General features: G+C 47.1%; 2 protein-coding genes across 2 annotated transcripts; one reads left to right on the forward strand and one right to left on the reverse strand.

The window, feature by feature from the left end:
* The first annotated feature begins 31,503 nt into the window (after window positions 1-31,503).
* LOC123159691 (uncharacterized) lies at window positions 31,504-33,870 on the forward strand. Its single transcript, XM_044577505.1, has 4 exons — window positions 31,504-31,610; window positions 31,687-32,065; window positions 32,610-32,818; window positions 32,935-33,870. Exons 2-4 carry the CDS (start codon window positions 31,693-31,695, stop codon window positions 33,613-33,615), a joined length of 1,263 nt encoding a protein of 420 aa, XP_044433440.1. The 5' UTR covers window positions 31,504-31,610; window positions 31,687-31,692; the 3' UTR covers window positions 33,616-33,870.
* A 1,932-nt stretch (window positions 33,871-35,802) lies between these two features.
* On the reverse strand, window positions 35,803-37,764 carry LOC123157307 (fruit protein pKIWI501). The gene is made up of 2 exons (XM_044575563.1): window positions 37,526-37,764; window positions 35,803-37,324 (listed from the first exon to the last, which is right to left on the reverse strand). Exons 1-2 carry the CDS (start codon window positions 37,538-37,540, stop codon window positions 36,374-36,376), a joined length of 966 nt encoding a protein of 321 aa, XP_044431498.1. The 5' UTR covers window positions 37,541-37,764; the 3' UTR covers window positions 35,803-36,373.
* Between the last annotated feature and the right edge of the window lie 34,325 nt (window positions 37,765-72,089).

The following is a 72,089-nucleotide window of genomic DNA, read 5'->3' on the forward strand; positions in this document are numbered from 1 at the left end:
TCTCATTGTCAAGGACAACATTACCTCTGAGGGAGCGCTGGATGTAGGCCAAACTCTCCGACTAGGTGGCTTCATCATGGCCGCCCGATCGGCTGCCACACCGACGATGACCTCTCGGGTCATCACGAATAGCCTCCACGTCAATTCGGAACTCGTCGAACAGATGGATCCAATAGATCTCTCTTCCCTTAATGAGCTCTTGGATCGCATCGCCTCTTTGGGAGTCGCTACAGACTATGACCAGATTGGGCTTAAACCCGACCAAAGGGATATTAAATCCCCACCGGTCACCCACGAGATAGCAGTAGTGGAAGAGCCACATATGGACCATCCCTCTATTCTGAGGACAAAATATGTTCGGAACACCGAGCTCTCTGAGCCGGATACCCGTTCGCGGGAGGACACAACCCAGACCCCGAACTTAGAATCGAGCGATGGGCTGGGGAAATCGGGCAACATCCCGGAGCTCGAGCTGTCAAGCCCGGAAGCTCCTCTGCCCCTGGGCGCTAGATCAGATCAGAATCCAGATTAAACTACGCCCACCCACCCAGACTTAAGCTGTCTCTCCCATATCAGACAAGAGCCACAAGAGACAGTACATCGCTACTGGGCCAGATTCCCCCTTGTGATAAACAAGGTCAAGGACTGTTGCGAGGAGGACGAATATCACTTTTTTGCAAAAATTGCACGAGCAAAGGGATCCTTAATGCTATAAGTCGTCGTGACATAGTACACTTTGCCGACTTAGCAGCCATAGTACAGAAGTACTATGCGATGGAAAGTACATGGAAAACCCAAAACAGACTTTTGGGATAATCCGGCTCTCACTAAACCTTCCCTCCGAGCTAAAAGGGCAAACTCTCCTAAGTTACCCGATCCAATTCCCAAAAAGTCAAAGCCCACTCTAGGACATGGAACCGTATTGGAAGAATGGCTCAATGGGCCATGCAAAATTCATAGCACGCCGGATAGTCAACCTACGCATAGCCTTAGAGCATGTTGGATACTCCGGCAGGTAGCAAAAAGCGGCGATCATCTTCTTGTAAATAAAGCAGAGCAACGTCTCGCCGAAGACAAAAATGCGGTATTGACAGTCTTCGAGACTTTTGCCTCAAATAATAGGCGCAAGCGAGCTCATCGAAATCTCGCTGAAATTTGCCACGTGGCAAAAATAAATCCGTAAAACGACACTGTTATAACTTTCAGTGCCAGTGACGAACCCCAATTCTAGACAGTCCGGGCACCTGCCGCATTGGTCCTTAGCCCAATCGTGGACGGCTTTCGGCTCACTAAAGTACTCATGGACGGCAGAAGTGGACTAAACTTGATCTATGAAGAAACACTCAGCAAGATGGAAATTGATAAAAGTCGCATTGAGCAGAGCGGCACAACCTTCAGGGAAATCATCCCTAGTCGGGAGGCACGGTGTGCGGGAAAAATCACACTCGATGTGGTATTCGGCACTCCAAAGAATTACAGGTCCGAATGAATCACATTCCAAGTGGCTCCTTTCAGCAGCAGATACCACGCCCTTGTAGGGCGGGATGCATTCTCAAGCTTTCATGTTATACCCCATTACGGGTACATGAAGCTTAAAATGCCCGGACCCAATGGAATCATCACTCTAGCCAGTGATCCGGATGACGCACTCCGCGCTGAAAATAAAACGGCAGCACTAGCCCTGGAAGCATTATCCGAAGCCCTAGCGGCTGAAGAACTAACAACGCTGCACGCCACAGTGGACAGGGACGACGTGATACTCGACAAATGACCCAAGTCCACATCATTTAAACTCACAGACGAGATAGTCAAATTCCAGGTCCATCCAACGGACCCCACGAAGATAGCTTCCATCGGAACACAGTTGAGCCCCACAATGGACACTGAACTACGAGAATTCCTATGCGAGAATTGGGTCATTTTTGCCTGGCATCCTTCAGACATGCCGGGCATCCCACACAAACTGGCCGAACACAGCCTCAACATACTGAAAGGATACAAGCCAGTCAAACAGACTCTTAGGCGCTTCTCAGAGCCTAAATGGCAAGCCATGGGAGAAGAGCTAGCCAAGCTACTTGAGGCCGGATTCATCAGAGATATCAAGCATCCGGATTGGCTGGCAAACCTGGTAATGGTACCAAAGAAGGACAAATCCTGGCGTCGTGGATTTCAAAGACCTTAACAAGGCTTGCCCCAAGGATCCCTTCCCCCTCCCTCGCATCGACCAAATCATAGACGCCACCGCAGGACACGATTCGCTATGTTTCCTCGACGCATACTCATGATACCATAAAATAAAGATGGCAGAGTCCGAACAAGTTGCAACAGCCTTCATAACGCCGTATGGCCCTTTCTGCTTCAACACTATGCCTTTCGGGCTTTAAAATATCGGCGCAACCTATCAATGCATGATTCAAACATGCATGGAGAAGCAAATCGGCAAAACAGTGGAGGCATATGTGGACGACGTGGTCATAAAAACAAGACATGTCAAAACCCTAATAGATGACTTGAGGCTTACATTCGATAACCTCCGAACATACGACAGCAAGCTAAACCCGGAAAAATGTGTTTTCGGCGTACCCTCCGGGAAGTTGCTCGGCTTCATTGTTTCTAATAGAGGAATTGAAGCAAATCCGGCAAAAATCTGAGCTCTGTCGCAGTTGGCTATCCCAACAGACCTCAAGCATATCCAGAAACTAGCTGGATGCGTGGCTGCCTTAAGCCGCTATATCTCCTGATTAGGAGAAAAGGCACTACCCCTTTACCGCCTTCTTCGACGCATCGAACACTTCGTGTGGACAGACGCAGCCGCGGCCGGACTGTACGAAATAAAGACCTTATTGGCCAGTAATCCAGTCCTGACAACACCAAATATTGGCAAACCTATGCTACTATACATAGCTGCGACACATCAGGTTGTCAGTGCAGTGCTCGGCGTCGAACAAGAAGCAGACAGATGCAAGTTCCCGCTTCAAAAGCCGGTATATTATGTGTCCACTGTCCTCACTCCATGCAAATCCCGATACCCACACTATCAAAAGATAGTGTATGCGGTCTTCATGGCATCCCAGAATCTACGACACACTTTCAAGAGTGTTCTATTACGGTGGCCTCCGAAGTACCACTCAACGACATAATAAACAACCGCGATGTTACGGGACGGATTGCTAAATGGGCCATTGAGCTCCTCCCGTTCGACATAACATACAAACCACGGCGGGCCATTAAGTCGCAAGTATTGGCCAACTTCGTCGCCGAGTGGATAGAAGCCGAACTCCTAAAGAGTATGGCGCGTACTCCAACTGGATCATGCACTTCGACGGCTCTAAAATGCTGGCTAGACTGGGAGCGGGTGTAGTCCTGACTTCCCCCACCGGAGACATGGTCCAGTATGTACTCCAAATATTATACACAAACTCCAACAATGCAGCCGAATACGAGGCTCTGTTGCATGGCCTTCGCATGGCAGTCTCTATGAGCATTCAACGCCTGGAGGTGCGCGGGGATTCAAACCTCGCAATATCACAAATAAACGGAGATTTTGATGCCAAGGATCCGAAAATGGTGGCCTACCATAATGATGTCCTCAAAATGTCAGCTCGGTTCGAGGGGCTCGAATACCACCACGTGGCTCGAGAAAAAAATCAAGCGGCGGATATCCTCGCCCGCATCGGCGCTAAACGCGACCCTGTCCCACCTAACATATTCCTGGAAAAGCTGTTCAAACCATCCGTGGTATGGGAGGGGGAGTCCGGCAACACTAGCCCGGATCCGAATACAACCCCAGATTCCGAACCATCTAACGTAATCGGAGGTTCCGCCACCGAAATAACAACTTCGGCCCACGAAATCATGGTTGTAATCGCCTCGTGGACCGAGCCTTTCTTGGCCTACCTAAATAGGCAGGAGCTTCCCGAGGACCAAAATGAAGCACGTTGTATTGTGCGATGCTCCAAGGCATACAAAGTCCATAAGGGAGAACTCTACAAGCAAAGTGCGACCGGAGTGCTCCAAAGATGCATCTCCGAACAGGAAGGGCGGGAGCTCTTGGCTGAAATCCATGTCGGACTCGGCGGACACCACGCTGCGGCCCGGGCACTTGTCAGCAAGGCCTTCCATACAGGTTTTTATTGGCCGACAGCCCGAGCAGACGCACAGGACCTTGTCCAGCACTGCGTCAGTTGCCAGCTTTTTGCCAATCAGAGCCATATGCCCCCTACCGCTCTCCAAATAATCCCCATCACTTGGCCCTTCGCGGTCTAGGGGCTGGATATGGTCGGACCCCTTAAAGGAGGAGGCCATAAGAAAAAATACTTATTGGTCATGGTGGACAAGTTCACCAAATGGATAGAAGCCAAACCAGTTAAAGCGGCTGAATCCGGACCAGTGATAGACTTCATCTCAGGGGTTGTGCACCGTTACGGCGTCCCTCACAGCATCATCACTGATAATGACTCAAACTTCACAGCCGATGAAGTGAAAACTTGGTGCGGCAACATGGGCATTAAGCTCGATCACGCCTCCGTCTACCATCCCCAAACAAACGATCAGGTCGAACGTGCAAATGGTCTCATTATGAGCGGCATCAAACCCAGACTAGTGTGGTCCTTGACAGAATTGGACATGCATTGGGTTGAGGAGCTCGACTCCGTACTCTGGGGGCTGCGGACCACGTGAATCGCACGACCGGATACACACCATTTTTTATGGTGTACGGCGCAGAAGCAGTACTACCCTGCGACATAATACAAGACTCACCTCGTGTGCGCCTGTACGAAGAGAAGGAAGCCGAGTTAGATCAGCAGGACAACTTGGATGCCCTGGAGGAGGAGCGCGATGTTGCTAAAGCCCGTTCCGCATTCTACCAGCAGCAGGCTCGATGATATCAAAGCAGAGAAGTGCGGGCCAAAACTTATAATATTGGCGAACTCGTTCTATGCCTACCGGAGAAGAAGAAGGACAAGCTCAAACCTAAGTGGGAGGTCCCTTCATTATTGATAAAGTTACCGGAGGAGCATATCGCCTGCGTAATGCATCCGATAACAGACTCGAGCCGAACCCATGGAACGTGGCCAGACTCCGGAGATTCTATGCCTAGTGCCGAACTCAGTGTTCTACTCCTTACCCCCGCTCTTTTAATTATGCTCCTCCCCCTCTCTTTTTCCTTTCTCACCCTTCTTCCCTTCTTCACACAAAGTACTCGATACAGTGTGGATGCTCGGATCACTCCGACCGCACTATGTGTGTAAACCATACCTGGGGGCTTCCTATACGGAAGCTAAATATAATTACTTTCATGGCTTCTTGCCTATCATATATGCGTTCTTTTTCCATATGTGACTTTTCTTAACCATTATATGCATCGATATGACTTAAGATGTGGCCATGCTGGGTTGCCTGGCTCTTGTGTTTATGCCCTACGTTCTCGTTAATTCGGCTAGGGCATAAGGGGAGCACCTCTACGATTGTTACTGCCGGTTCAGCCGGATGTGTACCTCAGACTGGGTGAAGCCGAAAGCTAGCGTTCCTAAGGGAATATTCGGTCAGTGAACAAGAGATGTTTCTTTCGTTTATTACAAACGTGGATCCCAGAAGTTTTGTATCTTGCGTTTCTGTTTGCAATCCGGACATGTACATCGATGCATGCATGCCCAGGGAAAGGAACCCCTAACGGAACTATTCTCCCTGGAAGATGTTTCTTATTACCCATGTAATATAACATAACTAGTTGGATACTTGTCTGTTCAAGCACTTATGACCCCGGCGCCTGGTTTCCACGCATACCCCGGTTCTTCATAACTGAGCAGGTATTCGGATACACCCCGGACTGTCGGATCCGGGGGCTGAAGAAAAACGGTCCGCCATGACAAATGATTTTTAATCCGGCTAGGGACTACATATGTCCATTGAATTACATAGTCACTTGGACTGACTATATTCTTCCTCTATACCTTCCAACATGCTATCTAGCTTGTAATCCTGTTGGGAATACTTTGTGGCTAACGCTACCTGGTCATACACCAGACTCACGGGAATTTCTTGCCCATCTGGCCCCGCCGGTCCGACTTCAGCCATATGGTTCGGGTCAAGCTTGGTGTAGCGCGTCTTCACCATGGCCCAGGCTTCCCTTGCACCTTGTCGACAGGATGACATCTTCCACAAACGGAAGTGCCGCCGTGCTCCTTGGAGCATATCCACGAGCTCCCCCATGCCTTTTGGCAGGGAAGTGGATGGCCACAAGGCCTGGGTAATACCCTGCATCACCTGCCGAGCTCGCTCGTGCAGCTGTGAGAGGTATTGCAGTAAATCACCTGCGGACGCGGGCATCTCCTCTTCAGGACAGCCCGTCAACATACCTACAGATATAAACTCTTTCAATATGCTTCCTCGCCGAGCTGTACTACAGTTCGTCTAGGCACTTATCATAAATGCCGCGACGAAGCCTTCTGTTCTCCTTCATGGAGTCCGCCAGCTGAGCGCGAACATCTCCTAATTCGACGCCCAGCTGGACATTGGCATCTTGAAGATTGTTCTTCTCCCGCCTAACTTGCGTAAGAACAGGCTCGCCAGCTTTTAGCTGCCTTTGGAGATATGACTCGCTATCTTTTACGATCTCCGGATTCTCCCTAGTATTGTGTGCAAAAATTTCTGTTAGACTTATCAAACAAGCCAATCACTAACTGGTACATTTCCATAAAATTTCATTATTACAAACGAATGTTACCAGGGGAAGCCTTTTTGGGATTCTTCTAGTTTGGCAACCGCGGCCCTCAATTGGGTCTTACACTCCTCCAGCTCTTGAAACAATTGGGTATTCTTCTCTACAAGGACATGTGCATAACATGATCCTTAAATCAGTTGTTCCAACCGTTTCAAGTCTCAGGGGCTACTGCTATACATGCTTATCAAATTTCCTTACCCGTATATCTTTTGTATACTGGTCTGTCGCTCGGGCGAGTCTGCCTTGAGCAGCCCGAATATATGCGTCTCCCGAATTGAAAGCATTAAATGCCTCTTCGGAAAAGATGTTATTCCGAAGTATGGCCCTTCAGCGCTGGTGATTCATGGCACTCTCCATTTTGGAATTTGTGGCGGAGAGCATATCCACATCCTATGTGAGAGGACAATTCGGCATCGGCCCTGCATTGGCCTCCTCTCTCAAAGCCGGTTCTGGAATCCGGCTAGTCGAGACATGATCGGCAGGTTCCCCGGATATAATCCAGCGGCTCCCCTTTCTGCCAAAATACGAAGGACGCGGTTACATTTCAAACACAATAATCACAAGCAGGTTTTTACCATACCTCTGTAACGGCGTTTCATCCCTGACCGCCTTCCTCTTGAGCCCGCCTGACCCGGATACCCTTTGCCGATGAGCCCCTAGGGGCTCGGCGCCGCGTTCTGATGGTCGTCTCTATAAGAATGCGATGTTTAATGCATAAGGAATGATATCGGATAGGAGTCCTCTTCAGAGGATAAGGTTTCGACTTTGCTTACACGCGATGCAGGTAGCAGTCCGGGATAGTCGGTGATAATAGCCACTAAGGCGCCATCGCAGCTGGCCTGATAAAATGACTTGTTGACTAGCTCCACAGTAATATCTGGGTCTTCTTTAAGTCCTGGATCGCAGGCCCTTCCGAGGTCCTCTGTCTACGGGGAGGGGCTGTCGAATCCTTCCACGGCCCTCCTCAGTTCCTGCTCAGAAATATCGAGGTTAATGATTTTGATGAAAAGCGCCGGAATGAATAGAGTGGGGGAAAGGGTGACGACTTACCCAGCTTGGGGGGTTGTACATGGAAAATCCATCCCGCGGTTTAATATGAAGGAATTCTTCTTCTTCTCCTTTGTACAAATCGGACAATATTTTCGTCAGAGCAGTGGCAGAGTCTGGACCTTTACGACCACAGAGGGTGGCATCATCGTCCCCATTGTAGTGCCACATGGGCTTCCCCCGATATTGGAGTGGCTGCACTCCCCGCATTATAAATATTGCCATAACTTCAACTATTGCCAGCCCTGATTTGGCCAGTATCTTTATCCTGCTCATCAGGAAGTGTACTTCTCTGGTATCCTCCTCTTGGGGGCCCTAAGGGCGCCAACTTCAGCGTACCTTCAGCGGAGCATTATCGAACTCAGGGAGGCCCGTCCGGAGTGGATCTAGAAGGGGAACGTCATCAACATAAAACCACTCCAAGGGCCAGTTTGCAGATGCCTTCTTGGGAGTGCCGGACAGGTATCCGGTTTCGGCGACGCGCCATATTTCGGCTCCGCCCACTTGACATATGGATTCCCCTGGTTGCGAGGGACGAGGCAGAACAACTTCTTCCATAACCCGAAGTGAGCCTCACAGCCCAGGAATAATTCAGAAAGGGTGATGTATCCTGCGATGTGTAGTACGGAGGCATGAGCGAAGTCGTGCAACTGGAGGCCGTAGAACTCCAGGAGCCCATGAAGGAATGGGTGGATTGGAAACCCGACTCCTCTTAGCAGATGCGGGATGAAGCATATTCGCTCCCCCTGGGATGGATAAGGAGATCTCTCCGCTTGCTCCCCGCCATTATAGGTGGCTAGTCCAGCTCGGACGGGGACCATGAACGCTGGTGGAAGAAACCCTTGGGTCTGCAACTCTATCAAACGGCTTTGGGGAACTGAACACTCTTCCCAGTCACCTGGCTTGGAGCGAAGAGAACGAGAAGAAGAGCTGCGGCGACCGGCCATGTTGGAATGGTTTTTTCCAGAGCACTCTGTTGGATGCTTGCTCAAGGGAAGAAGGTGAGGCTTGGATCTGAGGATCCCCGTCCCTTCAAATAGATGGTTTGCCTGCAGGGCCGGGGTGGCAAATGCAAAAATGCCTCGGCTCCTCGTATTCGCTCGACACATGGAGGTGGCCATTATTGTAGCACAAAAGCCGAGGAGGACAACATTGATGGGAAGCCGGATACTGTTCGTTACAATAGGAGCTTTGGAGTATTCGGAGATGGAACCCGCCTTGCAATGCCGAAGACAAACTGCGCGCTGGACTCATCGTCATTGAAGTCGGGTTTAGGGGCTACTGAGGGAGTCCTGGATTAGGGGGTATCCGGACAGCCGGACTATATACTTTGGCCGGACTATTGGACCATGGAGATGCAAGACTCAAGACTTCGTCCCGTGTCCGGATGGGAGTCTCCTTTGCGTGGAAGACAAGCTTGGCGATCCGGATATTAGATCTCCTTCTTTGTAGCTGACTCTGTGTAAACCCTAGCCCCCTCCGGTGTCTATATAAACCGGAGGGTTTGGTCCATATAGGGACAATCATAACAGTCATAATCATCATAGGCTAGCTTCTAGGGTTTAGCCTCTACGATCTCGTGGTAGATCAACTCTTGTAATACTCATATCATCAAGATCAATCAAGCAGGAAGTAGGGTTTTACCTCCATCGAGAGGGCCCGAACCTGGGTAAAACATTGTGTCCCTTGCCTCCTGTTGCCATTAGCCTTAGACGCACAGATCGGGACCCCCTACCCGAGATCTGCCGATTTTGACACAACAGAGGGAGCGGAGGAGAGGAAGGGGAGGCTGGACGCCTACCGGCGGCAGGGGGTTCGCTGGCCATAGGAACGAAGCTAGTGGCGCCAATGAGTCAATCGGGAGGTCAGAGGTGGGCGAGCTGGATGCACAGGGGAGAGAGAGAAAGGTAAGGGCATGTACAATGGTGCTATTTTAGGAGTGCCATGTAGGATAGATGATGAGGTGGAGGAGAGAGAACTCATAAGAAAAGGCTTGTCTTCTCTTATTTAAGAGAAGACAAGAGGTGATCTCTTAGCACAATATGTCTCACCACATTTTTAGGAATTGCTAGTTATTAAAGATAAGGCTAAGAGACGACCCATTGTAGACAATTCTTTTTGTCATCTCTAAATCACATGCAAAACTTAAGATAAGACTATCTTATCAACCATTGTACATGCCCTAACGAGAGAGACAGAGAGAACGTGCGGTGGGGTGGGCTGCTGGTGGATAAGGTGGGGTGGTTGGGCTGCAGGTGGTGGGGTGGGGACAGAGTGATCTTGGGGTGGGGTGGGGTGCGCATCTATGGTGGATATTGCTACCACATCATCGATCCGTGGGCTATGTTTCTTCTTTGCCATCTATGTTTTTTATTACAAACGGCAAAGTGACTGCAAAGTGAGCACTTTGCCGTCTATAATAAAAAACACAGACGGCAAAAATCTTTGCCATCTAGCTTTTTAATTATAGAGGGCAAACGGAGCTCTTTGCCATCTGTAATGAAAAATGCAGACGACAAAGATATTTGCCATTTGTATTTTGTCTCATTGACAGCAAAATGAGCTCTTTGCCGTTTGTATTTTTTATCACAGACGGCAAAGTCTATTTCACCGTCACTTTTTCTTTGCCGTCTGTTAATGACGGCAAACCCTTTCTTTACCGTCTGCCCGACGAAAAGCTGACGGGAAATTAGCTATTTCCCGTAGTGTCTGTAGCATTTCTGATATTATATGTGGATGACATATTGTTGATCGGAAATGATACTGAATTTCTGAATAGCATAAAAGGATACTTGAATAAGAATTTTTCAATGAAAGACCTCGGTGAAGCTGCTTATATATTGGGCATCAAGATCTATAGAGATAGATCAAGACGCTTAATTGGACTTTCACAAAGAACATATCTTGATAAAGTTTTGAAGAAGTTCAAAATGGATCAAGCAAAGAAAGGGTTCTTGCCTGTGTTACAAGGTGAGAAGTTGAGTCAGACTCAATGCCCGACCACTGCAGAAGATAGAGACAAAATGAAAGTCATTCCCTATGTTTCAGCAATAGGTTCTATCATGTATGCAATGTTGTGTACCAGACCTGATGTGTGCCTTTCTATTAGTTTAGCAGGGAGGTACCAAAGTAATCCAGGAGTGGATCACTGGACAATAGTCAAGAACATCCTGAAATACCTAAAAAGGACTAAGGATATGTTTCTCGTTTATGGAGGTGACAAAGAGCTCGTCGTAAACGGTTACGTCGATGCAAGCTTTAACACTGATCCGGATGACTCTAATTCACAAACTGGATACGTATTTATATTGAATGGTGGAGCTGTCAGTTGGTACACTTCCAAACATAGCGTCGTGGCGGGATCTACGTGTGAAGTGGAGTACATAGCTGCTTCGGCAACAACAAATGAAGGAGTCTGGATGAAGGAGTTCATATCCGATCTAGGGGTCATACCTAGTGCATCGGGTCCAAATCTTTTGTGACAATACTGGTGCAATTGCCTTGGCAAAGGAATCCAGATTTCACAAGAGAACCAGACACATCAAAAGACGCTTCAATTCCATCCATGATCAAGTCAAGGAGGGAGACATAGAGATTTGCAAGATACATACGGATCTGAATATTGCAGACCCGTTGACTAAGCCTCTCTCACGAGCAAAACATGATCAACACCAAGACTCCATGGGTGTTAGAATCATTACTGTGTAATCTAGATTATTGACTCTAGTGCAAGTGGGAGACTGAAGGAAATATGCCCTAGAGGCAATAATAAAGTTGTTATTTATATTTCCTTATATCATGATAAACGTTAATTATTCATGCTAGAATTGTATTAACCGCAAACTTAGTACATGTGTGAATACATAGACAAAAAGAGTGTCCCTAGTATGCCTCTACTTGACTAGCTCGTTAATCAAAGATGGTTAAGTTTCCTAGCCATAGACATGTGTTGTCATTTGATGAAGAGGATCACATCATTATAGAATGATGTGATGGACAAGACCCATCCGTTAGCTTAGCACTATGATCGTTTAGTTTATTTCTATTGCTTTCTTCATGACTTATACATGTTCCTATGACTATGAGATTATGCAACTCCCGAATACCGGAGGAACACTTAGTGTGCTATCAAACGTCACAACATAACTGGGTGATTATAAATATGCTCTACATGTGTCTCCGATGGTGTTGAGTTGGCATAGATCGAGATTAGGATTTGTGACTCTGTGTATCGGAGAGGTATGTCTGGGCCCTCTCGGTAATGCACATCACTATGAGCCTTGCAAGCCATGTGACTAATGAGTTAGTTGCGGGACGATGCACTACGGAATGAGTAAGGAGACTTGATGGTAACGAGATTGAACTAGGTATGATGATACCGATGATCGAATCTCATGCAAGTAACATACAGATGACAAAGGGAACAACGTATGTTGTTATGCGGTTTGACCGATAAAGATCTTCGTAGAATATGTAGGAACCAATATGAGCATCCAGGTTTTGCTATTGGTTATTGACCGGAGATGTGTCTCGGTCCTGTCTACATAGTTCTCGAACCCGTTGGGTCCGCATGCTTAACGTTCGATGATGATTTGTGTTATGAGTTATGTAATTTGATGTACCGAAGTTTGTTCGGAGTCCTGGATGAGATCACGGACAGGACGAGAAGTCTCAAAATGGTCGAGACATAGATATTGATATATTGGAAGGTTATGTTTGGACACCGAAATGGTTTCAGATAGATTCGGGCATTTACCGGAGTACCGGGGGGGTTACCAGAACCCCCCGGGGGGTTAATGGGCCTTCATGGGCCCTAGTGGAAGAGAGGAGGCGGCGGCCAGGTGGAGGCGCGCGCCTCCCAAGCCCAATCCGAAATTGGACTAGGGTTTGGGGGGCGGCCCCCCTTTCCTTCTCTCCTCCTCCTCTTTCCCTCCTTCTCCTTGTGGGAATAGGAAAGGGGGGACGAATCCTACTTGGACCGGGAGTGCAAGTAGGAATCCCCCCCCTTGGCGCGCCACACCTTGGCCGGCCTCCTCCTCCCCCTCCTTTATATACATGGGAGGGGGGCACACCAAGTCTTCTCTTAGCCGTGTGTGGTGCCCCCCTCCATAGTTACACACCTCGGTCATATCGTTGTAGTGCTTAGGCGAAGCCCTGCGCCGGTAACATCATCATCACCGTCACCACGCCATCGTGCTGACGGAACTCTCCCTCATCCTCAACTGGATCAAGAGCTCGAGGGACATCATCGTGCTAAACACAGAGGTGCCATACGTTCGGAACTAGGATCGGTTGGATCGCGAAGACGTTTGACTACATCAACCACGCTACTAAACGCTTCCGCTTTCGGTCTACGAGGGTACGTGGACACACTCCCCCGTCTCATTGCTATGCTTCTCCTAGATATATCTTGCGTGATCGTAGGTAAAAATTTTGAAATACGGTGTTCCCCAACACAGAGCAACACCTATACTTTTTTCTTTAAGCACTGAACATCCGGATCCCCTTCCGACTTGCTTTTTTGGGCACTGGTATTTCTAACAACTGGAACTCATCTCCCTTTTCCTGATTCGCATCTTCTTCGGTTTTTGCTACGGTTTGTTCCTTCCTTCAAGATTTTTGCCTATGGATCTCTCTCTTTAAAACATATATATCTTTCGGCGACAGTATTTCCTGGGTTACCTTAACCATGCTTTCACGTGGCGAATGGGTATGAGGTTTCAGTGATCACTTTACGACATTCTTTAAGCTTTCTTGGTCACCGGATAGAGTGAGAACTGCTCAGCTTGCTTTCTTTCCCTAGCACACACTTAGTAGATAGTAGGCACATGTCCGCTAAGAGCTCAACGAACTTGACTTGTAGAGTGAGACATGTGCTTGATATGGTTCATTTCAGTGCTCTTTCTCTTGGTATTGTTCACCACATGCATGTGATCAATCTCTCTCAAGCTAGGTTTGCTATCGGTATCGGTGAAGTCCGTCATTGAATTGAAGTGGTAGAGTGGCAAGTGGGCGTACGGTCTATGTATTTCTTATCAATGGCATTAGTTCCTTTTCATTCTCTAGATAGATGGGAAGAACAAGCTTCTCTTTATATTATATTCTAGAAAGGATCTCCGAGGGTGTCTGTTGAGTTGGCATGGCTCAAGACTGGGATTTGTCACTCCATAAGACGGAGAGGTATCTCAGGGACCACTCGGTAATACAGTATCACAATGAGCTTGCAAGCAATGTTACTAATGAGTTAGCCACGAGATCTTGTATTACGGAACTAGTAAAGAGACTTGCCGGTAACGAGATTGAACTAGGTATCGAGATACCGACGATCGAATCTCAGGCAAGTAACATACAGATAGACAAATGGAACTACATACGGGATTAGATGAATCCTTGACATCGAGGTTCGATCGATAAGATCTTCGTAGAATATGTGGGAACCAATACGGGAATCCAGGTCCCGACGTTGGTTATTGACCGTAGAGGTGTCTCGGTCATGTCTGCATAGTTCTCGAACCCGCAGGGTCTACACACTTAACGTTTCGTGACGATATAAGTATAGTTGAGTCATTATGGTGGTTACCGAAGGTTGTTCGGAGTCCCGGATGAGATCCCGGACGTGACGAGGAACTCCGGAATTGCCCGGAGGTGAATATCGATATATTGGACGTAGGGTATTGGAGTCCAAAATTGTTTTGGGGGTACCAGGTGATGACCAGCGTCACCGAAAGGGGTTTCGGGTGTCACATCCCTAGCTTCTGGTGCTGCCTAGTGTTTGCATCTTGCTTGCATCATGTTTAACTTCCTTGGAAATCTGAAATGGGGATGTTCAAACCCTAGCATCAAAAGGAATTCAAATAGGTTCAACCAAAATATTTTTCAATGATTTCAAAATGCCCTTTAAAAATGTTCATCATTTCTGGATCAAGGTGGAAGCATCTACCAAAAATGGTTCACATTTTTGCAGGACATATTTGGACTTTGAATTAATCCAAACATATTTGAATTGGGGCTATTTAAATGCTATGTATATTTTAGATGCTCCCAAAAATGTTGGAAATTGTTAAGGGTCACTGGAATAATTCAGAAAGCACCCATAATTATTTCCAGGATTTTATGAAATGGTTTAGCATTTTACTAAACCAAAACAAAGATAGAAAATAGAAAACAGAAAATAAGAGAGAGAGAGAGAGAAGGATTACCTGGCCAGCTCCTATAGCCGGCCCAGCTCCTGTACCGGCCCAGCTGGCAGCCCACCTGTGCGGCCCAGCCCACTAGCCTTCCCCCTGTCGTCTTCCTCGCGACAGAAGGACGCCGGGCGTGTGCCCCGTGCGCGCGGCCACGCGCCCCGGCCACCTCCTGCTTGCCGCTTTCCCTCGACGCCCTGGCCTTCTCTGGTGGCACCACGCACCCCCTGGAACCCTCCCGCTCACTCCCTCGTCCCCATCTTCCCCCTGGCTCTCTCCCTCCCACGCAACTGAGCGGAGCTCGTCGTCGCCGACGCCATTTGCCACAGCCAACGTGCTCCCCTCGCCCCGCCGACGCGCTAAGACGCCCCGCCTTGTCCCCCTCTTCCTCCTCACCAAGAAGGAAGGCGCCGGAAGCCCTGGATGCCGCCAGCTCCGCCGTTCCCCTCCTCGGCCACCGAGGATCGCCGCCGTCGATATGTCGTCGTCTCCGCCTCCCCGAGCTCGCTGAGACCGTCTCCGACCCCGCTGTGAGCTCCGCCTTCTTCTCCCCTGTTCCCCGTGCCCGTACGCACCCTCTAGCCGCCCTAGTCACCGGAGCCAATTGCTCCTCGCCGCCGGCCATGGCGTAGCCGTGGCCACAGCCGCGCAAGCTCGCTTCCGAGCACACCACCGCCCTCACCGCACTCGCAGGAGCCCAAAACGCCACCCCACGCGCCTCGCCGTGCCCCCTAGGACCGTCTTCGACCTCGGCCGAACTCCGGTGACCGCCAAGGTCGACGCCGGCGACAACTCCGGCCTCCCCAGGCCCAACCGCCACCACCACTCGATGTGCGAGTTCACCAGCAGTCCGTAGCGCGTCTCCACCGTCGATTTGGTCGACGGAGGACCAAATCCGAGCCTCGCCGCCGCGTCTGGCCTCGCCGGCATCATGTCGCCGGTGGGTTTGACCCACTTTGACCACGGCGGGACCCCCCCCCCTGTGTCCATGACATGTGGGGCCGACCTTTGACTGATTAGTGCAGGGTTCTAATTAGTGCTAATTTCCCTGTTTAGTTTAGGTGTTACTTAGTTAGCGCTAATTAACTTAGTTAATTAGTTGTCTCACTGACAAGTGGGCCAGGCCCTAACTAACCTAGATTAATGCTAACTTAACACTAACTAACCATGTTAGTTAGTTGTTACACTGACATGTGGGTCCCAGCCGTCAGGTTTGACCTGGGCTGGTGCCTTTGACCTGCTGACATCACCCCGACGTCATGCTGACGCAGATAACCTTTTCTGGATTTATTTAAATCAGGAAATTCCAGAAAAAGGCTTAAACTTGTAAAAATCATAGAAATTCAACCGTAGCTCCAAATGAAATAATTTATATATGAAAAATTATCAGAAAAATCCAATCTATCCATTTGTACCATTTTCATGCATGTTAGAACAACTTATGACTACTGTTTAGGATAATTCAACTAAATGGCATTTAATATCCACATATGGAGTTTGAATTTGAATCTTGGATTCAAACCAACTTCATTTAACCCATTGCTAGTTGCATTAGCTCAAACCACAACATATTGCCATGTCACATTCATGCATCATATTGTTGCATTGCATTGATTGTGCTCTCCCTTGTTTGTTGGTATTTGTCCCCTCTCAGTAGACGATGTTCCGACGATGAGTTCGATGACACCGATGAAGAGCTATACCATCTTCAGAAGTGCCAGGCAAGCAAAACCCCCTTGTTCATTCCGATACAATCCTACCCTCTCGCTCCTGCTCTCTTTTACTGCATTAGGACAACACCGATTCATCTATTACTTGCTGCGGTAGCTGAACCCCTTTATCCTTTGCATGACCTGTCATTGCCACAGTAAATAGATGAAACCCACTAGCATGAGTAGGAGTTGTTTGAGCCCTGTTGTGCCTACTTATTCATGCTTGTTTGTCATGCCTACTACTGCTTAGAGTTGAGTCAGGTCTGATTCATCGGGGATGAATCAAAGGTGTGTGAACATGTCCTAATGTGCATGAGCTAAGTGTGTGAACACGATTTGGTAAAGGTAGCGGTGAGAGGCCATGTAGGAGTACATGGTGGGTTGTCTCATTGAAGCCATCCTTAGGAACTGAGTTCTGTGTTTGTGATCCATGATTCAGCTACTACCATGCATTGGGCCCTGAAATATGACCCCGCTCGACTTCTTAATCACCCTTGTCCTCTGTCCAGGAGTTGCAAGTAGTTTCTGGTGTTTGTAGTATGCTGGAGGCCGTGGGCAGCGCTGACCCGAGGGTGGGCTGTGATGCGGTAGGCACGTGGCCGGGTATGCCGGGCACCCGTTGGGTGTCTCGGAACCCTGTACACATCGTTCGCGGCCGTATGTGGAAACCTCGGCCGGACTCCCTGCGGATGGAACCTGAATAGGCGATAAACCTGGACTAGAGACTTGAGTGTTTAGGTAGGTCGTGGTCTACACCCACGTCGGCTTTCCTTGAAGTATTCCGAGCACATGTCGTGTGCAGACGCTAAGTGGTGGAAACATGTATGAATAAGTACACCCCTGCAGGGTTAACATCATCTATTCAAATAGCCGTGTCCACGGTAAAGGACTTCTGGGTTGCCTGTACAGTTCATAGACAAGTGAAAGTGGATACTCTAAAATACGCAAGATAAGCGTGAGTGCTATGGATGGCGTTCTCGTAGGGAGACGGGAGCGAATCCATAGTGGTGTATTGATATGGTGAATATGTGGACTCGTGTGCGCCACTTCGAAAGAGTTACTTGTAGTCGTAGTTTAGAATAGCCACCGAGTTAAAGCTGGCTTGCTGCAGTTAAACCCCACCATCCCCTTTGTTGATAATGATGCATATGTAGATAGATCTGATGTAAGTCTTGCTGGGTACATTTGTACTCACATTTGCCTATTCTATGTTTTTGTAGAGAGACTTCAGTCTCACTAGTAGTTCCGCTTGGACTTCAACGTTTAGCTTGTTACCTCAGCTACAATCTTGTGTCCCCGGCAGGATCTGGTAGATAGTCAGGCTTCTCAGCCTTTTTCATTTATAGTTGTCTGTACTCAGACATGTTAAGCTTCCGCATCTGTTGACTTGTATGCTCTGAATGTTGGGTCATGAGACCCATGTTTGTAATATCTCGCTCCTCGGAGCCTATTGAATAAAATACTTGAATTGTAGAGTCATGTTGTGATGCCATGTTGTATTTGCACATATCGAGCATATTGTGTGTATGTTATTGAAATGCTTGGTATGTGTGGGATCTGACTATCTAGTTGTTTATCCTTAGTAGCCTCTCTTACCGGGAAATGTCTCCTAGTGTTTCCACTGAGCCATGGTAGCTTGCTACTGCTCCGGAACATTTAGGCTGGCCGGCATGTGTCCTTCTTCGTTCCTGTGTCTGTCCCTTCGGGGAAATGTCACGCGATGAGTACCGGAATCCTGCTAGCCCAGTTGCTACAGCCCGGATTCATTCGCTGATGACCGACACGTTCGTTGTTGGGTCATGTATGCCTGTCCCTGTAAGTTAGTGCCACTTTGGGTTCACGACTAGCCATGTCAGCCCGGGTTCTTTGTCATATGGATGCTAGCGGCACTATCATATACGTGAGCCAAAAGGCGCAAACGGTCCCGGGCCAGGTAAGGTGGCACCCGTGGGAATACCGTGCGTGAGGCTGCAAAGTGATATGAAGTGTTACATGCTAGATCGGTGTGACTTAGGATCGGGGTCCTGACAGCTTTGGTATCAGAGCTTGACTGCCTGTAGGATTACCAAGCCAAACCGGTCGAAGTTGAGTCTAGAAATTCTTAGTTTTATAAGGGAATTGATTGTGGGATGGAACATAAGGCTCTTTTTACTCCATATACCTTATGCCTTCTGATCCGAGTCATCTTATCTTTCCTACGGGGTTAAGGAACTAGGCTTTCTCTTCTTCTATCAGGATCACGTGGTACTAATCCGTAGACTTATAGAATTGTTGGATTTAAGCATCGATTCAGTTCCTACTACTTCCATATGATAACTGTTGATCTCGAGACCTTGATATTGTTCTTTTGAGTAGCTATGCCATCATTTTTGTAGCATGTCTCCAATCTTTTTGAGCATTTACAGCCGTTATGCTGTCCGATTCATCCCAGGTTTCTAAATAATCTGATGCAATTGCAAAATCCTTCCCTCTGTTTTCGATGACCCTTTGGTCAGATTAATCACACAAATCAGCGAGTTGAGGTACTCTGTTGCCTCGACATATATGTTGGAGCTATTACTATGACCCTAGGTGTTTTAGGGGATCATGTTGTGATCTAGCCATGATTTGTGTTTCCAGTGTGATGATTCTGGCCATTATTCTCGAAAGCATCCCGTGATGCCATTTAGTTAGTAGGTATTCCGCTCCTGGGTTATGAACCCGAGATTCACCCTACTTACCTCATGTTGATAGTGTTTGCTAGTTCCTTTAGGAAATTAGTAACCTTTGCATTAGTCCTCAAGGTCCATGGTATTTTCCTTCTTCCAAATACTATGAACCACTTATGGCAGTAGTTTGTTGGATCAAAAGATCATAACAGGAGTGCTCTCGATGGGTTCTCTATTCTATATTGCGACTCTGCCAGTTCAACCTCTCTGCATGGGTTATCCGGAAGAAATATGTTGAACTCGTTCGACATTCTAATCCATGCATCCACAACTCAGAAAAACATATGTTCCTTTAAGTTGCCCTCTTTAGTTGTCTTCTGACCTTCGTCTATCAATTGATAGTCAAGAGTAGTTGTGCACTCGTGCTCATCGATGCCTATCACTCTTGTGGTCCGTCAAGCCATTCTATTCCAGAGTGACTAGGAGAAACAAACTCCAGTACCTCATCCATATCCAGGATTGAGTCGAAGTAGTTGTGTTCTGCAGATAAAAATGCTAATCTAGCTCTTGTTCTCTTCTACCTTGGAGTATTACCATCTTTATATCAGGAATATCATGGGAAATACACACCATCCTATGAATTCTTGATACAGTGATACTTCTCGCCCTCATTATTCATTTCTCGGTATCCGTGTTGTTGCAACCGAAATGCCGACAAGTGAACTATGATGTGTGAAATCTATACTCCTAGCAACTCTGTTGCTTGGTAGTTAATGGACAATAATTTCATTCGTAGCGTGTTGGATCTCAAATCGTCATTCTAAGATAGATTGTGCTACCTAGTCCTTATTTTTGGTGCACTCTTCGATCAATGAGTCAGGATTATTCAATCCCTTGCTTATTTGATCATATCGTCTTGCTCTGAAAAGCAAGATTGTTCTCGATCTTAGTAACATATCAGTGGTTCGTGATTTTCTGAATATCTTCTTAGAAGTATCACCAGGTTGTCACCTGACCGCTATGTTGAGTTCGTGATCAAGATGGTTTCTCTATGAACCACCCCTTCTCCAAGAATCTGTGTCGGTTACCCTGAGCTAGTTGGTTAAGCTGAATAGCAACTTGGAGAGTTGGAAGATAAAAGCTTGTCCGCCTCAGTTCATTCCAAAGGGATATCCTTGTGCGTGTGTGTTGAAGAAAGATGATATCTTCATTGATTGATCCTCATGGTCCACTGTTGGATCTATTGTCTTACCAAAACTTTGATTTGAGTTTGGGCTATCCTCAAACCAAATCAGAACCCACGATGCTCCTAATGTTGTCTTACTCGTGGTTGATCCCTCGAGCATACACCATTATATCCTTTGGTCTGACCAATACTATCACATTGTTCACATAACGGTGGAAGTCCAGTGATATGGAAATTCCGATGAGTTGTTGTTGAGCCCATCAGCAACATTTTGTCTCCTCCATGATTTGTGTTGAACATCCAGCTAGTGTTGGAAACTTGTGTAAGCATTTTCTTCATGCCCCGTTCATGAAGTATACGTTTGGATGAAAGAAGAGACTTCCTTTGATTCACGTGCATTTGATGTAAGTTGCCGCCGTGAATTCGAGAAAGTTTGTTTTTGCTCCTCTGGTATCATTCCAAGTCAGTCATGCACTTGCGAAGTACTCTATGGTTTGGTAGGTTGGCCGCCTCCATTCTATATGTGTTTCCTAGCACACCAAGCCACTGACTGATTTGTTCAAGGAGAAGGAGTTCCTTCATAAGAGCTAATCCGGACTTATGAATGCACTTTGATATCCTCGATGATGGTTCCCTACCAAAACTCGGTAGTGTTTTATTGTAAGACTACCATGTGATCATGTTTGTCTGGGATAGCGTGTTCACACGTGTGTAGCAGAACCAGCTCATGTTTTGGAGCTTGCTATCGTAGTTCATTTCCCAAGAATCTCGCAACGTCATCTCGTCAATTTATGTTGCAAACTTTCATTTTTCTTTCTAGACTTGATGAGTCTGGAATATCCTGTCACCAACCAGATCTGAATCTCAGGCAGTTATGATGGTTGGAACGTTTCCCAAGAGCTATAGTATCGGTCTCTCTGTAACCCGGTAAGTGGATGTCGTGGCCAACACACCCAACCGGAAGACCCATTATTGTAGTATCTTGATTAAGGAAGTTGGCCACCTCCCCATAAGGGCTTCTTAGGATTTACTCCCTAGTTGAGCCTTATGATTTTTGTGTTCCCGAAGTCCGACCTTTACTTGATGTCCTAGATATCAACTCAGTTTAATAAATGGGTTGCGCTAGCACATCAAGGAGAACATTAGAAGCGGAGTGCTAAATGTCTCTCGGTCGATCATCCAGATTTTGTTTCCTTGGCCCCGCCAAGGTGAAATCTGAGTCGGTGTTATCTTCCTTTGCATCTGCATCCTCCATCACCATTCATCATGGTAGTACGTTGTGTTGCCAGGATCCTTGACACGGATATTGGTAATACCTTGATGAATATGGAAGTGCTCAAGTTCTTGAGAGCACACACAAGCGCTAGGTGTTATCATCGGCACTAATTGGGATTGCTCTTAGTTTCCTCGGTTATGCTATAACTTTTCAAACAGTGGACTCACTCTCTACTGTTGAGCTTCTCCTCAGTTACTAAAGTCATCCCTTGTGTTGTTTTCAACAAGGTAATCCACATCATCCATTCTAATCCAAGCATGCCATTCTACCCCCCCCCCCCTCCAAACGATCGCTTGAGAATTGCCTTAGGCTGGTAAAGAGTTTCAATGATCTCTGAATCAAAGGTAATTCTTTTTGCCACCTAAGGGGATATTTCTATGAGTCACCTTCCCTAAGGTGCCCCGTTACGGTATCATGGCAATTCAACTCCTCGCTACGTTGACAACCGTTCACCACCTCTTAAGTGAGGAATTGTTGTCAACCTAGTGAACCCTTATCATCTGTTCCACTCCATCCCCTCTAGATGTGTGCCTCGTGACTCAGCTCGAGAGATGTTGCTATGTCTCATCCCATGAGTTGATCCTGAGTTGTTCGATCTTCGAGAAGATCGATTCTTCTAGAGTTTCCTTCTTCTCTCCTTGTCATGTTGGATGGAGTTCTCAGAGCAAGACGTCGAGACAAAGATGAGGATCAAATTAACGCTCTTATGAAGTGCACCCTGGATTGTGAAGATTGTGTTAGTTTGCGTCCCCCTTCATCTTACCCTACGCTTGAATCTCGGGACGAGATTCTTGTTAGTGGGGGCGAGTTGTCACATCCCTAGCTTCTGGTGCTGCCTAGTGTTTGCATCTTGCTTGCATCATGTTTAACTTCCTTGGAAATCTGAAATGGGGATGTTCAAACCCTAGCATCAAAAGGAATTCAAATAGGTTCAACCAAAATATTTTTCAATGATTTCAAAATGCCCTTTAAAAATGTTCATCATTTCTGGATCAAGGTGGAAGCATCTACCAAAAATGGTTCACATTTTTGCAGGACATATTTGGACTTTGAATTAATCCAAACATATTTGAATTGGGGCTATTTAAATGCTATGTATATTTTAGATGCTCCCAAAAATGTTGGAAATTGTTAAGGGTCACTGGAATAATTCAGAAAGCACCCATAATTATTTCCAGGATTTTATGAAATGGTTTAGCATTTTACTAAACCAAAACAAAGATAGAAAATAGAAAACAGAAAATAAGAGAGAGAGAGAGAAGGATTACCTGGCCAGCTCCTGTAGCCGGCCCAGCTCCTGTACCGGCCCAGCTGGCAGCCCACCTGTGCGGCCCAGCCCACTAGCCTTCCCCCTGTCGTCTTCCTCGCGACAGAAGGACGCCGGGCGTGTGCCCCATGCGCGCGGCCACGCGCCCCGGACACCTCCTGCTTGCCGCTTCCCCTCGACGCCCTGGCCTTCTCTGGTGGCGCCACGCACCCCCTGGAACCCTCCCGCTCACTCCCTCATCCCCATCTTCCCCCTGGCTCTCTCCCTCCCACGCAACCGAGCGGAGCTCGTCGTCGCCGACGCCATTTGCCACAGCCAACGTGCTCCCCTCGCCCCGCCGACGCGCTAAGACGCCCCACCTTGTCCCCCTCTTCCTCCTCACCAAGAAGGAAGGCGCCGGAAGCCCTGGATGCCGCCAGCTCCGCCATTCCCCTCCTCGGCCACCGAGGATCGCCGCCGTCGATATGCCACCGTCTCCGCCTCCCCGAGCTCGCTGAGACCGTCTCCGACCCCGCTGTGAGCTCCGCCTTCTTCTCCCCTGTTCCCCGTGCCTGTACGCACCCTCTAGCCGCCCTAGTCACCGGAGCCGATTGCTCCTCGCCGCCGTCCATGGCGTAGCCGTGGCCACAGCCGCGCAAGCTCGCTTCCGAGCACACCACCGCCCTCACCGCACTCGCAGGAGCCCAAAACGCCACCCCACGCGCCTCGCCGTGCCCCCTAGCACCGTCTTCGACCTCGGCCGAACTCCGGTGACCGCCAAGGTCGACGCCGGCGACAACTCCGGCCTCCCCAGGCCCAACCGCCACCACCACTCGATGCGCGAGTTCACCAGCAGTCCGTAGCGTGTCTCCGCCGTCGATTTGGTCGACGGAGGACCAAATCCGAGCCTCGCCGCCGCGTCTGGCCTCACCGGCGTCATGTCGCTGGTGGGTTTGACCCACTTTGACCACGGCGGGACCCCCCCCTATGTCCATGACATGTGGGGCTGGCCTTTGACTGATTAGTGCAGGGTTATAATTAGTGCTAATTTCGCTGTTTAGTTTAGGTGTTACTTAGTTAGCGCTAATTAACTTAGTTAATTAGTTGTCTCACTGACAAGTGGGCCAGGCCCTAACTAACCTAGATTAGTGCTAACTTAACACTAACTAACCCTGTTAGTTAGTTGTTACACTGACATGTGGGTCCCAGCCGTCAGGTTTGACCTGGGCTGGCGCCTTTGACCTGCTGACGTCACCTCGACGTCATGCGGACGCAGATAACCTTTTCTGGATTTATTTAAATCAGGAAATTCCAGAAAAAGGCTTAAACTTTTAAGAATCATAGAAATTCAACCGTAACTCCAAATGAAATAATTTATATATCAAAAATTATCAAAAAAATCCAATCTATCCATCTATACCATTTTCATGCATGTTAGAACAACTTATGACTACTGTTTAGGATAATTCAACTAAATGGCATTTAATATCCACATATGGAGTTTGAATTTGAATCTTGGATTCAAACCAACTTCATTTAACCCATTGCTAGTTGCATTAGCTCAAACCACAACATATTGCCATGTCACATTCATGCATCATATTGTTGCATTGCATTGATTGTGCTCTCCCTTGTTTGTTGGTATTTGTCCCCTCTCAGTAGACGATGTTCCGACGATGAGTTCGATGACACCGATGAAGAGCTATACCATCTTCAGAAGTGCCAGGCAAGCAAAACCCCCTTGTTCATTCCGATACAATCCTACCCTCTCGCTCCTGCTCTCTTTTACTGCATTAGGACAACACCGATTCATCTATTACTTGCTGCGGTAGCTGAACCCCTTTATCCTTTGCATGACCTGTCATTGCCATAGTAAATAGATGAAACCCACTAGCATGAGTAGGAGTTGTTTGAGCCCTGTTGTGCCTACTTATTCATGCTTGTTTGTCATGCCTGCTACTGCTTAGAGTTGAGTCAGGTATGATTCATCGGGGATGAATCAGAGGTGTGTGAACATGTCCTAATGTGCATGAGCTAAGTGTGTGAACACGATTTGGTAAAGGTAGCGGTGAGAGGCCATGTAGGAGTACATGGTGGGTTGTCTCATTGAAGCCATCCTTAGGAACTGAGTTCTGTGTTTGTGATCCATGATTCAGCTACTACCATGCATTGGGCCCTGAAATATGACCCCGCTCGACTTCTTAATCACCCTTGTCCTCTGTCCAGGAGTTGCAAGTAGTTTCTGGTGTTTGTAGTATGCTGGAGGCCGTGGGCAGCGCTGACTCGAGGGGTGGGCTGTGATGCGGTAGGCACGTGGCCGGGTATGCCGGGCACCCGTTGGGTGTCTCGGAGCCCTGTACACGTCGTTCGCGGCCGTATGTGGAAACCTCGGCCGGAGTCCCTGCGGATGGAACCTGAATAGGCGATAAACCTGGACTAGAGACTTGAGTGTTTAGGTAGGTCGTGGTCTACACCCACGTCGGCTTTCGCTTGAAGTCTTCCGAGCACATGTCGTGTGCAGACGCTAAGTGGTGGAAATATGTATGAAGAAGTACACCCCTGCAGGGTTAACATCATCTATTCGAATAGTCGTGTCCACGGTAAAGGACTTCTGGGTTGCCTGTACAGTTCATAGACAAGTGAATATGGATACTCTAAAATACGCAAGATAAGCGTGAGTGCTATGGATGGCGTTCTCGTAGGGAGACGGGAGCGAATCCATAGTGGTGTATTGATATGGTGAATATGTGGACTCGTGTGCGCCACTTCGAAAGAGTTACTTGCAGTCGTAGTTTAGAATAGCCACCGAGTCAAAGCTGGCTTGCTGCAGTTAAACCCCACCATCCCCTTTGTTGATAATGATGCATATGTAGATAGATCTGATGTAAGTCTTGCTGGGTACATTTGTACTCACGTTTGCATATTCTATGTTTTTGCAGAGAGACTTCAGTCTCACTAGTAGTTCCGCTTGGACTTCGACGTTTAGTTTGTTACCTCAGCTACAATCTTGTGCCCCTGGCAGGATCTGGTAGATAGTCAGGCTTCTCAGCCTTTTTCATTTATAGTTGTCTGTACTCAGACATGTTAAGCTTCCGCATGTGTTGACTTGTATGCTCTGAATGTTGGGTCGTGAGACCCATGTTTGTATTATCTCGCTCCTCGGAGTCTATTGAATAAAATACTTGAGTTGTAGAGTCATGTTGTGATGCCATGTTGTATTTGCACATATCGAGCATATTGTGTGTATGTTATTGAAATGCTTGGTATGTGTGGAATCTGACTATCTAGTTGTCTATCCTTAGTAGCCTCTCTTACCGGGAAATGTCTCCTAGTGTTTCCACTGAGCCATGGTAGCTTGCTACTGCTCCGGAACATTTAGGCTGGCCGGCATGTGTCCTTCTTCATTCCTGTGTCTGTCCCTTTGGGGAAATGTCACGCGATGAGTACCGGAATCCTGCTAGCCCAGTTGCTACAGCCCGGATTCATTCGCTGATGACCGACACGTTCGTTGTTGGGTCATGTATGTCTGTCCCTGTAAGTTAGTGCCACTTTGGGTTCACAACTAGCCATGTCAGCCTGGGTTCTTTGTCATATGGATGCTAGCGGCACTATCATATACGTGAGCCAAAAGGCGTAAACGGTCCCGGGCCAGGTAAGGTGGCACCCGTGGGAATACCGTGCGTGAGGCTGCAAAGTGATATGAAGTGTTACATGCTAGATCGGTGTGACTTAGGATCGGGGTCCTGACATCGGGGGGCCCCGGCAAGTGTTGGAGGGCCCCATGGGCCAAGGGGAGGGGCAAACCAGCCCGCTAAGTGGCTGAGCCCCCCCAAACCCCTTCTCACGTAACCAAGAGGGTTGGGGCGTTCCCCTAGGGCTTCCCACCTCCCTGCTTGGGGGGCAAGTCACCCTAGGGGAGATCCCATCTGCCTTGGTCGCCGCACCCCCCCCCCTAGGGGAAACCCTAGGGGCACCACCCCATCCTCCCTTCTCCTATATACAGGGAGGTAGAGAGAGGGCAGCCGCAACCAAGAGCACATCTCCATGCCATGGCGATGCCTCTCCTCTCCCTCGCATCCCACTTCCTCTTCGTAGTGCTTAGTGAAGCTCTGCTGAGATTCTGCCACCACCACCGCCACCACGCCGTCGTGCTGCCAAAGGACTCGAGCTACTACTTCACCATCGCTCGCTGGATCGAGGAGGTGAAGGCATCGTCAAGCCGTATGTGTGTTGAACGCGGAGGTGCCGTCCGTTCGGCACTTGGATCGGGAGTTCGCACGACGGATCATGATTGGATCGCGAAGACGTTCGACTACATCAACTGTGTTTCTTAACGCTTCCGCTTAGTGATCTACAAGGGTATGTAGATGCAATCTCTCCTCTCGTAGATGATCATCTCCTAGATTGGATCTTGGGTGCTCGTAGGAATTTTTTTTGTTTCCCATGCAACGTTCCCCAACAATGGCATCATAAGCTAGGTCTATGCGTAGATGACATCACAAGTAGAACACAAAGGAGTTTGTGGGCGTTGATATTCAGATTGCTTCCTTCCTTGGTCTTTTCTTTATTCGGCGGTATTGTGGGATGAAGCGGCCCGGACCAACTTTACATGTCCACGTACATGAGACCGGTTCCATCGATGGACATGTGACTTTGTTGCATAAAGATGGCTGGCGGGTGTCTGTCTCTCCCACCTTAGTTGAATCGGATTCGACAAAGGAGGTCCTTGTAGAAGGTTAAATAGCGACTTGCATATCACCGTTGTGGCTTCGCGTAGGTAAGTATCATTCTCGCTAGATACCCATAGTAGCCACGTAAAACATGCAACAACAATTAGAGGATGTCTAACTTGTTTTTGCAGGGTATGTTGTGATGTGATATGGCCAAAGACATGATGAGATATATTTGATGTATGAGATGATCATGTTTGTAATAGTTTATATCGACTTGCATGTCGATGCATATGGCAACCGGCAGGAGCCATAGGGTTGTCTTTAATTATTGTATGACATGCATGTTAATCATTAAGCTCTATGTAATGATTTACTTTATCACTAAGCGGTAACAATAGTAGTAGAAGCATGGTTGGCGTGGCAACCCCGATGGTGGCACGATGATGGAGATCATGGTGTTATGCCGGTGACGATGGAGATCATGCCGGTGCTTTGGAGATGGAGATCAAAAGCACAAGTTGATGGCCATATCATGTCACTTATGATTTGCATGTGATGTTAATCCTTTTATGCATCTTATTTTGCTTAGGACAACGGTAGAATTATAAGGTGATCCCTCACTAAAATTTCAAGATAAAATTGTGTTCTCCCCAAGTGTGCACCGTTGCGAAAGTTCGTCATTTCAAACCACCACGTGATGATCGGGTGTGATAGAGTTTACGTTCGCATACAACTGGTGCAAGCCAGTTTTGCACATGCGGAACACTTGGGTTAAACTTGACGAGCCTAGAATGTACAGACATGGCCTCAGAACGCAAGAGACCGAAAGGTTGAACACGAGTCATATAGTAGATATGATCAACATGGAGATGTTCACCATTGAAACCACCTCATCTCACGTGATGATCGGACTTGGGTTGGTGAATTTGGATCGTGTTACACCCGGACAACCGGAGGGATGTTAATTTGAGTGGGAGTTCTTAGGTAATATGATTAATTGAACTCATTTGTCATGAACAGTAGTCTATGTTATCTTTGCAAACTTATGTTGTAGATCAATGGCTCGCGCAGTAGCTCCCCTGAATTTCAATGCATTCCTAGAGACAACTAAGCTGAAAGTTGATGGAAGTAACTTTTTGGACTGGGCCAGTAATATGAGGATTATCCTCACGGCTTCCCATAAGTCTTATGTCCTTGATGCACCGCTTGGTGCGCCACCCCTTCCAGCGACTGTGGACATCGTGAACGTCTGGCAGTCGCGTGTTGATGACTACTCAATAGTTCAGCGCGCCATGCTGTATGGCTTAGAGCCGGGACTTCAAAGGCGTTTTAAACGTCATGGAGCATATGAGATGTTCCGGGAGTTGAAGTTTATCTTTGAGAAGAATGCCCGGATCGAGAGGTATGAGACCTTCGATAAGTTCTATGCCTGCAAGATGGAGGAGAACGGGTCTGTCAGTGAGCACATACTCAGAATGTCTGGGTACTACAACCGTCTGCCTGAGTTGGGAATTGAGCTCCTGCCAAAGGCTGTCACTGACAGAGTTCTTCAATCGCTACCACCTAGCTACAAGAGCTTTGTGTTGAAATATAACATGCAAGGGATGAACAAGTCAGTCTCCGAGCTATTCGCGATGCTGAAAGTCGCTGAGTCAGACATCCAGAAGGAGCATCAAGTGTTGATGGTGAGTAAAGCCACTAGTTTAGAGAAGACCAAGGGAAAGAAGGGAAACTTCAAGAAGGGTGGCAAAGCAGTTGCTCCTCCCTTGAAGAAACCCAAGGTTGGACCCAAGCCGAAAACTGAGTGCTTCTATTGCAAGGTAACTGGCCACTGGAAGCGGAACTACCCCAAGTATCTGGCCGACAAGAAGGGGGCCAACGTCAACAAAGGTATATATGATATACATGTTATTGATGTGTACCTTACCAACTCTCATTGTAGTGCCTGGGCATTTGATACTGGTTCAGTTGCTCACATTTGCAACTCAAAGCAGGAACTACGAAATAGAAGGAGGCTGGCAAAGGACAAAGTGACGATGCGCGTGGGAAATGGTTCCAAGGTTGATGTGATTGCCGTCGGCACGCTCGCTCTTTGATTACCATCGGGATTAGTGATGAACCTGAATAATTGTTATTTAGTGCCTGCGTTGAGCATGAACATTATATCTGGATCTTGTTTAATGAGAGACGGTTACTCATTTAAATCAGAGAATACTGGTTGTTCTATTTATATGGGTAATATCTTTTATGGTCATGCACCCATTATGAGGGGTTTATACTTATTAAATCTCGATAGTGATGATACACATGTTCATAACATTGATGCCAAAAGATGTAGAGTTGATAATGATAGTACCACTTTCTTGTGGCACTGCCGCTTAGGTCATATTGGTGTAAAGCGCATGAATAAACTCCATGCTTATGGACTTTTGGAGTCACTTGATTTTGAATCACTTGACACATGTGAACCATTCCTCATGGGTAAGATGACTAAGACCCTGTTTTCCGGAACAATGGAACGGGCAAATGACTTGTTAGAAATCATACATAATGGGTGCATATGTGTTCCCATCTGACCATGTGAAATTTCTTCTTCTTACTCCCAGTAGAAGTTATTTCTTATTGTGTCAACTTTTTTTCTGTATTTTGACAGGCAAAGTGTAGCAACCCAGAAGGTATATAGAGACATTTCATAAACATGTATTGATCAATATATCTCTTCCTCCATAAGAGAAATGTTTGCATTGCCAAGAGTCCAACTTCTTTTCTACCTTTTAATGAAAAAAATCATTACAAGAGATCTTGTCTTTGCTGATTGGTTATCCCAGATATTATATTTTATTGGCAATTTTCCTATCTCACAGTTATATCAGCTACCCTCTGCTCCTCCTCTACACTCAACCCTACTGTGAAAATATCACTCTTCAAGTAGTTGACTTTCATTCCAGACATTTTCTCTAAACAGTGGAGAAGGGATTAGAATCCAGTAATAGACTCCATGTCATTATGTAAAAAAAGCAAAGTATCAGAAGCATATTGCAATTTTGTGCAAAACTGCCAGCGCTGACCGGTCTGAGCTCCAGGGTGCCACTTGTCGCGCTGTGATTGGCTGCGGACTAAATCATCATATGAGGTGCAAGTTGTGGGAGGCCTCAGTTCACTTTTGCAGCTTTTTGGACTAAATCATCACATTCTCTTCAAGTTCTAGAATCTGGGATGCTATTACCTCCATAAACAATGTGTTGGTGTGAAAAGAAAGTTTTTCCCTAGGTGACAAGGCTTCAGATGAAATGATTACTGCAGGGAATTTCTTTAGCTTTTGGACTTATCCTAGTGTCATACTCCCTTCATTTCAAAATATAGTGTGCCCACGCTTCCCGAGGTCCAACTTTGACCATTTTTTTAGAGTAGCTACTCCAGCTAGGGTTCGTCGCCGACGGGGGAGAAGCAAAGTTTGGGGAGAAGGGATCGGTCAACTTTGAGCATAAATTTAACCAACTAGACCGACTGCGACAGGAGAAAAAACATATAATTAAAAACATTTTTTGAATACGAATTCACTGGTATAACTTTTGCTCCGGCCGCGGTCGGTCTTGTTGGTTAAATTTATAGTCAAAATTGAAGCATGGAATAGAGAATCACTATATTTTGAAACAGAGTGAGTAGTTGTAAGCTAGGGAAGTATAGGCAGCATCTCCTGATATCAGCATGACGGGCAAATCCGAGAAAAAGATTTTGCAGTCTGCTCCTCACATGTCACATCACGAGGCCTCCTCACATCAAAGCGCGTTGGTACCATTACAACCTTGTTGTTCTCCGCCTCTGTTCCTCCTCGCCGTCGTCAAGCATTGCGCCTCCCAACTCAAGTCCCTTCTTCTTCTCGTATTCCATCGCTCCCCGGCCGGCGGCTGCAGGTTCCACAGTTTTGTTTTCCCTTTCGATCCTCACATTTATATGTGGCAACTGATCGCCGCCGGTGGTTTTTCTTAGATCAAAATGGAGCGCGGCAACAAGAATGCGAGGGTCAAGAAGGCGAGGGTGGATGAGCCTCTGCTACTGCCAGTGCCAGCCAATGTCAAGCAAGAAGTGGCAGTAGTAGTACAGGAGCCAAACGGAGGAGGTGGTGGTGGTGGTGCAGTTGTGGCGACGGAAGTAGCCCCCGCCGGAAAGGAGATCGACATCAAGATCGACTCGACCGCGCTCCACTGCCCCGTCTGCTCCGATCGCCTGAGGCCACCCGTCTTCCAGGTTTCTCTTCGGATGCGGTTTTTCTCATTCGCGTTCCATTCGCAGCGGGAATCCATGCCGTTCTTCCCTGCACTTGGATCAGCGCTGCATGCAGGCCCAGGACATCGTGGGTCCACTCAGAGTGAGGCCACATGCTAGATTCCTTTTCTCACTAGGGCCTGCACGCATGTCATATACCCATTTCCCTCACATGCATGTGTTTAGGTGGCAGGCCAGCTCATTAATTTTATTTGATGTGCGTAACTCACGTTGCTAATTACAACTAGGTGAACAAATTAATAGTCTACTTGCTAATTTTATCGTATCCATAACAATTTTATCTGGTATGCATAACTTGCCACTAATCACAAGTATAAATATCAACAGAACTCTATGAAGGATGTGTTTGAACTTTGGAATAAAATCAGAAGAACTTTTGAAAATAACAATAAAAAATAAAAGTTCTTTGAGTTTTGAAGATAAAGTTCAAAAGAAGAGTCCATAAAGTTCTCTAACTATTTTATGAGCTATGCCAGAGTTTTTCAAAAGTTCTTCTGTTTTTTATGGCAAGGTTCATACACCAAGCTAACAAAGTTTGATTCTCTTTGAAACTATTTAAAAAAACGTTCTTTCAGACAATCTAAACAACTGCATATTTTAATTTTATGGGTTTGAATTACTTCTAGCAACGGCGGCTGGAGAGATAATCACCGGGATTAGTACTTCTGCTGGAGAGATAAAACGTTCACATGCAAAGAATCTAGCAACAGTGCACCTACTACCTGACATGAATACCCTGGCTCCTAGCGGGGCCTTTGCCAGTTTTCTCACGTGCATGTGCGATCATGGGCAAGGCATGAGTGGTGGAGATACGCGCTGCGTATCAAACGCGAAGGTAAAAGCCTTTTTCGGTTTCTCTTCCTGTTCGTTCGTTCGTTCGATCGATCGATTAATGGTTTCTTGCATTCGCATGTGTAATCCCGATTTTATTTCATCTGTTCACGCATGCAGTGCGCGGCCGGCTGCCACACGGCTTGCAGCAGATGCCAGAGCAAGCTCCCCGGCAAGCGGTGCCACTCGTGCGACCAGGGCGGCGCCTACGTCCGGTGCCCCGTGATGGACGGCATCGTCTGCTCCGCCAGGGTCCGGTGCGCCTACCACCAGCACGGCTGCCCGAGCTACGTGCCCTACTACGAGCCCCGCGACCACGAGAGCGTGTGCCCGCACGCGCCCTGCTCCTGCACGGAGCCCGGCTGCGCCTTCGTCGGCTCGCCGCGGCGCTTCCTCGCCCACCTCATCGACGCGCACTCCTGGCCCGTGCACACCATCCGCTACGGCACGCACCTCGGGCTCGGCGTGCGGGCGTCGGAGCCGCGGGTCCTGCTCGTCGCGGCGGAGGAGGACGAGGCCGTATTCCTCCTGGCCATCGGCGCGCTCGGGCCGGCCAGGGCCGTCTCGGTGGTGTGCGTGAGGGCCAACGGCGAGGCTGGTCAGCAGTACGGGCTCAAACTCTGGGCGCACGCCAGCAACGAGCGCGCCATCACGCTGGACTGTGAAGTCACCAGCAGCGCTGCGCCGGGCGAGGTCGCCGTGGAGACGGTGGAGTTCTTGACGGTGCCGCCGGCCAAGATGACTGGACCTCAGGCGGACAAGGAGATGGTCATCACTGTTTGCATTGACAAGAGCTTCTGATCGATCCATTGATGTTGACCAGACATGCATGCGCTGGCTGAATTGACCTGGTCTTTCTGCAAGCGAAACGTGACCTTGTTGTCCATCTGATAATCTATCTACTTATGCTAATGCAGTGTTTAGTTTAGTTGGTAGGAATTAGGGGTGTGGTTTCACTTGGAGCATGTGAAACTTTGATGATTGTGAGAACCATGTAGTAATCAGATTCTTGTGTCATGTTAGCCTTTATCTTAATTACTTCATGTCACTTGATTGTTCCATACAAGATGTGTCCATAAAATCATTATTCCAAAATGCGAGCTGTTCTAATATCGTGAGAGCATCTCCAACAAGAAACCAAAAATTTGGAGACCAAAAATTGGTTTTAGAGATGGCGAGAAAAGGTGGCAAGAAATGGTTTTTGGTCTCTAGAAAATTTTCTGCTTTTCTAGCAGACTAAAAGTTGGAGACTAGAAATTTGAAAATTTTATCATATTCATGTGAAATTAATCCGCATAGATAAAACACAAATAGTACTTAATCATTACACAATTCATCAATATTTAACCCCAATCTCAACACAATTGTTCATCAATCATAAAACAAAATGCATCAAACACGAACACGAAACATATAACTAGAGCTAGTGGTCTTGTTGACTATTCCATGTCCATCACTCCTCTGTGATAAATGTTTAAGACTTTAGTGGTATCCGCATTTCGAAGGTGAACTTGAAGAAAGTGTTGATGTTGTCTTCCCTTTTTGCGGATGCACCACCCTTCGCATGAAGTCATGGTAGGAGTAATCCAAATTTGACCAAGCTCATGCTCAATGATCATGTTGGGTAAGATTTTTTTTTTTTGATTCTATGTTGGGCAAGATCACGGCGGCAATTATGATGTACGAAAGGATTTCTTAGTTAAAGAACCGAGCTAGTCCTTGTACAATAGTAAACTGGGGTTGCAAAATCTCAAATGCACTCTCCACATCCTTCCTAGCTGCTACTTGAGCACTATGGAAAGGCTTAGCTCTCCAGGCCCAGTTTGATCGAACACCTTGCGGGCACCGAACTCAATTCGTCGACAAGCTCGCCGGGGCTGAGACAGTCGTCGGGCCGACTAAAAAAGTACATGGACACATGTGAGTATGTTTTTTTCTTTTTTCTGTTTCCTTGTTTCACCGATTTCTTTTTGTTTTCCTCCTTATTTCTCCTGTCGTTTGTTTTTTTCTTCTTTTTCTTTCTATTTCCTTTTTATTTTTAAATTCATGATTTATTTAATTAATAATATTTTTAAAAGGTGTGAACCTTTTTGAAAATTCACAAAAAATATAAAATTTGTGAGAATTTTTAAAATTCATAAGAATGTATAAATATGCGGACATTGTAAAAATTCATGAACATTTTCTTAAAGGTTTTTAAAAAATTATATCCACGAGTATTTGTACAAATTCATGAACATTTTTTTAATTCATTAACATGTTTTAAAAGGTCATGAAAATGTTTTTAAAACCACAACAATTTTGAAAATTCATTAAAATACAAATCTATAAATATGTTTTATTTCATAAGAATTTTTGAAAATTTGGAAAGTTTTTCAATTAAAGAAGTTAGCTAAAAAAAAGGCTAGATGAAAAACCGAGCAGAAAAATGAAAAATCAGGAAGCACAAGAATTGCTACATAGGTCGAGGTTTAGCCTGCATTATAGGGGCAGCTAATGCTTAGAGTGTTGAATAGGAGCTCCCAAGATGAAGCCAACAACTTCACTGATGAATGAACAGAATTTTGTAGTTTCGCTGCAAAAAAAATTAGAGTTGATGTTGCCATATACTAATATATAATCATGATTATGTACTCTTTTGTTGTAGATCATGCACTTGTTCCGTTGTTCTTGTTTGTGAGTTTCGAATAACACATGGTTGTGAGATCTCAAGTTTATGCGAGTTCTAAACCTCGGAACTTTTAGTGGATCAAATGTTCAACTCGTAATCTGCAAAACAGGAGTCGAGCACAACTGCATTTGTGGCGAACATATACTCTGACTTCTGTTATCGTTGATAGTGGAACCCAATCCTTTTCAAGGATCGTATGGAAAACAAAAATACACTCTGATTAGTCTGTCATTTAAAATTGCAGCTCGGATCATGAACCCCACAGCACAGGTGAGACATTACACAAATCAGACGCTTTCTTTAGTACCAACACAGTATACACAAATAAATAGCTGCACATATATATTAACCAACGGAAACACCAAGAAAGAAAGAGATGAAAAATAGGCTCCAAAGCCAGTCACGCCATGACATCACTGACAGTGGGACCCGGAACGCCACAGACACAGACACAAACACATTAGGCCTTGTTCGGTTACGTGCCAAACCGAGTGGATTGAAGGGGTTTGAGATGGATTTAAACCTCTTGTAAATCAAAATACAAACCAATCTTTGCCAATCCCCTCCAATCCTCTTGGGGAGAGAATTAACCGAACAAGCCCTTATTGAGATCACGCCGAGAACGACACACATACGACTAGCATACGACACAATATTGATAGACATTATACGCAGCAGTCCTACTTAATACGCAGCTACTACATCACGTACAATGCACCCAGACGACAACGACGACGACCACTCACGAAATACGCCCACACATACGGATCCAATAATAAACGAACTAGGTAGCGTGCCATGGCATGCCACGGCACGCGCACGGAAGCCAGCCAGCCAGGCAAAGCAAAGGCTAGCTCACGGGGCACGATCGCACCCGCGCGCATCAACTCACTCAGTGGCCTTGTCGGCGGCGGCGGCAGCAGCTGGTGCCTCTGCCGGCACCGCCTCGGCGGCCGCGGGTGCCTCCACAGGTGCCTCGGCCGGTGCTGCCTCCTCCTGCACTGACGACGCTTCGGCGGCGGTGGCTGCGGGCGCTGCCTCCTCCTGGACCGGTGCCTCTGCTACGGGCTCTTTGACCTCCGCCTCTGCCTCGGCAGCAGCAGCAGCTGGTGCTTCTGTCTCTACCGGTGCTGCCTCGACGGCGACGGCAGGCTCCACTGGTGCCTCGGCAGTTGCTGCTTCCTCCTGCACTGCCACAACGGCCTCCGGGGCAGCTGCCTCCTCCTCGGCCGGTGTCTCCTCTGCCACCGGCTCTTTGGCCTCGGCCTCGGCAGCGGCTGGCTCTGCCTCTTTGGTCTCAGTCTCAGCTGGAGCAGCTTCTTGCTCTGATTCCTTGGTCTCGACCTCAGCCGGTGCTGCCTCACGCTCCACTACTTTGGTCTCTGTTCCCTCGGCAGGGGCAGCTTCCGGCTCTTTGGTCTCAGTCACTGCCGGCACAGCAGGCGCCTCCTCGGCGGCTGCCGCCGGTTGGACAGCCTCGGGCTCGGTCTCTTTGGCCTCTGTCTCGGCCTCCTTGGTCTCCGCTGGAGCTGCCTCCGGTTCTTTCGCCAGCTCGGTCACGGCCGGTGCAACAGCTTCCTCCTTCGCGGCCTCCTCGGCGGCGACAACGGCCGGCTCCACAGCCTCAGCCGTTGCCACCTCAACTGTGTCGACGGCCGGCTCGACAATCGCCACCGCTGCCACCGTAGTCTCCTCGACCGTGACGACGGCCGGCTCGACAACCTCCACCGCCACCGTAGTCTCCTCGACAACGACGACGGCCGGCTCGACTGCCTCCACCACCGCCGGCGCGGGAGCCGGAGCCTCCTCGACGGGCATCGCGTGGGTTGCGGCTTGGACCTGCGTTTACATTGATGCACATCATCATGTCATGTCAGATAAATACCACAGTACGAAGCGTACGTGCGATCAGGTTGGTGATGCGCAAAGCTGGCCGATCGTGCCACAGATCGAGGTGGCACCGTGGCAGCAGGTCAAAAGCTACATGATCGAAACGCAACAAAACCATAATAATGCAGACTGAGCAGGGTAGATCTCTACCTGGACGGCGGCCATTGGTGAAGAGTTCTGAGTCGATCGGTGCGAACTCCGACAACCTGAAGCTAGAGCTCGGTTTGGCGCGACTGATCAGATCACACTATGCGATCGGCTGTGTTGTGTGAAGCAATGCGTTGCGGTAGAGAGGCTTATATAGCGGCTCTCAGGGGCAAAATGGTCACAAAAATCACAGCTAGGATGCAAAAGCAGGCCGCCCTTTCGCGTCACGCAGAAAAGTAAAATGAAATCGAGGAATCAAAACACTGATCTGCATCATTCTGATCTTGGTTGGGAATCTGCGCCGATATACTATTGCAAAAACTATACTACTAGTGTAGTACGTACTGTAGATGCAAGCAAGTTGCGTACGGTGATGGCTATATCGAAATTAGGGTGGTGGCCACGCATGCACGGAGGCTATGGTCCAAACTGTTGTGTTTACGAGTTTAATTTTCTTTGAAATGTATGGAGATGCACGGAGAAAAAGGCCAAGGGAGAGGGCTGGCAAGGCCACGAGGGCAGGCGTACCTTTTGAGTTGTAAAGAGGGGGCCATCGCGCTCAGTCACACGCATGCATGCACCGACCAACCTGATCAGTACATGTGTACATCGCGTCACCTCCCTGCACGTTCTACAGTGCCAGCCTTGTATCCTAGTACTAGCCTACCGCTGGTCCAGATCGGCGCAAAATAAATGCTGGGTATTTTTATTTGGTTTTTGGAATGGCTAGTACTAATAAAACCAGCCAAAAAAATCACCATTCGATTTGCTTCTTGATTAATCTCATCACTCTCTGCTGGTCACATTTCTTATCCTTATACACGAATTAAACTACTCCCTTCCATCCATCCATATTGCTTGTCGCTGCTTTACTCCAACTTTAGATGAAGGTATCATTCTAAAATTATTAATTCTTTCTCCAATTCGACAAATCATGTCACCATGGTTTATGAGGTTTTCTTAATTCCTTCTCATTTGATGGCGAGGTCTTCTAACGATAATACACTACAATTTTTCTCTTTTCTCTTTTGTTCTTGTTTTCATTGTCATGCTTGGGGAAAAATGTTTTCCACTTTCCACTTCAGGTTGCCCTCCTCGTTGTCTCAGGACTTGCTTGATTTTCTATCATCGTTAAGGCCATTGACTAATGCACAATAATTTTGCAAATAAAATAAATCTGATCGAGAAAGAAGATCAAACTTGACACAAGATCAACGAGAGATGTATTAGCAACATTAGTCATTTACCATCAGAAAATAAGGAAATGATTTTGCTACCTCTCTCCCTCTTATAGGTCTATGCCAGCTGTGGTCGGGATGACTGGTGGTTTCAAGATCCTAGAAAATGGGTAATATCAGACTAGGTGAACTAGAGAATAAACTAATACTCCCCCCGTCCCAAAATAAGTGTCTCAATCTTAGTACAACTTTGTACTAGAGTTAGTATAAAGTTAAGACACTTATTTTGAGATGAAGGGACTATTTATTAGCATTTTGACCTTTCGTTTTCTTATGGAGCCTATCTGAAATAGAATTGAGTAACTCCTGATTTTGAATACCAGAATAGGGTTTGTTTAGGACACATCTAAATGTGACATAATTATATTACATCTAACCTGTTGTTCACTACGCTTGTGGTCTATTTTTTTATCCTAGTTTTTTTTTTGTTTCTTGTTGTTGCGTTAGTTGTGGGAGTTTAGATGTGACATTTTTAAAAAAACATTTAGATGTAAATTAGACAAACCGATCAGAATATGAAAGGTTCCTCGGCGTAAGTTTTGTTTGAGTACCTGCAAGGAAGGGTCTTGAGATATCAACCACGCATGAACAAAGAGGACACAAGGACGCAAGCTCGATATGGCTCGAACCCAAGTGTATTCATGTGCTCACATATGTTAATAATATTACGAGATTGCCTATACCTCAGGTAATTTTTTTTTCAAAAAGGAGGGTCTCCTCGGCCTCTGCATCAGAACGATGCATACGGCCACATAAATATATAAATAAAGTTGTTCAACAAGATCGTAAAGTCTGAAAGCAAAATAAAGGCGAGCTCACAAAGAGCCACAACGCCAGAAACACAAGGCCCAAAAGCCACAACCGGCTGGCAAAACAAAGAGCAAAACAAATATAGGTAAACTAATTGTCTATCCTATTACATGACCGCCATCCAAACCGTATGACCGCCATCCAAATCGGTTGAAGATATCCCGCGCTACCATCTCCCATCGGACTGACCCAGTAACCAAACGCTTCTTGGCCTCCATCGGAGTGAGTAAGGACCACATACGGATCAGCGCACTAGCTTGGAATAACCTATAAAAAATGAATATTCGTTTTTCTGTTAAAGGTCAAATCATTTCAGTAATTTCAAATTGCCCACAACAAAGCACATACTCCTACACGAATGTGTTTGGCTATTTCGGACCCTATCGCAACAAGCCACGTTCCAAATAACGTACTGACCAAATTCGAAGGAGTAATGTTAAAGGCAATATGCACCGTGTGCCACGAAACCTTTGCGAAAGGGCAGTCAAAGAAGAGGTGCTTGATAGTTTCGTCCCGATCACAAAAACTACACCTAGTAGATCCTATCCAGTTGCGCTTAACCAAATTATTCTTTGTTAGAATGATTTGTTTATGCACAAACCACATATCCTCAGGTACTTGAAAAAAAAAATTGACGTCGGTCAAAAATCTCGGTCGTTGGACGCATGCTGAACGACTAGATGATCATCTTCAACCTCAGTCCCATCCGCCTGCCTCCACCCTATTAGCCATAAGCCATGTGTGCCGTGGCGCGTCTGTGCGCGTGTGTGACGTGGGTGGGTGCGCATGTGCGTTGTGCGGATGTGCGTACGTCGCATGAGTCTGTTAAGCTGTTAGTTGGCTGGGTCATAGGTAGTGCCAAATGTGTGCCGCCAAGTCAGTAGATATGCATGCATGTGTCTAGTGGGTTAGTGGTTGGGCGATCCCTACATGCGTGTGTTAGTGGCCGGTGTGGCCGTGGATGTGTGCGTGCGCAAGGTTATTTATAGAGCCTGCGTGTGTGTAGAGAAGGTGAGCCGAGGGTAAGCTATGTAGCCACTGTAAAGAGGAAAAGGATTGGGGCGTTTGAACGCCCGTGGCGGCGTTCGTCGCCGGCCAGAAAATCTTGTGTCCACTGTTCTTCTTCTTCCACCTCCGTTCGAGTGAGAGGAGAGGTAGCTAGAGGGCTTCGGTTCCAACATTTGGTATCATGAGCTTGGTGTCTTGGGCGTGCTCGCCGTGCCGGAGGCGTGGCAGCGATGGCGGTGCTCGCCGGCGGCTACGCGATGGAGCTCCGGGCCGTGTGTCGGCCTATGGAGGTGGTCGGCGCTGTGGCTGCCATGGCGCGTGGCGGAGGCGGCGGGCGGTGACGTCGTACGTGCGGCAACCGCGGAGGCCGCCGAGGTGCTGCGTGGTGGCGCGGCGGCGCAGCACGGCGTGGCGGCGTGGAGGCACTGCATGGCGACATGGAGTCCGCAGCGGTGCAGGGCAATAAGCCGTGGCGGCGAGTCGGGCGTGACCGGTGCGTGTTATGGGTGTGTACTGGACGCGTCGGGCGCGTCGGGACCGCGGGAGTGGACCACGTCGAGGCACTGGACCTGGTTGCGCAGATCGCGTACGTGCGCGACGGGAGCGCGGGCCGGGAGCGCGGGGACGTGGGGAGTGCGCGCGAAGGGCACAGCGGTCGCGGAGACGAGGAGGTCACGAAGGACCTGCGTGGTGGCGCAGAGGTCGCGGCGGCTCGGCGTGACAACCGTGGAGGCTCGTGGCACGGAGCCGCGGAGCTCGTGTCGGATGCGTCAGGCGCGTGTATGGGCGCGCGCCGGGCATGTCAGGCGCGGCGGGACCGTGGTGTAGGGTGGCCGTTGGCGAGCGGGGGTGTGCGCGTTGAGCTGGTCCATCGCGGGCTCGCCGCGCCCAGACGTGTGCGTGCATGTCGGAGGGGGCGCGGGTAGAGCGGGCGGGACGGGCGCTTGACGTGGGCTAGGACGTGGGTGCGTGCCCGGCGCGTCCCTGGGTATAAAACCCCGTGTACGTTGTAATGGCAGTGCCCGGAGTCGAGTTCGAGCTCGAGGGAATCAAGGCCGTTGATGCGTCGAGAAGATGGTGTTCCTCGCGACAGTCGACGAAGAGCCGGTGTCCTGTACGTCAAGATTGGCGGCACAGTCATGGCTTAGGGGGGAGAATATTAGCCATAAGCCATGTGTGCCGTGGCGCGTCTGTGCGCGTGTGTGACGTGGGTGGGTGCGCATGTGTGTTGTGCGTATGTGCGTACGTCGCGTGAGTCTGTTAAGCTGTTAGTTGGCTGGGTCATAGGTAGTGGCCAAATGTGTGCCGGCCAAGTCAGTAGATATGCATGCATGTGTCTACTGGGTTAGTGGTTGGGCGATCCCTGCATGCGTGTGTTAGTGGCCGGTGTGGCCGTGGATGTGTGCGTGCGCAAGGTTATTTATAGAGCCTGTGTGTGTAGAGAAGGTGAGCCGAGGGTAAGCTATGTAGCCACTGTAAAGAGGAAAATGATTGGGGCGTTTGAGCGCCCATGGCGGCGTTCGTCGCCGGCCAGAAAATCTTGTGTCCATTGTTTTTCTTCTTTCACCTCCGTTCGAGTGAGAGGAGAGGTAGCTAGAGGGCTTCGGTTCCAACACACCCCGCCGCCGTCGGGCGTTGCTGCACGCCACGTCGCCACCCCGCCTTCTCCTCAACCTCCCTACACTGGCACACTGTTGTGCTTGGGCGGTTGGGCCATCCCTATAAACCCCTCAACCCATGTTCCGGCGCCGGCAAGCCTAGTGCTCGCGCCCGTTAAACCCGTTTCCTTGCCACCGATTGGGACGCGGCGGTCGCAGCATCGTCCCCGTCTCCGTCCACGCTCGTCGCTGCGCTGATGGTATTGTCCCCACCTCCAGCCTCAGAGAAAGTAGAAATACGACTAGCACTGGAAAATGCAGGCACCTCACGATTAGCAAACACGGATTATTATTTTTTATGGGGATTGCAAAGGCACAGAGAACAGGGAGATCGATATATCTCGGTTTTCCACGGCGCACTCGATGGTGGCGTAGAGACAATGCAACTTGAGCCGAAGAATGTGCGCTCGAATGTCGCCATTGAAGGTCGTGACATGATCCCTATAGATCGAGTGGTGTATATCTTCTTGGCAGATGATCAATAAATCTGCAGTTGAAAGCGGCGCAGTCACCTAGAGCTACGTGTAAAAAAAGGCAGAGCGTGTATGTCAAAGTGTGATGCCACGTCAGTATATCTGGAATTTAGTTAACATTTTCCTCCTCATAATGAAGTGGTACTAGTAGCTACTGGGTGTAATCTCTTTGCCCTAGCTGGTGCGACACAAGTGGTGAAGATACTGTTGGGATTGACTTAGAGGCAAAGAAAGAAACCATTGGAGATGAATGAATGCAGCTATGTTGAGTAGACTGACGTGCCAGAGGTTAAGGATGATGATGATGTCCAAATGCCCAAATCGTGGCCAAGAGCGCAATGATGTGCGTGGACGCTAGCTAGCTACGTACATTGCAGCTACAATAGCATTAGTTTCAAAACATTAGACTTGATTTGGTACTGGAAATTGTTACAGATTGAGAGCCGTGAGATTAATTATAGTGTACAGCGTGAGATGAACGCGGAATACGTTAGTGCTACTGCCTAGCATCATCAATCGAGAGGAGCCTGATGATGTTAATCTTTCTATCGAAGAGTGGTCCAGTAATAAACTATCTAAATGTACTATGAGCTAGTAGCACGTACTACATTTTATTTCTTATTTATGCATGAATGATGTGAAAACAGAGGACATCACAGCTACGATCGAGAAGTTTTACAGCTAACATGAAGCTAAGTGATCGCATGTGTCATGAGCTGTCAGCTCCGTGGGCAACAATAATTACGGCAGCTGAGCTGATCTCCCGCTTGGTATATCATACTCCCAAAAGCAAGTGCATGCATAAAAAAATGGAAGCCGATGACGATAGATCGTGGACACCGCTCAAAGCTGGCAGTGCATCGTGTTAGGAATTAATTAATTAGGTTAATTAACTATTAATCACTGCTATGTCGGTGCCACTTTTGGCAACTGCCTCCTTTTGTAACCGCCTTGTAAACTGGGTATAAATACCCCAATCTTCAAGGGAATCGTTTGAGGCCGGTGCGCCGGCCGAACCGTTCGGCCGGATCGCACGCCACGCTGGCCCAGCGTCCACCAAAACACCCCCGAAAACAAAACGTGTGTACGCGGTGGGCCGCACACAACTTTCCCTCTTCTATCCTTATCCCTTATCTTTTCTTCTACCTTCAGCCGCGACTCCACAACCACGTTTCCTCTCTCCTCGTCGCTGCTCACGAACCAGTGCAAGCTCCTCACGCCGCCGACCGCCGTCGTCGCTGCCGTTCCATCGCTCCTGCTCTCCGGCCACCCGTGCAGACCACGCTCATCCCTCGGCCGCCCCATACTTCTGTCATAAGACTACAGCTCACCCGCCAGCCGGTTCCAGCTCGCGGCCACCATGGCCGCAGCATCTCCCCGCGTCGCCGCCTCCGCTCCTCGCTGTCGTCCATGGTCACAGCGAAGACAATAAGTTTGAAGCTTTTTTCAATTCCGGTTGTAGCTTTTGTAAACGCCGGTCGCAGCTTTTCGTCCGTAGTCCATGGCTTCCGGCTCCACGGTTGAAACTTTTTTCATGGCCGTATGAAGCTTTTTTCGTCATCAGATGAAGCTTTTCTGTCAGCGGTTGTAACCTTTCTTTTTTGGTTGTCATAGGTTTCTTCGTACATGAGTTAAAACTTTTTTTCATAGCCGGTTGAAGCTTTTCACGTCAGCGGTTGTAGCCTTTTTGCTCGTTGTAGCTGCAACCACATGATGATGATGCGACCTGACAACGACGACGATGTGTTTTTTTGCTACAAACACGTCATTTTTTGCTGCAACCGGCAACCATGGAAGCTACATCCGATTAACATTTTTGCTACAATGGCGACACTGATGGATCTTTTTTGCTGCAACCGTTGTTTTCATTTGCTACGACTGACACGGGAAAATGCTACCACGGGGCATCTCTGTATTTTGCTGAAATCAATCATCGGTGAGGCGGAGCTGCATCCATGGCACTCCGGCGAGTGGCAGGGCCGGGGCAGCGAGTGGTCCGAGCGAGCTGAGTCCCGGAGCGCGGGACGGCCCTGACGGGCGGCCGGGGCGGCGAATGGTCTGGACGAGCTGAGTGCGGAGCTGCATCCATGGCGATCCAACGGGCGGCCAAGGCGGCGAGCGGTCAGCTCCAACCGGCGACCGGGACGGCGAGCGGCCGGAGCGAGCTGAGTGCCGGAGCGTGGGGCGGCCCCGACGGGCGGTCGGTGCGGCGAGCGCTCAGGGAGACGACGAAAAGGTAAAAAAAATAACAGAGGAGCTTCGATCTGACGGTGTCGCACAGTAGATCGGGCGGCTGGGAGCGGACCGGCCGAAACATTCGGCCGGCGCACCGGCGCCCAGTGTTGGCCAATCTTCAATCAATAGAATAACTGTTCATTCATATATCTGTTTTCCATTCGCTCCTCTCTCTCGATTCTCTCTAACACGTTATCACGCACTTTGCTCTGCCGACAGCGAGGAGGCCACAAGAACAAGTGCCTCGCTGCCAAGGCGACGGCACCGTCCCCGGCACGGACTGGAAGGAATTACCGCAACTCACTTCAATAATTCGTCATCGGCGATGCCCCTAAACAAAGACCATCCAGCGAATCGTTTCTAGCAAGAGCAGAAGAAGAGAAGATCAGCAATAGAAAAGGTACAGAGATCGTGCCAATTCTCAAAGTGAAGGACTCCATCCACAGGATACTCACGGGACAACAGCGCCCTCAACCATGGCCTTCGGCTTGATTTCACATGGCTTGGCGGCGAGGCCGTGCCCAGCCCGCCTCCATGCGACACGGCCGCTCATGGCGCAATGGACGGCACCCGTCCCGGTGGCGGCGCAAAGCGCGGCTCCCTCGCGAGCACGGCGCAACAACGCCCACGTCGGCAACGGCCGACGCACGGCGGTTGACTCATCAGGATGCGGCCGCACCCGACACCACGCCTCCCTGCCGGTCCTTCGTGAGGACGCCCTCCGGCGCACGCGGGGGGAAGTTCGCTCCATCCTGCCATCGAGACGGCGGAAGCCACAGGCGCGGACTCGGCGCCCGGCAAGCCCTTCGCCACCGTGCTGTTCCCCAGCGACGTATACGAATCATCCATGGGGAACCTCACGGGAGAAAGAGGATAACCTTATCCCTTCGTTGATTTTCAGTTTCAGCCAATCTATTGCTCTTATTCTCAAATTAGTCTTTCTTTAATATCTGGACCCTCACGCTGACGGAAACTAAAGAATAAGCCGTCTCCTTATTTCGATTTTGCATACTATCAGTTTATCACTGCATTTTACAGATTAATCTTTAGATTTTCTGTACAATGAATAAGCTATCATGCTTATTGAGAAATTACAGATTAAGCCCTTGGCTATTATCTATATATGCATGTGAGATCGTCGGATTCCTCTATTTCTTTTTCATCATGAGAATGGTTATTCCAGACATGTTTTCAGTAAGCATGTATGATCAACATACATGTTTTTCTAACATCCTATGACATGTTTCTTAGTGCAACAACTTTAGTTTGGCAATTGAGATTATCTTGTGAAACTAGACATAAATAAATAAATTATGAAGTGTCATATTTGTTGAGACCATCCAAATATTATTTGTGAATCACAAGGTATTGATGGCATCTACTGCATAGTTTGCAGATTATTCATCACTACTGTGAGGTCTACATCTTGTCATTTTAATAAGATGACTACCTTCGAAGTGCTCTTCCAAATATTAATATTATATGTGACTACGTCGAGATATCATAAGGTAATAGTGGCATCTACTGTAAATTTTTACAGACTATCCACTATTATTGCAAGGTCTACATCATGTCACTTTGACAGATGATTACCTTCAAAGTGATTTTCTTAAATATAGCATAACATAAGGTAATAGAGATATGAACATCTACTGACAAAAGTTAGACTATGTTTTCTATTACTGCGAGATCTACACCGCACACGGTGACTATCTTCAAAGTGTTATCCTATATAAATCGAGGTCTACACATATGGCTATAAGGCATCAGCTAAATTAAAACTTGCTCATCCGAAGCATTTATTGTTGTTGTTCACTAAAATAATTTACTCTCATAGTAAATATTGTTCTTGCACACTTGTTATATGCCGAAATGGTATTTTTGTGCTAACACAAACTATTCAAGCCTCACTTTGCTTGAATATGTGATGGAAAACTATGCAAATATTTGCATATACCAGCGATTACCTTCTATTACATTGGTAAAATACATGGCAGAAGAGCCTATGTCACTATTTTTAATTATAGTGTCGTCCATTCATTAAAATGGATACCACAATTTATAGAAATTGTTGAGTGTCTCAAACACTATTGATAGGTCCACATCAAATTGTGGTTATACTTTTATAGTGACTAACCAATGATAAACATGAAAAGTCTATGTGTTTTGGCAGTGACTCTGAAGTCACATATTTTCTCAAGAATGAAGTCCAAAACATTAGCAATGATTTCATCACATCTATTGTATTGAAGGATACACCCAGGTTCACCAAGGATCATCTTGGCCATGAGTATTTTCATGTAACACATGCCTGACATTTCCAAATGCACTAAATTCAAGATTAGGTGGGAGTATTTATTTTAAGATGATTCATGACATCAGTCATTGTGTCCACCCGTGGCCTATTGCCACTACAACTCCACCTTCTGCAATGGCTATTCTCTTGATAGCTAAGTATATACATGTTGCATTTTATATGTCATCAACTTCACTTAGTTCTCAAACTAAGTAATTATGGATGAATATTTATTCACTACAATTTTTCCCTTGAGAGAAACATGCTGCCATGAGCACATCACGATTGATCACCCATTTGATTTCAAAACATCAAGTCTATCGCATCTCACAATTCTGTCACTTTAATCAACTTTAAGTTGAGATCTCGTGATCAAATATTTTCCTATATACAGATCCAGTTGAAAAGCCCTTAATGCACTTTACATCCTCTTAAGATGGTACTACCTTTTTTTTATGATCAAGAAACATGGAATTTCTTAAAATCATCAGATTCACCCAATGGGTGCTATACCATAATTTAAAATTCATGCTAGTATCGAGAATAGTATGCAAGTTAGTTGTCACAAAATAGAACTATGAGGAATTCGAAGTAAAGTGGAGGCTAATAGACAACCAAAGACGGAATTATCTCTTAATAAGAATCGGTCATTTTCAAATGATCAAAAGACAACTCTCAAGTTTATCAGATGCGTGGTTATATAAATATTGTACCTATGATTACCAAACCCTCAAACATATGGTCGAACCACATCACAAATTTATTAAAAGGCAAATAAGTTCAATGGGATAAATTTGAAAATTTGCAAATAACAACCAGATTCTGGTAAAGAATTGTTCTCAGAATCTTCATCAGAAGGAGGACCAAAATCTAGTGCAGAAACTGGAGGATGAACTCATTTGCACTCAATAATATCGGAGACCTTAGGTAATCTCCTAATTATTCCCAAAAATAGCATTAACCTGTACTTGTACTACTACATGTAGTAGGATATTCAATATCCCATCACTTGGATACAATATTTAATAAATTTGATAGCATGGTTAAATTCATACTTAGTATTGTTGCGTACGAAATAATTTTCTAAATATTAATAAATTAAATGTCTATTTTGATAGACTTATCCATCTTGGTTTGGGGATGATTAGAAAATTATTGACAATTCTGTTGGTCACAACTTAACAAGTTGCAAAATATCCCAAATCATCAGATTTTATGCGCACTACATGTGCCTTAGGGGAAATCAGTTTTAAGGCACTCTCACCTTAAAATTCTAAATGAGCCACTCAATCTTCCTTGAATACATTAAGAAGACATATGTGGATTAGTTAACCATTATGTGGAATTATTTAGATACTTCATGGTACTCATAGGAACATTTATAAAATGATTTCAAGTGTGTCTCTTATCACACACAAACATGCATGATCTTACTAAATAAATTGCTCAACTTATCAAAGTAGGAGCAAATTCTCCTGAAAACAGGATCGAAAAACCCATTCGAATGGACAATGTCATTGAAATCATTTCACAACCAATGTCCGATTATATTTTTGTACTCTATGTACATACCCAGAATGGTTTAACTAAATTTCTTATCAAAGATAGTGAAATGAATTACATGACCAATCTTAAAGAATTGTAAATTTACCAGCCTCTTGCTGGACACATACGGCCTTACACACCATAAGTATGATCTAAATCATACCAACTGCATTTCATACTACTTTCCCCTTGTAGTAACTACGTGGAAATCAACAAAGTATTTCCCATCTGCGATAATTCGGTTACATACCGATATCACCACTACAGCATACATCAATGGGCACTCACAGAAAATCGGGGATCTATGTGAGGAATAATAATTTATCCGTCAATCAAAATTATTCATAGTCCGTACGCTGATTGCATCAGCAATAAGGATATTTTCGGCATTAGGGGGAGATAAGTACCACAAAGAATGCCGAAAAAATAAATTAGAAATGTTATTGACATTCAATCCTTATATCCACGTCTCAAAGAATCTGAACTAGAAGTTTAGAGAATTATATATTTGCAACACATTGCAAATCTGCCACATACATTTACTGATGACAAGGTGTTACTAAATTATATATTCCTGCAGTAAAGTGTCAGAAGAGTGGAGGTACCTGATAAACCACTCTTCTCCCCAAATGAGAGCAAGAGGGGAGAAAATCTGACAATACGAGATATAACTTCTCATATGCTTCCGCGGAAACAGAGGAAATCACATCCTCAACTAGTAAATGTAATTCAACATCAAGTTGAAAGACACCTCACTGGATGCTCATCATCCAATGCCCGGCATAAAGGTGCACAAATGTTTTGGTGCCGGGACATCGAAACACCTTGACTCCATTTGTTGTAGGAAATCACAAGGAGTTAAAAAGGAGTACATATTTTATCCACAAACTTCAATGATTCCATCAGGATCATATAAACTAAAGACTACATTTGTCGACATATATTTCTTCTCAAATTGCTAAAACCTTTTGGGCCCAGAACCAAAATCCATGGTAGAGTGCCTCTTGCACTCATATTGGTTCACATAAAAAGGAAGCAAGTAATGAAGGATAGCACTCGCTCAACAAATGAGTGGTATTTACTGCAGTAATACCTACTCCTCATAAGTATCTTCCATATGGAATACTAAAAACTTCTCATTCATAGACAAAGTCAATGAGGTGGTGAGAAAGCGAGGCTTGTAGCAAAAGGGTTCACGCAGAGATCCGTCATCGATCACGATGTGACATACCCTTCTGGTATTAGTGGAATTATGTTTCGATACTAAATATCATAGGCAGTACGAATAATACCATGCAGTTAATGGATGCAGTCACTACATACTCATATGGATCACTCATTTCGGATATCTATTTTAAAGTTTCTGAAGGGCTTAAAATTCCGAATCCAAAGATAAATCGTAGCATGTTTTGTGTAAAACTTCAAAGTCACTCTATGACTTGAAATAGTCGGAAATCATATGGTACTACCGACTAAATGAGTTCCTTCTTCAAAGGGATTACTCAAAGAATGATGATTACTTCTGTGTTAATAAGGAAATCTAAAATTTGTTTTCCTTATATCACTTAGTGTATATCGATGACTTCATCATCAATGTCTATACAAGACCTAAACATATACAAAATCATCTCAAGGCGGAAAATTTGGATTAAACCAAATTTAGCTTAAGTTTACAACTTGAGCATTCTCTCAAGAATACATATCAGTCTACATATATCCAAAACATATTTGAGAAGTTCAATGTGGATATATCACACCAACAAAACGTATATGGTCGATATGAGGAATATTAACTTATATCTCAAGTTCATAATAAATCTTGAACAATTCCATCAGGAAAATCAAGATTTGACCATGATATTGGCTCTTTACTTGATCCCAACAAAGCCATATCAATGACTGAATTTGATGGAATAGCCTTCTTATGGAATTCATATAAATAGAATTTAATGGCTACTTCCCCTTATCATTCTGACATAATTACTTTATCTAAAGGCATTGAAAATATGGTTGGCTTAGCAGAATGATTAACCACACTCAAAACCATGTGGTTGAGATTCATCAGAGTAACATAACTTGATTTATCAAGATGCTACCACTTGTATTACTCAATACATACAGGTTATATGAAGAGCAATATCACAAAGCACATTGCTCGAGATCACTTATCCTCATGAATTATAGAAAAGTGATGAAATAGTTTGCAAACAAAATATTGGAAAAACCGACATATTATTCATAATGTCATGATCATGTCAATGTAATTGATATGAGACATCCTCCAGATTTGCAAAGTTCAGGGGGAGTAATCTCCCAAAGTATAACCTGTTAACAAACATCAGATTACATATATTGTACTCTTTTTCCCTTCACGAGTTTTTCCCTAATGGTTTCTCATAAAAGGTTTTTAATGAGACAATATAGATACAAGTGTTCATATATGTCATATCATTTTCTCCTTATATTTTTCCCACTGGGTTTTAAAGGAGTTTTCGATGGCATATATAATCGCACTCTTTTCCTTTATGAGTTTTCTCTCAAAGTTTCTCATAACGGTTTTTAATGAGGCATGTCATACTTTCTTTTTTCCCTATCGGGGTTTTTAAAGAAAGTACTCAAGACATATTAATTGTTCTCTAAACTCATCGATGATTTTTCTCCTTCTTCAAAGGTTTTTATCATATGAGTTATCAAGAGACAATAATAATTATATGTTGCATCATTTTCTCCTTATTATTTTTCCCACTAGGTTTAAAGGAGTTTTAGCAACATATCTGCACTATTCTCCTCATATTTTTCCCACAGGGTTTTTGGAGGAGACTTTCAAGATGAAGATGATGAACGTTCAAGGCAAATACATACTAGGAGGAGTCTATCAAGATGATGTATATTCACAAAGACAAGCATTGATTAGGGGGAGTGTTAGGAATTAATTAATTAGGTTAATTAACTATTAATCACTGCTATGTCGGTGCCACTTTTGGCAACTGCCTCCTTTTGTAACCGCCTTGTAAACTGGGTATAAATACCCCAATCTTCAATCAATAGAATAACTGTTCATTCATATATCTGTTTTCCATTCGCTCCTCTCTCTCGATTCTCTCTAACACATCGATCCATTGATCGATCGAGTCGGCCCTTTTATGCATGGTGATGATGGTGTGATTAGTTAAGTCTAGAGTACGTGCATGCAGGATAATTTACTTAGCTGTTGATCACTTGTGTTTTATGCATTGTGTCCGGCGAGTTAGCCTGCATTATCAGGAGCGATTGAAGCTTTGGGAGGTACCGTCGCAGATAATCAACCATGCAAGTTAGAGTGTCTGAAGAAACGACAGAAAGGAAAGGAAAGAAAAGAAAAAAGCTTGGCCAGCGCTATACCATCTGGTCTTTTCAAAGTTCGAGAGCCAGAGTGTGTCCAGCTGATGCGTGGACAGCCTAGCGTTTGTGGTGAATCTGCGAGGGTGGAACGTTATGCATGTCCTTTTCCTTGCTTTATTACGTGGTGTGAGGATGACAACATAGAATATACGGAAAGCAACATCGACGTGTGCCTACCGGAGGCCCAACATGCCCAGTGAGATAGGTAGGCTGATTCGGTGTCAAATCGCTGGAATCGGGCATGGACGGCTAACTGCGCAGGCCCCATGGGCACGCCTCCGCTTCATGATATACCATGGCACAGGTTGGGTTCGCTGTCAAGTATGGGCGGCGCACTGGAGCAAGATTTAGCACTGTTGACATAGAATTTCAGAGGCACAACTAATTACCTTCTTAGAGCATCTGTAGCCGGGCGCTTCAAACCCTCCTCAAACGACCGGCCGGACCGCCCGGTCATGATTTTTTTGACTCAGACGGACGCCTCAAACGCCCGGAGTGACCGACACGTCTCATATCCAGCCTAAATATGAGGCGCCCGCCACGTCCGTCACGTATGACTGACGAAAGGGTCCTAGCCGGAAACGTCCTGAAACCCGGCGGTCCGAAACCCTACCATCGTTGACCGGCCCGGCTATTTAAGTCGACCGGGGAAACCCTACCATCCATGCACATTTTCCTCCAACTATCCGCCGCCGCCGCCACTTTCCACTCCATCCATCCGCCTAGTAGCCATGCTTCCACGCCACCAGGTGAGGAGCGAGCCATTTCTGACTCCGGAGCGCTGGCCCGAGCTCCTTGAGCATATCCGGGCTAGGCCTGAAGCCCGGGTCGCCGCAGGGCTACCTCCGGATGCAGTGGATCTAGAGGAGTTGGAGGAGTAGGAGGAGGAAGTGGAGGAGGAGGTTGAGGAGGATGAGTTGGAGAAGGAGGATGTGGGGGACGCAGGCGACGAGGATCTGCAGGAGCAGGCCATCCTCGATTCCCTTCGGTCGAAGTCGGCTGCGGAGGCCAGATGCCGTCGCCGGCAGGAGATGGAGGCGCAGCAGGCCGCGGAGGAGGCGGAGATGCTCGCCTACATGGATGAGGTCGAGCAGGAGGAGGATGAGCCGGAGCTCTCCTACCCGCCCGTCCAGCCGGCGTCCTGCACCATTGTCATTGACATCTCCGACGACGAATAGTAGCTAGGGTAATACATAGCATGTAGTACGTAGGATTTCTTATGCATGCTTTGTATGGATTTATGGTTGAAATATGAGAGGGACAGATGCAGGGTAGCGAAATTGAGGCGTGACCGATCATCGTCCGCGGACGCGCTCGGTCATGTCCACGAGCGTTTGAGGGTCCAGATTTGCAAAGTCCGACTATAAATGCTCTTAAAGAATAAAACAATGAAGAAAGCGGAGTCGCAACAGCTCCACGAAAAGATTACTTCTGTGTCGCTGAGTGAAGAAGATGGCGATGAGATAACCAGCAGGCAGGCAAGACCGTAGACCAAAGACTTTGCGGTCCAGCAAATCGAACGAATCAGATCTCATCGGGAAGGCCCGCCCCGCTCCGCTCTAGCGCCCCGCTCCCCCACGCCTTGCGCCCCGCTCCTAGCGCCGCCGGTGGCCATTCCGGCCCCGGCGTCCACCTACGTTTCTCTCTTCCCCGCTGATCTTCTCCTTCCTAGCCATGTCTCTTGCAGATTTGAACTTCGACCAAGGGCAGGACTTTGCGGCTGAAGTTTGGAGAAAATGGGGTGTCAAGATCAAGTTTGAGGAAGGAAAGGATATGGAGGAATTCATCCTTGTTGCTGAGTTCACCAGATCTCGTATCAGCCTCACTGAGGAATCTGTTAGCACTATCCTCCTCTCTTGCTTCGGTGGGCGCGCTTCTCTCTATAAGGTATCTCGTCTTCAGAATTGGTCTTTCAAATTTTCCGTCTCATCCAAATAAGTTGGCTTCTCCATTATCAAGGAGGGTAATGTATCTCTCCCCCTGATCAATATCAATTTCCTTCTCTGGGGTAATGGGGGTCCTAATTCTAGCTGGGAACTAGATCAATATCTGCAAGAGAAAGAAGACGAGTGGACTCGTATTTTCAGAAACCATCCTAGAAAATCTTATCTTCAAGCTCTTAGATCTCCCGCTACCTTCAGAGATTCGAGCCATGCGGTTCGTCCGGTTGATCGTCAAAATCTTGCGCGTTCTCCACCTTCCTCTAATGCTGCTCATCAACACGGAGTTAATGCCCATTATTCGTCAGTTGCTACGCAGGAAGTGGGATCATCTCATTTTCAAAAAGGCCCACAGATAAACTACTGTGTCCGATGTCTTCTTCCGGGCCATATCAGGCCCAGCTGCACGAATCGTATCAAGTGTCACAAGTGCAAGAGATGGGGCCACATTGGACGAGATTGCTACTCGCAGGCCCAACAAGACCGAGTCAACAAGCCCAATCCTCAGAGTCGTCCGACGGTCGAGTTTTCGAGGCAAGTGGCCACTGTTCCCGCGATTGTGACTAATCACGCAGTCACAACACCGGCCGCCCCTGCTAATCACATTAATGCCCTTCCTCTCCGCCGGGTTGGTAGCCCTCTTTGCAGCTCCTTCCAAACTTCCGTCCCCCAGCGTCTCCTAGCAGCCACAATCTCGCCCAATCCAAACTCCATAGCCTCATCTTCCACACTGCCGCAGTCTAGCACAGCAGGTGCTATGGCCACCTTCCCGTTCGACCCCAGGCCATTTCTTCCGCCAAACCACCAGAGCATCGAGGTGGAGGGTAGGACTGCATGCATCAAGATCATCAATGGTGCGGCGCCTGCAACCCATGAGGAATGGGCCATCGCGACGATTGTTCCTATGCCCAATCTTCCAGTGGCGTTCAATACGGTCAGAGAGGTACTCACTGACTTTCTGGATGACAAGCGCATAGGGTTTTCAGAGATTGAGTCGTGTCCTTTTGGCCAAGCGTACATCAAGTTGGCAAGTGTCTTTGATAGGGATTCACTGGTTTCTGATAGTCCCCACCCTTTCACTGATGTTCATGTGGTTTTCCAACCACACAACAAGGGCCTGAATTGGAGGCGGCTGGTTATGAACAGAGACGTTTGGATCCTTCTCTATGGCTATCCGTTTAACAGGAGAGACATTCAAGAACTTAACAACGCTATCAGCAAATTTGGAAAATTTCTAAGCTGGGACAGAAATAGAAGCACTTGTGCCAATCTGATGGTTAAAGTGAGAGTTGAGCAGTTGAGTGACATCCCTGCTAGCCTAGTCTTTGGGGAGGGATATGACTTTCAGACAGACTCCCTCACTTTCCCAGTAGTTATCTTGCAGCATCAGATTTTGGGAGCTGAGGCCCCTGACGAAGATCCAATTGATCCTTTTGGAAATCCACATCCGGCTCCTGCACAACTCAATTTCCATCCAAATCAGCATAACCATTTTGTTGGACCACTCCAGCAGCATGAACATGATGATGTTCATATTCCTGTCCAACAGAATAATCCTCAGCTTGATCTCCAGCTTGCTCTAGAACCAGTACAGGGACATGTTGCTAATCAATTATAGGAGGTCGAAGAGGATGTATAAGAGGATTTACTAGGCTGGGGGCATTGGGCTTTACCACCAAATGCAGATATTGAGCTTCATGCAGGTGAATTTCTGGCTCTCAATGATCTGATGGCTCCAATGGATGAGGAAGTTAATGAGGCCCAGGAAGCAAACAATATTCTCACTGGTTCACAGGTTCCACCTGACAACAGTGCTAGCTCTGATGCATCTGCTAATAGCCCTATGGCGCCAATGCTTGTATTGCTACCAGATTTGAATGAACTGCAGCCCAATGGACCTGAACTGGAGCAGCTTCTGGCCCAACAAGAGATACCTTTGCCGGTCTTGGGCCGGCAGGACTTACCTGCAGCCCAACATATTGAGCCCTTGCCTGTGCACCAACATGTTCCCCATGTGCTGCCAATGGTACAGCTGGTAGACCCCATGATTGAGGCTCTCAACACTCATGCGATTTGGGACAACAGAAACTCACTTGATGACCCTAGACTGAATTCAATCTCTCAGCCTGATAATTTGTAAAGACTTAAGGATTCAGAGAACACTGCTGTGGCTGTGGCAACAGTGAATGATACTAATAACCCTCTGCCTCTAGCTGCTCAGATTAATGATAAAGGGTTAGAGATGGCTCAGGAAAATACAGGTACAGGCAATTATTCAGACTTATCTGCTCCCCCTGGCTTCCCTATCAGAGCCTATGCTAATCAGTATCACACCCTTTGCCCAGAATCCTCCTCTGTTAGGGATCATGAGGTTCTACAAGAGGTCAATGAGGAAGCCCTGCTTGGTAAGGAAGGTGCAAAGATTTGGAAACGACATTTTGCTCTAAAACCTGACAGTGTCAACATTATTCAGGTACCATCAGATCGGGTTAACTTTCTTTCAGTTAATTTCCTCAATCCAGATAAATTCCCTTGGGAAAAAAAAATCATCTCATCCATAGTTTGGGAAATCATCAAGCAAGCATCTTCTTGTAATTCTACTCTACCTTTCTCTGTCCCTGAGATCTGTCATAGTAGTGATGTCTTGGCATGTCTTGTTTCTACTCCTTCTCAGGATTCTCAGGGACAAGGAGTGGAGGCATCAGAGGACAAGTGTACCTCTGAATCTATGTCAACCTCTTCTACCTCTGCTCTACATAAAAGCAAGAAGAGGAAGGATAACATCCCCATGGTGGAAACTGAGGTAAGGAGGAGCTGCAGATTACAAAAACTATCTAAAGGTTTCAAGCAAGTAGTATGTAGAGATAAGAATTGTCTGGCTTGTCATGTTTCACCAGCTACACTATCTGCTAAAATAGTTAAATCTCTGAACACCTCCTTCTGTAAGGTTCCTGACAAGGAGATTTCTGGAGGACAACATACTAAGAGATCCAAGAAAGGAAAAGGAGAAGGCCTGGTGATGGATGGTGGCAAGGGCACCAAGGAGAAGAGCAAGAAATGGCTCTAAAGCCACTCCTGAGAGCTTTACAGACTCAGTTTCTTTATTAGAACCTTTATGTATGCAATGTGTCTGATGTATCTGCGGTCCTTGTTTTATATGACCAGTTGTTGGAGCACTTTTTATATGAGTAGCCTGGTGCAGACTTTTGGGTTCATCCCTCTGCAAGATCTATCCTTTTTTCTTGTCCTGGGTCTTGTCTGCCTTACTTCTCTTCCTTCAAGTGTTGTGGTTGCTTGTGCTGCTCAATATCCCCCTGATGAACAGAAATTGGAATATTCTGAATTGGAACATTCGAGGACTTAATGATCCAAAAAAGTGGACAGCCATTCTAACAAAGTGCAGGAATCCAGATGTGCCATCCTTTGTCTTCGGGAAACCAAGAGGGAGCAGATCAATTCGGCCTATCTTAAAAATTTCTGTCCTAGAACTATCTCCAAATTCTCTTATCTTCCTTCTGTGGGTGCCTCTGGGAGTCTCTTGATTTCTTGGAATGACAACATCTTCTTTGGCCAACTCCACCATATCAACGAGTTCTCCTTGACCATTCAATTTTCTTCTAAGCTGGATGGTGACTCCTAGTTTCTGACTAATGTTTATGGGCCATGTCAACCCAATGAGAGGGCAGATTTCATCAACTGGTTTCTGAACTTTCCTATGGCTGATGATGCAAACTGGATTATTATGGGTGATTTCAATTATATTAGGTACCCACATAATAGAAGCAGAGAAGGAGGGTGTATTGATGATATGCTCTCCTTCAATGAAGCCATCAACATGCAGGCATTGATTGAAATCCATTTAAAGGGCAGAAATTACACTTGGAGTAATATGCAAGATGCCCCTTTGCTGGAGAAATTGGACGGGTGCTTTACCTCTGAAGCATGGGCACTTAAATACCCTAGCACCATGGCTCTTCCTCTTGCAAAAACAACTTCTAATCATATTCCTATTATGATTTCTATTGGCACAGAAATACCCAAATCCAAGGTCTTCAGATTTGAAAACTACTGGCTAGAACATTATCAGTTCAGAGAGATTGTACAGAATATTTGGTCACAACCAGTGAATGAACAAGACAGTGCTAAAGTGATTGCTACCAAGTTTAAAAGATTGAGGAAAGGATTGAAGACCTGGGCTAGGGATCAATCTAATTTGAAGAAGATCATTGACAATTCCAATTTCCTTATTCTTTGTTATGATTATTTTGAGGAATGTAGAAGCTTGACCACTGATGAAAAAGAAGGCAGAGATGCTGTTAAGGAACATAAGTCATTCTAGAGCATCAAAGAGTCTATTGGAAACAAAGAGCAACTATTAGGCAGATCAAAGTGGGAGAAGCCAACACTAAGTACTTTCAAGCTAAGGCTACTATCAAAATGAGGAATAATTGTATTGTAGTGTTAAAGGTTGAAAATGGATTTGAGCATCATGAGCACCATGCCAAGGCTGCCATACTTCTCAGGGATTTTAAAGCAAGAATGGGAACTAGAGCAGCCACTAGTAACCCACTCCAGATCCACCAACTATTAAACCCTTTGGAAGATCTCTCTGCACTGGAAGCCCCTTTTTCTAAAGAAGAGATTGACAAGGTGGTGCATAACATGCCTACAGACAAGTCCCCAGGGCCCGATGGATTTAATGCTGCTTTTTTGAAAAACTGCTGGGACATTATTGCTGTTGATTTCTACAAGTTGATTGAAGACTTCCACTCTGGAAAAGTTAATCTTCAAAGCATTAACTATTCTTTTATCACACTCATCCCTAAGAAGGATTCTGCTGTTTGCCCATCAGATTTCAGACCAATCTCTCTACTCAATTGCACTCTTAAGATTATCACAAAGCTTCTGGCAAATAGATTGCAAGGTTACATTCTAAATATGGTGCATAAGAACCAATATGGGTTTCTGAATAAGAGGTGCATACAAGATTGTCTTGCATGGGCATATGAATATATTCATTAGTGTTATCAGAGTAAACAAGAGCTCATTATGCTAAAACTGGATTTTGAAAAAGCTTTTGACATGCTTAGGCATGACACTATTGTCCAGACTCTTCAAGCCAAAGGATTTGGAGAAAAGTAGATCAACTGGATCAAGATGATTTATGGAACTGGCTATTCCTATATCCTTCTGAATGGTGTACCTGGCAAACAATTTTTATGCTTAAAAGGGGTCAGGCAGGGAGATCCACTATCCCCTCTCATCTTTGTACTTGCAGCTGATATCCTGCAAAGCATGCTTAATGAAGCCATGAGAAATCATCTGATTCAGTCACCATTGCAACATAACTCTGCTGCTGATTTCCCAATTGTACAGTATGCCGATGACACTATGCTTGTAGCAAAGGCTGATCTTAGGCAAGTACAACATATCAAGAATCTGCTTTTGCACTATGCTGAATTTTCTGGCCTGCAGATTAATTGTGCCAAGTCCACTCTCATCTCAATTAACATTGCACATGAGAAAATGCTGGAACTATCGGCTTTGCTGGGTTGTAAGATTGGCTATTCGCCGCACTCTTATCTGGGCCTTCCTTTGAGCTCTTCAAAACCCAAAGTTCAAGATTTCATGCCTATGTTGAAAAGAATTGAGAACAGATTGCTTAGTTGCTCAACCATGCTATCCTCTGGAGATAAGCTAACTCTTCTCAAATCAGTATTCACCAGCATGCCTATATTCTTCATGTGTACTCTCATGATCCCAAAGACTGTGCTTAAACAAATCAACTCCTATTTGATGAATTTCTTCTGGAGGAAATATGGGACACAGGACAGAGGCATGGTTTTGATTGCTTGGGAAAAAGTCTGTCTTCCTAAATCCCATGGTGGTTTGGGTGTTCTAGATTTGCAAGCACATAATCAAGCCCTTCTCATGAAATTTCTGCATAAATTCCTCAACAGAGAGGACAACCCCTGGGTCAATATTGTTTGGGAAGCTTATTATCAAAACAGCCTACCAGGAGATAGAATGATTGGGTCATTCTGGTGGAGAGCAATACTGAAACTTCTTCCTACCTTCAAGGCCCATACAAGGTGCAAAGCAGGCAGAGGAGACACATTACTTTTCTGGTCAGACAAGTGGTTAAACATGCTTGTCAACACACAGTTCCCTGAACTTCATTCTTTTGCTATAACTGCTAACATCACCTTGGCAGAGGCACAGCAGTATGAAGACCTGAGCACCATGTTTCATAGACCTTTATCTCTCCAGGCATACAATCAGTTCAATGCTTTACACAACATCTTGACAACCAGGGCAGAAATAACAAACAGAGACTCTTGGATCATGGCAGACAATACTCATAAATTTTCAGCTATGACCATATATAAAGCCATGGCTGGCCCTAGTAATGCTCATGAGATCTTTCAGAAGGTTTGGAAAATGGCATGTAGGCTCACGCACAAAATTTTCTTTTGGCTTTTGCTGCATGACAGGCTGAGCACAAGGAATTTGATTCAGCGCAGAAGCATGCACTTAGATGATTACAACTGTGCCCTTTGTGCAGATTCTACTGATGAAACCATGAGTCATCTTTTTTGGGATTGCCAATTTGCTAGCTACTGCTGGAATAGAGTTGCTCCTGCTAAACACAGAGGCACTTCTACATATGATGAAGTTCTTTTCACTCTTAGTGAGCTGCCCAAGGATATTGCAATGGAAGTAGTGATTATGGGCTGTTGGAGCACCTGGATGATCAGAAATGATAAAATCTTCAAAAAGGTACCGATAAGTTATGGATCCTGGCAACATTATCTCCGAGAAGGCATGGAAATGACTAGACTTAGAGCAAAGGCAAAGAAAGCTGATTTGATTACGAGTTGGATAGAGCATAATCTCTAATTTCATCATGATAGTTATGTTTCCTAAAACTGGTGTGGGTTGATGTCCTGCTTGTTGGCTCCTTACCCGTTTGTAAATATACTTTTACTTATTATTGAATATAGAAAATACCGTAGAATGATTGTTCTACGGTTTCAGCTCAAAAAAAGAAGATGGCGACTAGGAAGCTAAGACAATGTGATTCTCCGTAGGATCGCGTATAAGCTTTATCTTCATCTCAAGGCAGGGGTGGTGGCGACTTGTGAACACTTATGAAAGCTCAAGACCCCTCTGGAAAATAGGATTTTCCTTTGGTTGATGCTAAGAAACAGTATCTTAGCTAAAGACAATCCGATGAGAGGGGATGAACAAGAGACGAGCACTATCATTTTTGTTCAGAGAAACATACGTTGAATCATTTTTTGTTTGAGTGTTCTGTGGCAAAGTTCATGCGGCAAGTGGTGATTTGTGTTCTCAAATTTTAAAGGGGCCCATGTAGTGTGGATGATATGTTTGAGGTAGATTTCTTCATTCCCAATGAACCAACTAAATCAGCCTCTTAGTGGGGTTGCTGTCATTTGTTCGACCGTTTGGAATACTCGCAATAGTGCTTGTTTTCGGCATGGATATCCTGGTGATTATGTCTATTCTTTTCTCAATTTGCAACTATATTAACTCCTAGGTAATTTATACCCATTAATAAAGGAAATTGATATTCTTGATCCATAGCAACATTTTGCCGAAAATCGCCTAACTTATAGATAATAAATCCATCATCCTCACCCATCTTGTCATGTGCAGCAGCGTAGGTGGTAATGCTGCAGGCAGCAAGGACACAAGGGCCCTCACCCTGCTTGTTATGTGGGAACTTCGGAAGCACCGCAATGCGATCGTGACGATGCTCGCCCATCCTCCAGGAATGTAATCCACCAAGTAGGTGTCGAGGGTAGATCTTGGGTGACGACGGGCATACCGAAGACAGGCATGGAGAGCTTCCTTGCGGCACTAACAACGGGTAGTGACACGAGTAGTTATGCTAGTAGGTTGTACGTGCATGTGGAGTTGGGTGTATATAGAAACCTTGGTATTCCCAATGTGGAAGGGGCACTTCCCCCTCTCCCTCTTTAATACAAAGTATGCACACTCGTGCGTATTCAAGAAAAAAATTCATGGTCCTGCTTTAAGTCACATATTTTGGAGGGAAAAACGGTTCGATCTTTGGGCTTATAGATCATATTGGGCCTCACAGTGCACAATATGAAAGAAAAGCGCGTGCGCGCGCGTGCACACACACACACACATCTCCTTCTCCTCGCGAACGTGCACGAGCACAACTCCTCCTGAACGCATACGGCCGCCATGAATCTCGCCTCCACGCCACTTCCAGCGCTAGGTTCTCCTTCCCCGTCCCACCCGCCACCAATCCTCCCCAGCGCCACACCCACCTTCCTACACATTGACCTTCTGGCGCTAGCGACCGTGTCCGATTTGGATCGGGTTCACTAGTGTGTTCGTATAGGAGAATTGTTCCAACACGATAGCCATGGGTGCCCCACCTAGATTAAAGTGGGAGGGATGGGCAGAGGAAGGTTCCTTCCCAATGAACCAGCGTAATCCGATTCTTCGCGGGGGCTCATTTGTTGGATCATTTGGAAGACTCGCAATAATGCTTGTTTTTAGCACATATATCCTAATGATCTGGCTTCACCATTTTCTCACTTTGCAGCTATATTAACTCTTGGGCAATCTTATCGAAGGGACGAAGACCAAAAGGCGATCTTACAGAAGGTACAAGGACAACAAAATCTTGAAGATAGAGTAATGTTGATAAAGATGGTAATCCTGGAGGTGTTTTCACCAAGACATGGTTGGGAACCAATGGCGAGACAAATATGAAGGGTGACCTTTCTGCCAAGAGGATGGATCTTCCTAATGTTTCTTTTGTTAAATTTCTTTAGATTTTGTGGTGTACTTTGTTGAGATGATTGTTGTTTATCTATTATCGTGCGGGTTAGAGATATTTAGTTTGAGTGGCTCGTACTGGCCTACGGTTGGTCCTTCTTTTCCTTCTTTCTATTTTGTTGAACATATGTAAATGTGGTGCAAAGGCCGATCGTGATGTAAAGACTACATATAATGAGCTTGGCGCAACCCATATGCCTAGACCCAATGATACAATTTAGGGTGTCATACTTTCGCCAGCTAAATTAGTTGAGCAAACATTTGTTCCACAAACAATACTTTTAGGCATTCAAGATCAACACATAAGAAGAAGTTCAGAATGTTCTTGTCACCAGCTGTGCTGAAAGAGGGGTAACTGGTGGAGTCACCCGAAGGGTCCAAAGTCTAGAGAGGAGGGGGATGTGGCAGAGAAATGGAGGTGTGGGAGCGGAAGACGACAATGATGTGATATGATGATTCATGTATTTAAAAAGCATTTTCTTTTATTATTATTTACATTTTATATATGTTCTTCAAAGAGTTATTTCTTTCATGTCGTGTTGCAATATGCATTCTCGGCTTACCCAACGAGCGAAGGAGCGAGCCAATTCCTCTGTTTCGATAGAGCCAATTCCTTTGAAGAATTATTTACTTTCTTGTCTTTCCTCTACGGAATAGAGTGGAAGACCATGTATATTCGTAATTGGTTCTGGAATGACTGCTTGCGGGATTACATTTTTTTTTCAGAGATCAACTTAGTTGGAAGAGATATGATGGGGGGATGACCCCCGTGTAGGCGCACCCAACACTTAGCAATTTTGAAAACAATGGGGCGGCAAGCGCCCCTCAGTTCGGCTCGGCCTCCAGCCGGCCGTCCGGTTCTGGGCTGGCTGGGCACGACGACAAAGCTCCGGTTGGCTAGCCACAACCGGCAGACGGTGGGTCAGTGCCCGTCCCATTCAACCGTACGACAAGACCTCTCCCCACGATGGAGAGAGCGGGGCAACAATGCGACCCTCACCGCTGACCGGGGGAGGCATGGCAACAGTGCACGCGGCTCCGCTGACCGAGCCGACTGACATCAGCACGACGCGGCATTGTGCCAACTGCCTCGTGAAGCGGTAGGTGACATGCCACAATGGCGTCCAACCAGTGGCTCCTGCAACCGGCGGGCCCGACTAGAAGACAAAGACACCAGTGCCTCGTCCCCACTTAGATTTACCATTGTACCCTGGGAGGCTGGCCTATAAGACCTCCCAGGAGCCTCCCATGCAGGGAGTCGGCTCTTTCGTTCCACTCACTCACTCTCTCTCTCTCTCTCTCACACACACACACACATGCAAGGAGAATAAGAGAGCAAGCTACTTCTTGCTGCTCCACCCAAACAGGTCCAGAAGCACCATTGTATCCCTCTAGTGATCATCATAGTAGATCTGGCAGGACTAGGCGTGTTACCTCCCTCGAAGGGCCCCGAACCTGGGTACATCGTGTGTCTCACAGCGCTTGCCCCCAATCTCTCCTTCGGAACCCACCGGCGTCCTTTGGCCCCAACTGCGTTCGATAAGCCTACCCATGCACTACAAAAAAGACACATCTGTGACATTTTGGGCCGAACGATTTTTTTACCTGTCATACTTATGACACTTCTATGATGATAATTGTGACAAAACCCGGTACCATCATAGATGTGGTGGGTTCCTACTTCTATGACAAAAAACATGACAGAAAATGAGCTTTTCGTCCTGGGAGGGCCGGACACACAGCTGCATGACATTCTTTGGGCCGCCCATGACGGAAAAAACCATGGTAGAAGCGAGGGCGAGGAAAATATCGGGGAGTTCCCGGTTACGGTGGGTGGTCGGGGGTCGAGTGATGCGTGTTTCTCTCGTACCGTACACGCGTGGGTGCGAGGCGTTGGGCTCTAATTGAACCCGAGCGAGGCATCGCCTAACTGAACTTGAGCAATTGCACTGCAGGCTACATATTACTGAACCCGAGCGATCGAGCGATTCCTTCGCTACTGGTGCTAACTGAAGACGATTGATGCTGCCTCTGGATGAACAGTGAGCGTTGCTGGGGGGTTTGGATGAATAGTTCCCGGTGGGGGTGGATGAATAGGACCCATGGTGTTGCCTCTGGATGAATAGGACCCCGATCGAGCCGGTTGGGGCTGGATGAACAGGACCCCGTAGAGGGCTGGATGAACAGGACGACCCCATGGAGGGCTGGTTGAACAGTAGCCAGTGGAGGGCTGGATGAATAGTAGACCGTGGATGAACAGTCGCAGGTGGAGGCTGGAGGAGGTCGACGGTGGATGAACAGTAGACTGTGGAGGTTGGAGGAGGTCGACGGTAGAGATGAACAATATCCCGTGGAGTCCCATTTAGCGGTACGCCGCACCCCTCCTGATGAATAGGACCCCCGTTTCGATCATAGCGCTCCAACACAAGTCCGTTTCCTCCATTTTATGGAACGCCACACCCCTCCCGATCAACAGGACCCTGTTTCGACCATAGGAGGTCCAACAGAAGTCTGTTTCCTCCTTTTTGCGGTACGCCAGACCCCTCCCGATGAACAGGATCCCATTTTGACCGTGGCCGGTCGAACACAAGGTCGTTTCCTTCGTTGTGCGGTATGCTAGGCCTCGTTTCCATCAGCTGTTCCGTCCAAGCCCTCCCGATGAACACAACGACGCATTCTGTTCCGACCCAGCCGGTTGCCTACTCATGAACACAATGGCGATGCAGTTTCTCCGTTCCAACCCAGCCATGTACACGAGCCCTGGCCGTACGTATGCGCGAATATGCGTTTGAGACCCCGCCCGTATGTATGTACGTGGCCGTATTTTGTTTCTTGCACACTGGTCGTTGTACGTACGTGTACATGCTACGTGCGCGCCTCTACTATGGCACGTGCGCGCCTCTACATCGACCAGTATGTACGTACACGTTCGTGACCAAAATGACAACGCTACGTACGTTTCGACCAGGTGGGTCCTGACTGTCAGGCACTTCCTTGCGTGCGAAGATGTAGCTAGTGGGTCCCAGCAGTCAGGGAGGCGAATCGTTTTTTTTTGCCCGGATGCACTTCCTTGCGTGCGAAGATGTAGCTGGTGGGTCCCAGCAGTCAGGGGGGAAACATTTTTTTCATGAAATACGGTGACCCATTCGGTGGGTCCCTGCTGTCAGGTGGATGAATCATTATTTTCCGCGTAATAAGGAGGCACTTCCTTGCTGCGGCCGTGGACCCAGCTGTCAGCCTCTCCACGTACAGTACTCTTCCGATGGAAGTCGTTCCTTGACCACGTTTATCATGCCGCATTCCGTTGCATGCATGCGTCCATGGGCGTGGTGCGTCCCCACTGTCAGCCTCTCACGTACAGTCATCTTTCGATGACTCTCAGTTGTTGACCATGTTGACCACACCATGTCGAGCACACCAAGGCTGGTGGACGACGGCGAGGCCCCAGACTGGAACGACCCAGAGATGGGGAAGACCGGCAGTGGAGTCGCAGATGGAGAGGAGTGGGAAACTTGACTGGTTCGGGTGCGCGGCAGCACAACCGCGGTGTTAAGGCATATCTCTCTTGATGTAATTTTGGCGATTGATGACAACACATTTATGGACTAATCATGTGCTTTGAGCATTTCAGAGATTCATCCTTTGGCATGAGATGATTCCTTCCACTCGGAGTTTTAATCAAGACGGTGTAGCTCTTTCGTTTCTGTTTTGGTCGACATGTTTCGTAGGAGTCACCGTACTATCAAGAGGGGGTCCGCTTTTGGTAAGGCTAGGGTGGAATCAACACGTACACATCCGTTTTGCACTCACTGAGCCTTCCCGCTTCGATGGAGGTTTTCTTCCCCTTCTATGGGTGTGGCTTGGTCCCAGCGGTAGTACCATGGTGCCCAGCGGTAGTACCGCTCAAGAGCCACAGGCGGCAGTACCGCTCTACAGCGTTAGTACCGCCTGTGGGTCCTCAGCCGTAGTACCGCTGCGGTACTGGGCCCCTACTGCGTCGACTCGAGGGGGTCGCTCCTCGTGTCGGATTGTGCGACACTAAGCAGCGGCAGTAGAAGCGGTAGTACCGCTCGAGAGCGATAGTAGCACCCTACCACCGCGGCAGTACCGCACTGGATCCATCCTCTACCCATCTGCTTGCCCTCCCTGGCTGCACGGCAGTACCGCGAGGGGGAGCGGTAGTACCACTGGGGCTAGCGGTAGTACCGCTGCCCCCTGTGGTAGTACCGCCCTCTGCGGGGCTGTTCTGGGGGGTAGCGGTTGGATTGTTCCCCTCTCTATAAAAGGGGGTCTTCTTCTCCAAAGTTGACTGACCTCTTCCCCCAAAGCTCCATTGTTGCTCCAAGCTCCATTTTCGCCCAATCTCTCTCCCTAGCCAATCAAACTTGTTGATTTGCTCGGGATTGGTTGAGAAGGCCCAGATCTACACTTCCACCAAGAGAAATTTGATTCCCCCCCCCACTAATCCCCTAGCGGATCTTGTTACTCTTGGGTGTTTGAGCACCCTAGACGGTTGAGGTCACTGCGGAGCCATAGTCCATTGTGGTGAAGCTTCGTGGTGTCGTTGGGAGCCTCCAATTAAGTTGTGGAGATTGCCCCAACCTTGTTTTTAAAGGTTCGGTCGCCGCCTTCAAGGACACCAATAGTGGAATCACGGCATCTCGCATTGTGTGAGGACGTGAGGAGAATATGGTGGCCCTAGTTGCTTCTTGGGGAGCATTGTGCCTCCACACCGCTCTAACGGAGACGTACTTCCCCTCAAAAGGAAGGAACTTCGGTAACACATCCTCGTCTTCACCGGCCCCACTCTTGGTTATCTCGTGCCTTTACCTGTGCAACCTTATTTGTGTTGTATCCCCTGCTTGCTTGTGTGCTTGTTGTTGCTGCATCATATAGGTTGCTCACCTAGTTGCATATCTAGACAACCTACTTTGATGCAAAGTTTAATTTGGTAAAGAAAAGCTAAAAATTGTTAGTTGCCTATTCACCCCCCCTCTAGTCAACTATATCGATCCTTTCATGCGGTGCCGCCCACGGGAGACAGTAGCAAGAACAGAGGTTGAAGAAGGAGCACGGCTGTTGGATTAACATCCAACGGTCCAGCTACTAGAATCATTTGTTGATTAAGTAGACAAAGCCCTGCGTACGCGTCCGCTTAGTAGGTCCACAAGTCAGCCACCAAATCTGACGGGTCCCAGCTGTCAACGGGAGGAATAATTTTTTTCGCATAACACGGAGGCACTTCCTTCCGTGTGAAGATACAACCGGTGGGTCCTAGCTGTCAGGGGGAGGCAAAGTTTTTTTCCAGCTTAATAAGGAGGAACTTTCCTTGCGTGCGACCATGGACCTCGTGGGTCCCAGCCGTCAGGCTCTCCACGTACATTCCTCTTCCGATGACTCTCATTTGTTGACCACGTCGCACCGAGCGCAGCGAGGCGGTGGACGACGGCGAGGCCCCGAACGGGAACAACTCGGAGATGGGAAGACGCGGTAGTGGAGTCACAGTTTGAGAGGAGGAGAAGGGTTATAACTGGTTCTGGTGTGGCATGGGGCTGCAGTCGGCAGAGAATAACAGGAGGTGTGGAGGGGTGGAGGGATAGCCTAGCCGGTGTTGGGGTAGCGCTTCGCAGCAATGCATGCTAAGCAGAGCCGCTAGCCATTGGAGGCCAGACCAGGCGGTCCCGGTGACGCTAGAGGAAGAAGACGAGATGATTGAAGGTGCATGACGGCCGTTGGATATAAATCCAATGGTTGTGGATGTCATAATCATTTGTTGACCAAGTGGACAATACCCTGCGTAGGCTTCGACCTATTGGCCCACATGTAAGCCTGCAAAAATGTGGCATTTGTTTAACCCATGTTTTCTAGAATCTACAGTCCATTTGCTGGGCTGGGTGAACAAATAATTTCACATCAATACGAACCATTTATATTTTCTAAGAAATCCCAGCCCATTTGCACTTCCTTGAAATACACGAATTAGCTGGGCTCGTTATATATATAATGTTATGTTAGAAGGAGCAATTTATATCAAAAAATAAACCGGAGAGGCACATTATATATATATAATTAACAAATTAGCGAGTTATTGCTCAAAATAAAAATGAGCGCATATGCTATCTTTTGATAATGCGGGTACCGTGACTTGCATGGAGTTAGGACAGTGGACACGTAGTACACTGGTTTTTGAAGAGGGAACTTGTGTCCGTCTGTTTCTCGTTCGACGACGAGCACCGCGCTTACAACTTGATGGGTTGCCGTGATGTATAACATCATTGGTTCGCCCGTGTTAGGCGCGGCCAGGACCGGAATTGTTGCCAGTATGGCTTTTATTTCTTCGAGTCCGGCCGTGGTGGCATCCGTCCACTCGAAGTGTTCGGTGCGCCGAAGGAGGCGATAAAGGGGTAATGCCTTTTCTCCTAAATGGGAGATGAAGCGGCTTAGAGCCTCCACGCATCCTGTCAGTTTTTGTGTTTGTTTGAGGTCTTTTGGGGTATCCAATTGTGACAGAGCTCGGATCTTGGCTGGATTTGCTTCGATTCCTCTACCGGATACGATGAAGCCCAAGAGCTTTCCGGCTGGTACGCCGAAAACGCATTTTTCCGGGTTGAGCTTGATGTCATATGTTCGGAGACTGTCAAACGTGAGCCTCAAGTCGTCTACTAGAGTATCGACGTGTTTGGTTTTGATGACAACGTCATCTACGTACGCTTCAACTGTTTTGCCGATCTGGTTGGCCAGACATGTCTGAATCATGCGCTGATATGTTGCGCCGGCGTTTTTGATCCCAAAGGGCATTGTGTTGAAGCAGAATGGGCCGTACGGGGTGATGAATGCCGTTGCGGCTTGGTCTGACTCTGCCATCTTGATTTGGTGGTAGCCAGAATATGCATCGAGGAAACACAATGAATCGTGTCCTGCAGTAACGTCGATGATTTGATCAATTCGGGGGAGTGGGAAAGGGTCCTTTGGGCAGGCCTTATTTAGGTCTTTGAAATCGACACATAGGCGCTAAGATTTGTCCTTCTTTGGTACCATCACCAGGTTTGCTAGCCAGTCCGGATGTTTTATGTCTCTGATGAATCCGGCTTCCAGCAGTTTTGCTAGCTCCTCTCCCATGACTTGTCTCTTGGGTTCGGAAAAACGCCGTAGAGTCTGCTTGACGGGTTTAAACCCTTTTAGGATGTTCAGGCTGTGCTCAGCCAGCCTGCGTGGGATTCCTGGCATATCTGAGGGGTGCCAGGCGAAAATGTCCCAATTTTCTCGCAGGAATTCCCTGAGTGCGGCGTCTACATCAGGTTTTAGTTGTGCCCCGATGGAGGCCGTTTTTGTGGGGTCCGTTGGATGGACTTGGAATTTGACTATTTCGTCTGCTGGTTTGAAAGAGGTGGACTTGGATCTCTTGTCTAGTATCACATTGTCCCTGTCCACCGTGGAGCGCAACACAGTTAGCTCCTCGGCCGCTAGGGCTTCGGATAATGCCTCCAGGGCCAGTGCGGCTGTCTTGTTTTCGGCGCGGAGCGCTATGTCCGGATCACTTGCAAGAGTGATGATTCCGTTGGGTCCAGGCATTTTGAGCTTCATGTACCCGTAATGGGGTATGGCTTGAAAAATTGTAAATGCTTCTCGCCCTAGCAGAGCGTGGTATCCGCTGCTGAACGGGGCCACTTGAAACGTGACCTCCTCGGATCTGTAATTATCCGGCGTGCCGAACACCACATCCAGTGTGATTTTTCCTGAACAGCACGCTTCCCGGCTTGGAATTATTCCTCTAAAGATTGTGTTGCTTCGCTCAATGCGGCTCCAGTCAATTTCCATTTTTCGCAGGGTTTCCTCGTAGATGAGGTTAAGTCCGCTGCCACCGTCCATGAGTACCTTTGTAAGTCGGAAGCCGTCCACTATCGGACTGAGGACCAATGCGGTGGTGCTCGGGCTGTCCGGAATTTAGGTTCGTCACTGGCATTAAAGGTGATAGCCGTGTCACTCCATGGGTTTATTGTTCCTACTTGGTAGACTTCGGTAAGGTTGCGGAGCGTTCGTTTCCTCGCATTGTTTGATGTGAAGGTCTCAAAGACTGTCGACACCGTACTGGCGTTTCTGGGGAGGTATTCTTCGGGTGCTGGAGTTAGAAGCTCCTCGCCACTTTGGGCCACCTGCCGGAGTATCCAACATGCTCTAAGGCTGTGAGTTGGTGCGGCCTCCCCTGAATTATGAATTTTACAGGGTCCATTGAGCCATCCCTCCAGTACGGTCCCATACCCTATAGAGGGTTTTTGTTTTTTGATGTTTGGCTCAGATGCCTGGCAATAATGCGCCCTTTTGTTTCGGACTCGTGTTGTATTCAGGGCCGGATTGTCCCAGAATTTATCTTCGGTTTTCTGAACGCTTTCACTTGCATAGTACTTTCGTACTATGGATGTCAAGTCGGTGAATCATGTAATTTCGCGGCGACTTATGGCGTTGAGGATTCTGATGTCCGTGCAGTTGTTACAGAAGAATGAAATTGCTTCTTTCTCGCGGTAGTCCTTTATCCTGTTCATAACCAGGAGGAATCTGGCCCAATAGTGGTGTACTGTTTCCCCGGGCTCTTGCCGTATTTGGGATAAATCCCTAATAGTCGGGTGGGCGGGTGGATTTAAATCCGGAACCTTGCCCGATGTAAGATTCAGGGGCCAAGAAGTTTCCGAATTCGGGAGCTTGCTTTCTTGGACATTATTCAATGAATCAGGCCTGCTGCCTGACTTTAGGTTCAGGGCTTGGGCGACATCCTCCCTTCCGCGGGTGTCCGGCTTGGAGGGGTCGGGAATCCAGACAAATCTGGTCCTTAGGGCGGGCAAAGATTCGCCGCATTGTTCTTCCACCACTTCGACGTGATGGGTGACCTGGGGAGAGTCGATCTCTCTCTGATCGGGTTTAAGCCCAATCTGGCCGTAATCTGTAGTGACTCCCAGGGCCGCAATGCGATCCAAGAGCTCGTTCAGGGAGAAGAGCTCCGTCGGATCTAACTGCTCGGCAAGCTCCAAGCTGATGTGAAGATTGCTTTCGATGGCCCGAGAGGTCATCGTCGGCGCGGCGGCCGAACAGGCGGTCATCAAAAAACTGCCCAACCGGAGAGTTTGGCCGACAGCCAAAGCTCCTTTAG

This window comes from Triticum aestivum, chromosome 7B, assembly GCF_018294505.1.
Source record: "Triticum aestivum cultivar Chinese Spring chromosome 7B, IWGSC CS RefSeq v2.1, whole genome shotgun sequence".
NCBI classification, from domain to species: domain Eukaryota; kingdom Viridiplantae; phylum Streptophyta; class Magnoliopsida; order Poales; family Poaceae; genus Triticum; species Triticum aestivum.

What these genes read in the sequence shown, in the direction of transcription:
- LOC123159691 (XM_044577505.1), top strand. Translation starts at nt 31,693, where the DNA reads ATGGAGCGCGGCAACAAGAATGCGAGGGTCAAGAAGGCGAGGGTGGAT. An exon ending in ACATCGTGGGTCCACTCAGA is followed by an intron (nt 32,066 to 32,609) that starts GTGAGGCCACAT and finishes AATTACTTCTAG; the next exon opens with CAACGGCGGCTGGAGAGATA. An exon ending in GCTGCGTATCAAACGCGAAG is followed by an intron (nt 32,819 to 32,934) that starts GTAAAAGCCTTT and finishes TCACGCATGCAG; the next exon opens with TGCGCGGCCGGCTGCCACAC.